Here is a 64,912-nt window from a genome sequence, read left to right as displayed (position 1 = left end):
TGTATTAAACTAGATTAATGTAATTTATTTTACCAGGTTCTATAAGAGTAAAACATGCCGCGATTACCTGAGTGTCCATATCTTAAATAACAGATTGCTCACCTGACAATCCCCTTCATTTTCACTTTGTTTACTGCATGCCAAAAAAGTTTATAGTTTATTATATATGTAGCTGTTAAATTTCTGTCAAGAAAATAAGGTTTGCAGAATTGTTTCATAAAATGTTGAGAAAAAAGTACATTAAACGATGAGGAGCTGAGCATGCGTTTTGGACTCGCCTTCTGCGGTGAAGACCAGGGAAAAGCTGACAGGTGAGCCAGGGGCTTCTTTCTTCTACATTCTAAAGCAAGCCATTCTCCAAATCTTATTTTTAATGCAAGTAAATAATTTTTTGAGTAACAAACAAAAAAAATTAAAAAAACAATGCCGCTTTCAGTACCAGATGTAGACGCTTCACACACAACTCAGACCTTCAAAGCTAAATATGACATTCTTCAAATCACGTGCAGGGATTTCCTCAGTTCGGTCACAGGCAGAGGTGGTAAAATGTAAGAAAAGTGGTAGTTAACGTTACCTTTTTGGCTACTGCTACGTATGGCACGTTTTTTATCCAACCTGTGCCAAACACTCGCTGAGGATTGCGGAACATTTTCAATATCTGTTTTAATTACCGTATTGGCTCGAATATAGGCCGCACTTTTTTCCCCCACTTTAAGTCTTTAAAGTGGGGGTATGGCCTATATTCGGGGTCTAGCGCCCGACGCCCGGGACATGCAGCGCCGAGCAGGCAGCGGGGTTAGGATACAGATCCCCCGCAGCGGTGCAGGGGACCTGCATCCTACTCCCCAATCTGTGCCGGCACGGGAGTTTGTCTAAGCGCATTGTCCGCACGATGCGTTTTACCAATCCCTCCGGGACTTACCAGAGCAGACTCCCGGGTGGGTGTCTTGCGGGGCCGGCGGGGGACATCTACGCAATACGCGTATACAACTTCCGGTGCCGGCACCGGAAGTTGTATTGCGTAGATGTCCCCCGCCGGCCCCGCAAGACACCCGGGAGTCTGCTCCGGTAAGTCGGGGGGGGGGGCAGAGGAGGACAGTGGTAGCATATCTCGGGGAGGGGGGGCAGAGGAGGACAGTGGTAGCATTTCTCGGGGAGGGAGGACAGTGGTAGCATATCTCGGGGAGGGAGGACAGTGGCAGCATATCTCGGGGAGGGAGGACAGTGGCAGCATATCTCGGGGGGGGAGGACAGTGGCAGCATATCTCGGGGGGGAGGACAGTGGCAGCATATCTCGGGGGGGGAGGACAGTGGCAGCATATCTCAGGGGGGGGGAGGACAGTGGTAGCATATCTCGGGGAGGGAGGACAGTGGCAGCATATCTCGGGGGGAGGACAGTGGCAGCATATCTCAGGGGGAGGGAGGACAGTGGCAGCATATCTCGGGGGGGGACAGAGTGGCAGCATGTTTTTTTGGTGCTTTTTTTAAAAAAGCACCAAACTTCTAGGGTGCGGCCTATATACGGGGGCGGCCTATATCCGAGCCAATACGGTATATGTATATCTTGTATTTTCTAGGATGTTGGTTTTCTTAATATCCTGTCAGCAGAGCAATGTTTGAGTGCCTGTTTGCACTCATTTTACCAGCCTGTATTTCATGTTCCAGCATAATCTGTTTATATATGAAATATTATGTATTTGTACAAAAGATTTGTGCAATGCATCACGGTCACGTTATAACTCGGAAATTAAAGATTTCTCACAAGCTTTGGAAAGCACTCTCGGTTGGTGGTGTATATAACTAGTGATGGTGACTGTTACAATAATTTCCAGCGCTGGCAAGTATTTTTAATTTAAAATATTTAAAGTCTGTGTTACTGCGCTCACAGAGCAATCTGAGGAGGATCTTGTTGAGATACGGATTACATTGGGAAACAGTCACTGAACTCAGTGTGGAAAAAGTTCCTCCTTTTGAGAAAGGCCGACCCGGCACTCCAATACTGCACTGGAAAGGAGTCTGGATTTTCCCTGGAGTTTACTGATGCTTTTTAAGTGTATATATACATTTATATTTGTGTGTGTATATATGTATAGAATTTTGCCAGTGTGGAATAAAGTAATTTGGCAATAAAATATCTGCTTACTTTACATCTAATATTTATTTAAATAGAACTATGCATGAAAATGAAAGTTCTGTGGGAGTGATTGACATGCGTGTTAACTGATTATAAACTGAATCATCCAGGGGGATCTCTAGGTTTCATACCTATTTACAGAGAGTACCAGATTTTTTTTTTTTCCTATGCTTGAAAAATTGTAAATCTGGCACTGTTGAGCAGTACGTCAGCTCTAGTGACAATTGCAAGTACAACCCTTTAGGCAAACAAATACAGTAAGAGCCTTTTAATTATATATATATGCATGCATATTACCTGACCGACAAGTTGTCACAAACTGTCTGTAAAGAAAATTATACATATATATATATATATATTTTTTTTTTTTCTTTACAGACAGTTTGTGACAACTTGTCGGTCAGGTAATATGCATGCTGTTTATTAGTTCTTTGCCTGTTCAGCACTCTCTGCCTTATTAGATCATCTCTACTGTTGGTGAACAGGGTGGTGATTTTCATGAATACTATGGCTTGGTTATGCACATTACAAGACAGCTTGTAGCACAATATGTTTTTGGACCTTTTTATTGTGGCACAGAAACACTTTTCCTAATCTGCCCCGAGGAACGTGGTTGTGGGCTGGGGGAGAGGACTCATCTCAACACTCATCACCCTAAGCGTTGGCACCCATTTGTTGAGGCGAGTCTTTCCGGGTCCAGATCAAGAGCACAAGGCCTGGCTATACAGTAATCCCACATAGGCTATTCTGCCCCTATGTGCTTTACGCCTTAATTTTAACTTATTTAATTAAAGAGTTGAAACATAAACTAGATTCTAAAGAAAAAAAAAAAACATGATTCCAACATGAAATTGGAATTAAAGAATTAAAGGCTGCCAATGACCATTTAATACAAGCCATCTGCTTTTAACCATGTGAAAACGCATGATGATAATCCTAGCTGAGTTTAGTCTGTAAGCCATTTAAGCGATAAAAGTATTTCTATAGTCACAAGCAAGAGCAGTGTAAATACTCAAGACTGAACAATGTGCAGTACTTATAGGTTTGTTCCAAAAATACTATAAACAAATATGAGATAAGTTGGCAAACACAACTAGGATTATCATCATGCGCGTTCATATGGTTAAAAGCAGATGGCTTGTATAAAATGGTCATCGGCAGCCTTTAATTCTCTCTCCGCAGTCAACCGAAGTGGTGTTGCCAAGTTTCAGAGTATAAGAATTGTGAAGGACAGTCACATTTTTGTATTAAGATTGGTAGGAAAGAAGTGGCTAGTAAAAATATGCACTAGTGATAGATTATTGTAAAGGAAAATGTAAACACGCAACATGGATTGCGCAATAGTAAAAATTGGAAAATCAACAGGGAAAAAGAAAAATTGGGCTAAAAAACATTCAGCGTTTCAGATCAGTGTCTGGATCAATTTATTTTCCACAGCAACATGATACTGCTCTTCTCTATCATCCTAGGTCAGGGGCGTCCAACCTGCAGCCCTCCAGCTGCTGCAGGACTACATCTCCCATCCTCCTCAGCCAGCCCCTTAGCTGAATGGGAGATGTAGTCCTGCAGCAGCTGGAGGGCCGCAGGTTGGACGCCCCTGTCCTAGGTGGTTTCTCTAAAACATTTCCTCCTTTCTAGCCTATGACTGGCCCTTTTGAACAGGATACTTTGCTATATACACTATATGCAGACAGGAAAGACTCTCCATTGGGCTTTATTCACCAAATGGTGTTGGCAGGAGAGTTGTGCTTTTAATTCTGCCAAACTTTCGAACGAGTGCACATCCAGAGGAAGCGGAAATCAGTGCTGCGAGAAAAAGTAAAATTAAAAAAACTATTCCTGTCCTTGGACAGCAGCAATCGAAAACCTCAGCTTTCAAGGTCAAATTGTTTTGATTTTATTATTTTTCTGCCGTATTGATTTCCGCCTCCTCTGGATGCGCACGCGCTCGTTTGAGAGTTTGGCTGTGGAATAAGGACATGGGGCAAGTCCGAAGGTGTTGTGGCACCCGGAGGAGCACTGTATTGGTGCTTTAGCCCCCCCCCCAATAGGGCAATCTTCCTGGATACCCCTGGAACTGCTGCACTAGGCGACAATATCATTTTTGCAGGTGGAAAAGAACCAAAAAGGGCACCATAACCATGCTGGCAGGTGGATGTCTCACAAGCTTTTCTGCCCTTGTTATGTATTCTGTACATTCATGGCACTTTTCTTTTTATCGTGATAACGTCTTTCATACAACCACTACTGAAACACTTCCTTCACCAACACCAGTGACATTTGAAAACAGATGTACCGTAAATCTAGCGATTTTATGTGTTACGGATTATTTAAATAAGAAAAAATTATATTTTTTTTTTTTTTTTTTTTTAAAGCAGCTGGCGGTGCGCTTCCAAACAAAACTAAAAATAACATTGCAACATATTCATTGTCCTCACAGTGCAGACTAAATCTAGAACACCGCTAAGCATTAAATATTCAATTAGCCTTAAAAGGCTTTTGTATCGATCACCAATATAGCAGTACTTTAAAAAGGTATCGAGTGGCTCCTAAGTAGATCCAAGTGCCTTATTACCCTAAGATTGAGTGTAAATATATGGTAATGTGCATTGATTTTCTATATAGTGTCAAATATCTTGTCTTTTTATCCCACTTTACAGGACTCTGGCCAGATATTGGGTGCACTTCTGGGGACCTTACTGTAACAGGGCACAGTCCTGTTAATGTGTGGTTATTGTTACTATACATATTTTCATTCTGTTAATATATTGTTTGAAGCGTATTTGAAATGCATTCTTGGAGCTTGATTGTAAACCTAGGGGTCAGACGCTTAGATGTAATGTAAGGTAGTTTTATTTTACCAAGAGGGTGGTAGATGAGAACAGCCTTCAAGCAGAGGTGGCAAAGGTTAATATAGTGGGGGAATTTACACATGTGTAGGGTAAGCATTAGGCTATTCTGAATATAACACAAGACAAAGGACCAAATTAGGTTAAGGTTTTTACAGCAAACAGGTAAGATTTGACGAATGCGTCATTACCTGGTTCCAGTTATAGTTACCTGCGTAAAATTCAACATTTTGCTTTTAGTCCGCTTTACTCATTGACGATATGAGATTGTGTTTAATCTGGTTCATTTACACCACATTTGAACAGTTTTCAAGGCTTTGCTATTACCCAGTTTTAATCTTGACCAGACATGACATTTCAAAGCCTTTCCTAGGACTTATTAAAGGGAAAGCCCCATTGAATATATATATATATTTATATTTATATATTTATTTCCCTTTACATAAAATAGTGAAAAGAATTTAAAACAGTTAGAAAATGGCACAATAATTTAAGAAATATTTAATCCCATACTGATAATAAAGACCAAAGAGAAACTGTTGCTGAAACACCCAAGAAGTTGGGTAACAATTATGAGGCACCACAGTGCTAATATTATTAATAATAATAATAATATTATTAATAATAATAATAAAGGTGCTCTATGGAGAACAGAGTGAGTGTTTAAACAATCTTATAAGTAAAAAAAAAAGGTGGTTATGAGTAATACTAATCCAAAGCAGATAACTATTTTTGATGTATCTTTTACTATTACAACCCTTCGTTGTGTTAAAATACTTGGAGCATGCAGGCAATTAGTTTCATTTGAACAATTTTCTTTATTAAAACAGTAGTTATATACTTTATTAAATAGTAGTTTAAAGTTATTTTAAGTGTTTTCATACACCGCAAGAAATGGACATCACCCGTTTTTTTTCCTCCTTATGAAAACATAGCAATAGAGACGACGGCAGCCTAGCAAGCGTTGCATAAAATCGGAGCAGGTATTTAGCATGCAGAAAACAAAACGAGATGAGATGGCAGCAACAACCCCTGGCAAATGTTTACCTTTATTAAAGAAGGCCTGACACCTTAAACCGCTTTATATAAATCATAAAAAACTGTTTTTAATTTCAAATACCAATTTATGTTATAAGCTCCAGCAAACACTTGTCCATGTCATATCTTGCTAGCTAAATATGACACAGAACTCAGGAGACTTGGATACACACAGCAGGCCGGTTGAAATGTGTCGTGTTTGAGAACCTGCAGATTGTTTTTGGTCAGCGGCCAACTTTAAAAAGGTCCTAATCGCTATATTACTTACAGGACCACGTAACATATTTTTGGTATAATGCCATACTATTTAGTGGGTAGAAAAACTATTAACAGTCTGATCACAAGTACTGAGGAAACAAGAAATAATTAGTGTTGGCTATAAAGGGTGGTTTATTTTAAGAATGATTTTTGCCGTTTTGTTTTGCATTGCTGGAGGCATCTGCTCTGACGGAGGTAACCATTAGCCCTTCTCATGCTCCAAACCCTTTTAGACCTGGCACCTAATGTATCAGTAATTTCAGTAGCGCAATAAGGGGCTGGCGATATGATATGCCCATCTCTCTTTGATACAAAGTTGTCCCTTTAATTAAAGTTACCCACAGCATTTGCGCCTGGGGTAGCCTGGCATATAAATGTAACTTTGTCCCCAAACAGACCCACTTTCACAAACTAAGAGGACAACACATATTATCATGCCCCCTGTAGAATAACTGCAGGTATCTCAAGCAATGCAATCTCATTCAGCATAAACATAAATATACCGAGCTTGAAGGAGATGATTTCAGGGTATTATTGCAAAGCATACAAACAGTTAACATTTGTAAACAATCAAAAGAAATGTTTCATTAACAGGTTAAAAATATATATATATACTTTATTGATGTATATTGTCTATGTTTGTGCTATCACCTTAGAGGAACAGAATTAGTAAAAGTTGGAATGAATCTTCATTCACTGCAATGTTACATGTTGGGGGAAATAAGGCTGCTCTGATATGGCAAGATTAATAATAAATAATATACTAAATCCAATCATATTATATGGCCCTTTTCTGTTAGATCATCCTCCCAGAAGAATTGGAAAAGTCAACATCACATGGGGTAAAACAAAACAAAAAAAAGAATAGAAATTTACTAAACTAGAGAGAATATTAATCCACCAAACTAAGATTTTCACGGTTATATCTAATTGGCATCTTCAGTAATCGCTAGTTACTGTAAGGGAAAATCTGCAATCTCTGCACCATTTTTCTTGGTTCTATCTCTGTTAGGAGCTAAAACTCTGATGTTTTATTAGTAGTTACAGTTATATGTAACAGGTTCCAATTATTCAGAAATAGGGTTCTTCTGCCCAGCTATTCTGTTGCCGTCCGGCCCATTGAATGACAGTTGTTGGCACATGTGCCTGGTATTTTATTTGCAGGTACGTCAAGTGTTTTATGTAAGTAATTCCATATTCCCAATGAGTTAGAGCAGGTGGCTATGCTTCCTTCCCATTGGTCATAAGGTGGGCTACTTATTAGAATCTAAAGTCCACAGGCACAATTCTGTTTGAAAAGGCTTCTTCTTCTGCACATTAATGAATGAGAGCAAGGAGCATGGTATTCCTCTGGCCACCTGGGTTCATTGACTCGTGCTACTTTAAATTATACTTAAATAATGGTACAACAGAATTATAAAAAATAAACACATTGCAGCAAAGCAGAGCTCGTTGAATTAATCAAAAGACTGCCAGTTCAAAAACCATACTCCTGGAGGATTCTGGTTGAAAATCCAGAGGTGGTGCAATGCATACCAGGATGCATCTGCAAATGCATTTCAAATAATGTACAAAAGAGTATGTTGCTTCAATATAACGCTTAAAAAAATAAAAATGAAACTTAAAACAAAGCACAGGACATGTGATTTCATAAACGTGTGCCCTTGCAATTGCAAGTCTGAAAGCATTTAACAGCTTGACCATACTTGCAAATACCACATTGATGCGATAAGCCATAGTGAAATGACTAGAGCTAACAGAGCGCAAGGACACCCTGCGTTAGAGGCAATGAAGAGTTCTACCCCGCCTTTGCTCAAGGATGAAAGAATAAACGGCAGTTAACAAATGGCTCGTTTTTCCTTTAAGACACCAATTCCTACAGGACATGTTAATGCTGAATGAAACCAACTCTAAATGCAAAAGGATTCTACTGTACATCAGATAGGGGGAGGATGATCAAGAATTGGTACACATTCCATATATACCCTGGTGAACCCGGCCATGCTCACACAGTTAATTTCTACGTAGTACAAGTCTTAATTAGGTGCCAAATGATCAAAAATTTGTAATAGAAAATGTATACATACAGTACATGTATCAATCAGTAAATTAATCAGTGAATAGCTGACAGTTTTGCTGCACTACGCTGTGCAATGGCGCACAGTTTTCCATACGTCTCTGCTTCCCGCGTGCTGCACTTCAAGTCTTCAGCAGCCAGAAAGTGTAGTTTAGAGAACTGTATGAAGCAGTTTGGTTTGCTCCCACCCCCCACGATTCAAATATACTCCTAAAAAAAGGGGCAGAAAACAAAAAGTGTATTTTCTGACCATTCCAAAGTGACAGAAAAAAAGACGTTGAAACAATATTCAAATGTATATTTCACCTTAGGGTTCATGGATACGATCTTAACAGCCACATTCCTGAGCACTTTGGGCCTGTGCTCGACGTGGTGACCTCAACTGTCTCAAGGCAGCGTCTCCATACTGAATGCCGGAGCCCATCCTTTCTGGGTCTAGTTCACCTGAATGAAAAATAAAAGCATAGACCTAAATAAGATTCCTTGTACTAACACCCACGCAGGAAAGTTTAATCGCACGGTTAAGTGAAGGATACCACGCAATCGAATATATTAATAATTTATAGTACAGAAAAATGTATTCAGCCTCTCAATTAGTAGCGAAACGTTCCTTAATCACTTAAAAGTTATGCTTAAATGTGTTACGATTAATATTTCTGTTCCATTTACATATTGTCAGTCAGCATCTGCATTTTTGCTGTTTGTGTTGTAATTTTCCTCTCATTTACTGTACCCACGCAAATTATTTATGTATTATTTCTTTAGATACCATTATTTTGATCATATCATATGATTTACTAAAAAAATAAAATATGGCGAAAAATTGAAAAACAAACTTTTTAAACAATATTTTACTCATTTACAAAAGCTAATTAAGACAAAAAATCTGCTAAATAGATTCTAATATGTGTCCTGAATTTGAATTTCAGGAATTTGTCCTGGAATACCCAATGTATTGCATTCTACACTATTTTTTTTCTTATTTTCTACTTATGTATATTTCTAGCAGGGGGGTCAAAAGGTGTTTGGACACCCATTTTTTTAATGTTTATATATTATATATTATATATATATATATATTATCTATATCTATATATATATATATTCCTTGGAACTGGATGTCATGGTGAGTCTCATGCGGATATGCTGAATTATATCGCTTCAGCATGACAATTGTCGTTAACTGTATGATTTTCATACATGTGTCTTGCAGGTCATTTGTCACAAAGGGGTTAACATGCCATATGTTTAATGGTAAACAAAATAGTAACCCAAAACCACTAATAAAAAGTTATTTCATGGTTCAGATATCATGAATTTACAGTTGTGTTAAATATTCTCACCCTGTTTGATTTTGTGCATTTTTAGTATTCTTGGCATTGAAGATTATTAGATCTGACAACGATTACACCCAATGCCTCTGTGTGAAATAGTAATCAGTCACCTCCTTAGACTAAAAACCTAGTTACAGTGTTATTATGCTGCATTAGACGATTCATGGTCTTTTTAACATCAATGTTTGTTAAGATGGTGGAGCCATGAAGGTTTCTTTTAGCAGGTAAAAGAGATGCCTGCAAATTTCTACTCCTTTCTGACGTCAGGGCTGGTTTTGTATGTTGCTGTTTGAGAGATTTTGCCAGGATGATCACTATTGGGGATGTTCACTTCTGTCCTAAACCTTGGACTATTTGGTCAATATGGCTCTGACGGTGGTCTGCTAGAGCCCAAGAAATGGCATAATATGTTTTCATCGATGCTTCCCCTATATATTACATCCCACAAAATTATCAGAAAATTATTATTCATTGTGACAAATATGCAATGCAGAAAGTTCTAAGTTTCTCTCTATTACCTGATTCAATTTTATTTAAAATTTTTCTTGCACACTGTACAAATGCTTCCTCCACATTTTCTCCTGTTAGCGCGCTGGTTTCCAAAAACATTAGTTCTGAAGAAACATAAGAGAAGATGTAAAGAGAAATTAGCCCAGTCAGATCAGTGATTGACTGAAAATTGCTGCAACCTTCACAACTTTTAACATAATAAAACACTACTAATTAATACTATCTGTATCTTGAGCTTTTGTTTGCTTTGTGCAATTCTCTTTAATATATTTAGTTAAAAACACAAACGACTAAAGCAGAGATCTGGCTCTCTTATGGACAATATCTCCGAGGGCCTTCAGCCACAATGATGATGAGGGTGCATAAATACATACACATTAATACAAAAGGTAACCTAAACAAAACTACAAACACTGGCCTGGCTTCTCCAAAAAATGTGTCTTGATGCTTAAAGCATTAAATGATGTACCTGTAGGACACCGTAATTAATTAAGGAGATTCGTTATAACTCACCGTTTTCTTGTGCAAATCGAGAAGCTTCTAAAAATGTGACTTCTCGGTCAGCATCTAAATCTTTTTTGTTCCCACACAGAATAATTACAATATTTTGGCTAGCCAGCATTCGTGCATCTGTCAGCCAGTTGGTAAGAGCATTATAGGTTTCTCGGCTGGGGAAAAAAAATGTATAAATATAATAAAAAATAATGATTATAAACATATGCACAATTAAGTACCTATTTTTTTTATTTCAGACAACCATTTGACAGGTTTTAGACGATGCAAATACACAGTTAATCAGATAAAAAACAATATGTATTTTTTTTTATTAAACAAACTGGGTGTTAAAAATAAACAGCAGAATAAAAAAAACGGAGAAAAATGCACACAGCATGCATGTCAGCTTCCCCCGCAGTCTGTCGCTCTAGAGTTTAGTTTTTTTTCCATACACGTACCAACACTGGAGTTACTAATAGACCCCTCAGGACAAGGTATGTGATGTGTGATGGCAGGGTAATGGTGTTATATGTGTATGTGCGAGTGTGCATGTGTAGGTGTTTATATGTGCTAGTGTGTGAGTGTACATTGGCCTAGTGTGTATTTGTAACTCGAGTGTGCATTAGCGTGAGTGTAAGTGTAAGTGTGTTTATATTACTGGGTCCAGCCCACCAACTTGGTCCCACAAAAACCGTCCCTCTATACCAACAAAGTTTGACTGGCATAAGTGAACAGGCATACTTGGCAGAATAACCAGTGAAAAACAAGGACATTATGTCAAAAGAAAAAATATAGAAGATGCCATTATTAGTAATTAAAAACAAATTAGAAATGCATACAAGAATTTACCTGGTGATATCATAAACAAGCAAAGCTCCAGCAGCACCTCTATAATAACTTCTTGTAACAGACCTAGAAAAAAGAAACAATAGCAAGCAATTCAAGATTATTTGTCAAAATGTTTGTATTGAAACAGCAAAAAAAACCCCCAGAATTTAGGTATACGGTCAAGGTACAACAGTAACACGGCTCTTAATTTTAGTTTATAAACTAAAAATATGCATTCCATTGTTATCAGCTCAGGTTAATGAAATCCAGAAAGCCCAGCACCTACACGGATAACGTTAAAAAGTATTTTTACTGGGTTTTTTCATGGTTCTTTTGCTACCATGTATATGGGAATGATGACAACGACATACATTTACTTACCTGAATCTCTCTTGCCCAGCAGTATCCCATATTTGCAACTTGACATATTTTCCACCAACATTTATGATTTTGGATCCAAATTCTACCCCTATCGTGTGATTTGAGTCTTCTTTAACTGCAGAAATGAAAACGCAAGTAGTAAATATTAATACACAATGTGCCTTTAATGCCTACCCTATTGGAGGAAATAAGAACTAATGCTAAATGTTCTACAGAGGCAGTGGAGAAAGTTTTTAGAAGAATTAATGTAAAACAGAACAAAAGAAAATCTTAAAAAACAAATTTGTGGTCCACATGCCAATGGACAATAAATGATTAACAATCTGAGTCTTATGACCAGCTATATAATGGTATAGGCTAAAGACAGTGGCAACTGCCCAACAATATGGTCACTTATGGACTTAATATACAGTAAGTTCCATCAAGAAGGCCCTATTGAAATAAATGTTTCTTTTGTGGGTTTATAGTCTGACCTCTCCGTCATCCCACTCCCACCAATCCCCATGTTCAATTCATTCCCAAAGGAAAACCTTAGGCCCTTCATTTTCCATTGATAGGATAGCAAAAGTGCAAAAAGCCCTTTAGTCATTAGGGGTTTTAAGAGTTACTTGAAAACGTTTTGGCATTTAACAATACTATAAATATATAGTATAGTATAGGTTCTATATATACATATTTGAAAAGGAAATAGGCATGCTGCTCTGAAATGTAGCGTATGTAATAACGGCCGCTGAATGGCATTTTACTCAGACCAGTTGAACACTAAATACATTCTACTTACATTTCTTTTCAATAAACTGATGGAGAAGGCATGATTTGCCCGTTCCAGCATTTCCAATGACCAAGAACTTGAAAAGGAAATCTGAAATAAAGAACAACCAAAGTAAAAGGAAGGAAGGCATTCGCTAAAGGAAAAGTTTTACCTACAAAAGAACTTCTGGGCTCCGGCTACCCAGAGCCTTCCCTTGTGGGACGCAGCCAGGACTGCACACTGACGTGAGTGGGCGTCCCGCTGACCTCGGTGGGTGGTCTACTGATGTCAGCGGGAAACACCCCCATTTAAAGGAAGAATGGGCAGGGAGCGTGTCAAGACCCTGCTCCTGCGACCCGGAGGATTCGGGTCTTGACCTGGAGAGTTCCCAGGTACGCACATAACCCTTGCTGTACGGTAAAGTTACATTCATGCTAGTTTTTCATTGTCATATTGGTTTATTTTACATACAAATTAAAATTCCCCTCCCCCGCAGCAGGTTTCTATGATCAGCACACTAGTCTTTGAGTGTGCAACCTGTCCTCTCAAAGAATAGTTTATGCAATTGCATCTGTTGATTTATATAGCGCCATCATATTCTCAAGAGATGTACAAAGGGTACACAGGACATAGCAAGTAGTGTATTCAATAACAATCTGAACTTGCAGGAAGGCAAGGAAAGGGTTCTTATTCACACAAGCGTACAATCCAGAAGTGGCTAACAAATTTTGTTCAAGTACTAGGCTGCTGTGAATAAATTCAGGTGTTGGAGGCAATCGGTGGGGATGCCCTGTTTAGCGAAGTCCTGTCCCGAACTAGAAAGGATGCAAAAGGGTGCGGACCAATGGCCTGGTACCTGGTCCTATCTTGTATCTAGTATAGCCTGCACTGTATTAACCTCTACCAATTATGCTGGAAGGCTATTCCATGCACCCACTACACGCTCAATAAAGAAATTCTTCCTGATATTACTTTTAAACATTTCCCCCCTTTAATTTAAGAGACTCTTTAGTTCTCTTGTTGTGGTGGTTTTCCTTGTTTTAAATATTGTTCACCATATTTTATATAGTAAATGATATGATACAACCAAATCATAATGACACCTAAAGAAAACCTTTCTTGTCCTGAAATAATATATAGCTTGTGTGGGTTCAGTAGATGGGAAAGAAGAACATTACAGCTAAACACGAGCACCGCAGAAATGTTAAAACAGCCATTATCAAACTGTTGAACAGTAGTGTGTATACAAGCAGGTGAAACTTTGTGATATTGAAATTTTTCTATTAGATGATTCTCCAAAAACAAAGTGATTTATTCCTGTGGCTCAGAATCACCATAAAGTGGTGGCAATGAGGATCATGGAAAAAACAAAACCCCGTTTCTCTTTATGCGCTTAATATGTACACTTCCACCGGGACAACATCCTACATGATTTAATATTGGATTTTCAATGGAATGTAGCCAGCCACAACTTGCTTCAAAAGAACAATCGTCTTTACAGTCACTAGTGTGCTGTTTCCATTCCTCCCCTGGAGGCTTCCTATGCTTGACTCAGCCTTCCACATCACAAATCAATTTCGCTACTATTAGCTCTAAAAAAAACTTTTACCACCAGACCGTCTCATTCTTACTTCTAAGTATTACAGTAGTTTGAACATATACTGCATACTTCACATAGCACTGAAGTTATACTTTGATATGTGTCCATACTGCATTTCATTTTTAGAGCAGGTTAAACAAGCTACAGTTGCAGAGGTGACAAAGAGTTTTTCTTTTAAGTGACCTTTGCAACTTGTATTAGCAAAGCATGACATATGACGTCAATATAATTACATTTTCGCTACAATATTAATAGGTGTAAATGTTGTATCTCTACCAATTCTCCCGCCTTATCATGGTATTCAGAATGCTTGTGTGAAATTATTTTCAAAACAACTAAACTGGTATGTCCTCCCCTGCTGAAAGCATGACAGTGCTCCTCTGACCTTAATCCTGAATCATTGCATACAAAAGGCTAGGTTTCCATCAGAGATGCTCACAGCACACAATACCGAAGCAGGGTACATCCTCTACTGTATGTCCGAATCCACAATTCATCTTAAATACCAAATTCAAGCTCTATGGGAAAATTTTTGCCAAAAGAATTATCACAATTATGCCAGAACTGAAAGAGAATGACCACATGGGTTTACATCTGGGTGACAACCATTATAGACACCCCATACATTGACACTAGTGAAAAACTCTTTGTCTCCTGATGTCATTGGATGCCATTAAGGCATTTGATTTACATGATACATTTGTACTCCCCACCAATTATATAAAACCAATCCTAGCAAGGGCAGGACAGGCACCTTCTGGTAACACACACTTACACATATGCAGTCATGCTAACACATACACAATCCTGCAAACACACACAAACACTTACAAATAAGCATTCATGCCAACAAACACATTTCTTCTCTTACTCTTTCTGACACTGCCTTATCCTCTCTCACACTCCTTTCTTCCCCCTTTCCTCCCCTCACCCAGTTACCTTCCTGGAGCCTTCTTTTTAGCACCCCAGCTTTTACTGATGGGTCACGTAACTTTACTGTTATCAGACACTGATTCTTCAAGATGAAAAATAAGACAACTGGCCTAGAAGTTGCAGTCCTGTTCCTGCAGGTGCCCCCCTCCTACACGCTGAAACATTTCTTGCCACTGATCAGCTGCTTGAAGCATCCAATCAGAAGCATGAAAACGCGGCCATTGAAAAAACTCCATGTATCCCAAACAACTCAGAGCCCAGGGGAGAGGATGCTGCTGAATCAAAGGTTTTAAGAAGGATGGAGTGTGCATTTAAAGATTTTTTATTATATTTATTTTTCCCATTTGAAAAACATAAGTTACCATTTATGAAATCTGGTTGTAAACCAGTTAAACATTTTAGGTTTCTGCAGACCATAAACAACAAGACAAGTGTTCTGCTGAAGGGAGAATATTTATATAACGTAGGTAATTGCATTTTAAGGAATCTGTTTGTTTTTTGTTACTTAATGTTTCCCTGACAAACTCAGCTCACTGCACCGCTTTAGCGCTCCCCCGCGGGAAACCGTAGGGTGCCAGATTCACAATGGCAGAAGATAAGCAGCAACGAGATGGATCTCTACAAAGGTTGCAGGGGTTGGTGTATGTAGGTGTATACCAGTATATACTGTAGTGTCAGTCAGTGTGACCAGTGGGGGGGTAGCGTATGTTGGTGTGTTCGAGTATGTACTGTAGTGTCGGTCAGTGTATATATATATATATATATACTGCATTGTAGTGACAGATTCAGTGTGACGTGTGCATAGTTTTTATATGTGTATAGTGTTACCAGTGTGTGCATGTATACGAGTGGAGAGTTACCATGTATGGTGTTGTGTATGTTACAGTATGGCATTAGCATAAATGTCAGGATATAGGGTGTGTATTACTGTATGGTGTTAGCATGTGTGTACATGAGTGTAGAACGTTAGCGTTTATGTTACCGTAAGGTGTTCATGAGTACTGTTAAACCAACAGATCAAGCAGGATCAAATCTTTAATGGGCCAAGTTCATTATGACATTGCATGCAAAGCTAGTATATTCTTAGCCCAAAAGACATAAAGGAGAACTATAATATTTGGAGACTGCTGCATATTAGTCTTTGGAAGGTGTTCTTGCTCTGTTATCTTAGCTTAATCTAGTTTAATTGGATAAGCAGGGCTTTTTTAACACTGACATAAAAAGCTTGGTGTCGTGCTTAAGAAGACAAACTAACCCAAAACACAAAAGTTGCCTACTATGGCAAACTCTAGGTATGCAGATACAGAGAGTGTATTGAACTATAATAAAAATAAAGCACATTACTGCATACAGAACTCTAACGCATAATTTAATTTTTTACATGGTACTATCTCTTTAATAATTTCTGTGCACCATCTGGAGACACCAATTATGACATAGGGCAGTTGTTGTGACATCACTGACCGTTGATTGTGTAACGGCTGAGCTACTGGCTAGAAGCTCACACTAGCACTCAGCTTGGCAGAAGACAATGTCTCCTGTTCATCTGCGCTTGTTGTTTTTGGTTCTGCTGGCTTCAAATGTCTTGGCTATGCCACTTCACATGAGGCACAGCAAAGGGCATAACACCACCCCAAAAGAAGAGGGAGCACAAGGTAAAGTGACAGAAACCCGCTCTATAAAGGACACCCTTAAAAAAGTGGCAATATACTGTGCTATAGGTGCGGGACTGCTGCTTGTGCTCATATGCGGCTGCTTCTGCCTTCTACGTCGCTGTTTTTACAAACACAGAGACAAAATCCAGCAGATCACGGAAGGCTATGGCCAACCGAAAGAGGAGGATTACAATGGTGATGATGATACTGACAGTGATAATGATGGTGACAGCGATGATGATAAGTAATAGCAACAATGTTGAGATCCCAGTATTCAATAATTGAAATTGCTACTCTTCCACAAAAGAAAACCCAATTGCTCAGCTGCTTTTGCTGCAAGGAAAACAAGGCAGCGGTACACCTTGGCTCTGGATCACCTTCCTTCCAACCATCATCACAACAGAAGACCACCCTACAGTCAACTAAAATCTGGGCTCTTCTACGAGGCATCCTCAAGTGCATAGAAGCGACCATTACCCTGTTTATGCACTCATAGATAGATAACTGATGTTAGAATTAGGTGCAGAATATGCACATTTTCTTGTATTTCTTGTTGCATATAATACATTGTTTAAAATATTTGAGAGTCAGTGTTTCATTTTATTTACTGTTTGTGTGAACTATTACAGAAGAAATTTTCTTCAAAAGGAAAACCAATGTTATATATATGATTTAAAAAGATTTAGATTCAGCATCCAAATACATGGGGGTAGGTTTGAATTTGCCTGCCTGTCCAGTCCCCTTTTATTTCTAAGTCACCCCATGCTCATTGGGTGGCACAGGGTACCCTAAACAGTACCATGCGCCTGACAGGGACCTAGCCGCAAATTCATGGACCTGTATGGCGGCTAGGAACCATGGCAATGACTGTCGACAATTGGAATTGTGTCGTTCCAGACATCCGTGGTTCCACTGTGTCGCTCTTTTGGTATTAAGACTACGCTCATGGTAGGGAACACTCGGTGGTGGTTACGGAGAGGCAGTTCATTTGGGAACCCTGGTTTTATTACCGATCTTTAGGACCGGGGTTTACCTAGCCGTGTCTATGGAACTCTGGCTCGGTTACCGTGCAGACCATTCCCGGGCCGTTTCCGACTCTGTCGCTCTGGGTTCTGACATTGGATTGCATCGCTTTTTAGAACATAACATCCTTGGACCCCAAGCTCTCCACCGGTACCCTGGGATTGACACTGCTCCCTCGGGATCATCCCGAAATAGTGAACCTTTGTCAGGTGGGAATTGCTGGCCATAGATCTGTACGGATGCGCCAGACTGTCTGGTGGTTAACAGGACCTCTAACCATTTTTAAAAAAATATATATAAAAAATACATATAAAAAAATAAAAAACCTTACATCTCATTGCCCTAACACAACATCTCCTGCCCCCGTTTACAACCCCCAAACCCATTAAGCCATAAGCATAAGTGCTGGGAAAGTATGGAAAATCTACATAAATTAGGTATTTCTGAAATCAGGACAGTTGAATTGATAAACTTGGAGGGGATTTTCCATCACTTTATCTAATTTTGTGAGTCAGAGGGAAATGGTTTTTTTTCTAATTTTTGCTAGTTTTTACTAAATTTCTCATTCTAAATTTTCAGCTAATCATCTAATTATGGTATCAAAAGAAAGCTCTATCTCTCCTTGAAAAAAACAATATATAGTTTACATGGTTACACTATTCACAGAAAAACAGAATAATCACTGAACCGACATTGCTCCGGGACTTGAGGTACCCAAAACCCCAGGGATGTTATTTGTATCTGTGTATCTGTATCTATTCAGCCCAGATGCTTAGCGATGCCACTCAGGTAAAGGTCGCGGACTTACAACAGGACAAAGCGAGAGCGCACGCAGTGGATGAGCCGTCCCAGTAAGAAACAGTATTTGCAAATCTTTGAGAGTGCGGTCTACAAAGACTCGAGGAGGCCAGCTGGGCGACGGTTGGGGAAACCCTTGCAAGCATACAAGGCCATCTCCGACGAGGACAGTGCAGACTACGGAAGGGTGAAGATAAGCCATTACACCAGAGGTGCACAACCACTCACGGAGGCTGTATTATAGCTCATCTTGTTGGAGCAGTTTTAAGATCGGGTCTCTGCAGCAGTATGACACCCATAGGCAATCTCCTTGACAAACATCCATGCGGAGACTACGACCAATGCCCTACTATGGATCTTGGCCAGGGTAGGCTTTCCCTGGGAAATTATCTCAGATCAGGGGATGCAGTTTACAGCTGAGAAGGTACAGTAGTTTTGGAAGCTGTGTGGCATAAAACCTTTGCACAGCGCTCCTTGTCACGCCCAGGCGAACGGACTGCGTGAGGGGTTTAACAGGACCCTAAAGCAACTTCTTTGGACGTTCGCTACCACTCACAGGGACTGGGAGAAATATTTACCCCATCTCTTATTTGCATACTGGGAGTCAACTGGGTTCCCTTCTTTTGAATTGGTGTACAGGAGGCTGGTACGGAGGTCCCTAGACTTGCTAAGAGCCACTGGGAAGGGAAGGGGAGGTGGGGTCCGAAGGGACCCCAGTAGTAGAGTATGTCCTGGTCTTCAGGGACCGAAACTGACCAACATGGTGCGGGAGACCACGCAGAGACAACAGAAGCGGTGGCAGTTCTTGTCCTAGACCCCACCAAAACATACAAGCTGCAGGCCACTTGGCACTGACCTTATCAGGTAGCTGCCATCTGTGCCCCTGCAGAGGAAGACTCAGAGAGGAAAGGGCAGGCAGGTGTAGAGGCTATTCACCTTATGGACCAGCTAGAGGTGACTCTGAAACAACAAGTTAGACAGGCGCTATTACAGCACCAGGAAATGTTCTCCACCGCCTCTGGGGATACTGCTGTCACAGTGGGCCAGAGGCAGCCACCCATGTGGCAAGCTACCTACCGGGTCCCCAAGGCAGTTAGGGAGGGTGTGCGGAGTGAGATCAGGGAGATGCTCGAGGTGGGAGTCATCCAGCCATCCAACAGCCCCTGGGCTTCCACAGTAGTACTAGTCTCAAAGCGGGACAGAACAACCCTGCTTCTGCATGGACTACCGTAAACTGATGGATCGAACCACGACCGATGCCAACTTCATATCCCGAGTGGATGAGCTACTGGACAGTTTCACCCGTGGGGAAAAATTCCTCACCATCCTTGACCTGTGTGAAGGGTACTGGTAAATTCTGCTGGCCTCAGAAGCAATTCTGAAGTAAGCATTCATACCCCTTTTGGCCTGTTCGTTTAAAGTCATGCTATTCTGGATGAAGAATGCCCCGGCGACATTAAGGTGAATGATAGAGCGGCTCATCGATGGTCTCCAGGACTTTGCCTGTGCATACCTGGATGACAACGCAATCTACAGCAACACTTTTACAGTAGGCACTATGCATTCCGGTATGAAGCATTCTTCTGACTTTGGCCAAAACGCAGATTCGTCTATCAGACTTCCAGTGAAGCGTGATGTATCACGTCAGAGAACAGGTTTCCACTACTCCAGAGCCCTTTGGTGGCATGCTTTACCCCACTCTAGCCGATGTTTGGCATTGTGCATAGTGACCTTCGGCTTCTGTGCAGTTGCTCAGCCATGGAATACTCTTGCGAAGCTCTTAAAGCACAGTGTTTGTACTGATGTTGCTTCCAGAGGCAGTTTGGAAATCTGTGGTAAGTGATCCTACCGAGAACGAATGATTTTTATTTGCTATGTGCTAGGGCTGCAACAACTAATCGATAAAATCGATAATAATCGATAATGAAATTCGTTGCCAACGAATTTCATTATCGATTAGTTGAATCGATTATAAAATGAGGGTTTTTTCAGAGCAAACGCTCTGAAAAATACCCCTCATTATATAATCCGTTTGTACCAGTCCCTCCCTGTAATCACTGTGACAACTGGCCCCGCCCCCTCCTTCTCCCAGAAGGCCAAAACCACATGGCTGTGACACTCATCTAACTGTAAGTATAAAATTAATATTTGGGCTGCTGAAAGTTAGGGGAGGTGGGGGTTAATTTAGGGGCAGTTATGGTTAATGGGGTGTTTAGGGTTAATTTAGGGGCAGCTATGGTTAATGGGGTGTTTAGGGGCAGTTATGGTTAATAGGGTGTTTAGGGTTAATTTAGGGGCAGCTATGGTTAATGGGGTGTTTAGGGTTAATTTAGGAGCAGCTGCGGTTAATGGGGTGTTTGGGGTTAATTTGAGGCAGTTCTGGTTAATGGGGTGTTTAGGGTTAATTTAGGGGCAGTTTTGGTTAATGGGGTGTTTAGGGTTAATTTAGGGGTAGTTATGGTTAATGGGGTGTTTTGGGTTAATTTAATAATGAGGACTGAGGGTTAATTTGATTAATTTAATAAAGTTAACTTAAGGTGCAGTTAGATATTAAGGGGGGCAAACTAAGGGGAATCTAAATCCTGGGGGCAGTGACGATTAACCCAGTACTTATTTATTAAAGTATGGTGTCAGTGTGATGCGAACGGGTCTGTGACTCTATGAGGGGACTATAAGATATCTGGGGGGTATAAGGCATATACAGTATATAAGGCATATGTGGGGAGGGCAGTGTGGCATGTCTGGGGAGGACGGAGTGGTGTGTCAGGGTGTATAAGGCATATCTGGGGCCACAGTGGCATATCTGGGGGTAGAGTGGAGTGGCATATGTGGGGAGGGCAGCGTAGCATGTCTGGGGAGGATGGAGTGGTGTATCAGGGGGTATAAGGCGTATCAGGCACAGTGGCATATGTGGGGGTGGAGTGGCATATGTGGGAGGCAGCGTGGAGTGGCATATGTGGGAGGCAGCGTGGAGTGGCATATGTGGGGGTACAGTGGGGTGGCATATGTGGGAGGCAGCGTGGAGTGGCATATGTGGGAGGCAGCATGGAGTGGCATATGTGGGAGGCAGCGTGGAGTAGTATATGTGGGAGGCAGCGTGGAGTGGTATATGTGGGAGGCAGCGTGGAGTGGTATATGTGGGAGGCAGCGTGGAGTGGTTTATGTGGGAGGCAGCGTGGAGTGGTTTATGTGGGAGGCAGCGTGGAGTGGTATATGTGGGAGGCAGCGTGGAATGGTATATGTGGGAGGCAGCGTGGAATGGTATATGTGGGAGGCAGTGTGGAGTGGTATATGTAGGAGGCAGCGTGGAGTGGTATATGTAGGAGGCAGCGTGGAGTGGTATATGTGGGAGGCAGCGTGGAGTGGTTTATGTGGGAGGCAGCGTGGAGTGGTTTATGTGGGAGGCAGCGTGGAGTGGTATATGTGGGAGGCAGCGTGGAGTGGTATATGTGGGAGGCAGCGTGGAGTGGTATATGTGGGAGGCAGCGTGGAGTGGTTTATGTGGGAGGCAGCGTGGAGTGGTATATGTCGGAGGCAGCGTGGAGTGGCATATGTGGGAGGCAGCGTGGAGTGGCATATGTGGGAGGCAGCGTGGAGTGGTTTATGTGGGAGGCAGCGTGGAGTGGTTTATGTGGGAGGCAGCGTGGAGTGGTATATGTGGGAGGCAGCGTGGCATATGTGGGAGGCAGCATGGAGTGGCATATGTGGGAGGCAGCGTGGAGTGGCATATGTGGGAGGCAGCATGGAGTGGCATATGTGGGAGGCAGTGTGGAATGGTATATGTGGGAGGCAGCGTGGCATATGTGGGAGGCAGCGTGGAGTGGCATATGTGGGAGGCAGCGTGGAGCGGCATATGTGGGAGGCAGCGTGGAATGGTATATGTGGGAGGCAGCGTGGCATATGTGGGAGGCAGCATGGAGTGGCATATGTGGGGGCTGGTTGGGAAATAAAGACAATAAATGCATTTTATCATTTTTTTTTATTCTGCTGTTTGTATTTAACATCATTTGTTTAGTAAATTATTTTAAATAAATGAAAAATTTACATTCATTTTTTTTTATCCAATTAATCGATTAATCCACAAAATAATCGGCCAACTAATCGATTATGAAAATAATCGTTAGTTGCAGCCCTACTATGTGCTTCAGCAGTGAGTGTGCCTGGTCTACCACTTCATGGCTGAGCTGTTGTTACTCCTACACACTGCCACATCCAGTGGACTTGAGCAGATCTAGAGGGCACAATGTCACAAACTGACCTGTGGCAATACGTCTATACGCTCCATCAGCAAAACTTACATACACTCTGATCAGCAATTTGTTCCATGCAGTTTCTTTTTAATTTTATTACACTGCCCTTTACCCCTTCAGTCCCCTATGGGTATACCGGTAGGTCCATAAAATGCATCTCAAGAATGCCTTATCGATGTACCGGTACGTCCTTCTTGCACCGGCAAGGACACATTGTTTGACAGCCTGGGCTCCCCCTAATCGCCTATAACAGCTGCTGCTCGAGTGCCAGAAATCTGCTAAAGTTTTAAATGCCCAATCGCACGATCGAGCATTCCCGTTACGGGTCGCATCACTTCTGATGTCACCTGGAAGATCATCGAAGGACACAATATCCCCTGCAGGGTCTGCATTGCTCCGATGAGGCACTAATCACAAACACTGATCTCTATGCAAGTCTACGTAGGGGGATCGCAGGGAGGAGAGTGAGAAACCATGTTTCTCACATGCTGAAACACAAATACATTTTTTTTGTGATTGTTTTTAACAATAAAAAAAGTCTCTAAAATAATACAATAAATAATCATAATAAAAAAAACAGAGTGAGCTAAGCGTTGTAGGTGAGAAAAAAAAGCGCAGGAAAACATTTTTGCAGCTAACTTTGAGTGATTGGAGGTCAAATAGCTGCATGAAGAATGCCCAAATACCCCTGATACGATAGTCTGGGTTGTCTGCTTTGAAGAAATATATCACATGCAGCGAGGTATATTCAGTCAAAAAAATCTCCTGTATCCAAGGGGGCGCTGCAGAATTAATGGGCATAAGAAGGATGAAGTGTCCATTTAAAGATTTTCAATATATTCAGATTTCCCATTTGAAAAAAATAAGTTACCAATTAAGTAACCTGGTTTTAACCCAGTTTAACATTTCAGGTTTCTGCGGACCATGTTCTGCCCAAGGGAGAATAATATTTATAAAACATAGAACCTGTGTTTATTTTTGTTATTTAATGTTTCCCTAAAGAACTCAGCCCACTGGAAAGATAAATGTCCTATCTGTCTACCCTTCAGACATAAGGTCAGCGACATCAAACGAATCCAGCTAGTTCCATTACAGATAAAAAAAAAAGGCTTTTAAAACAATGTTTGGCAGTAAAATCAGCATTAATAATTTAGCATCCAACACAATAATTAGAAAAATCAATAAATTACAAATAAAAAAAAATTACTGCCACTCTCACCACACTTAGATTATTTCTGACATCCATAGCAAATTACTTGTATGTTTATATAATGTTAAAACTCTGTACTTACCTATATCCCAAAAAGCGGCACTCTTGTAAACACAACCTTATTATGAGAGCACATCGAATCACACTAACCTTCTAGCGGAAGGACACACAGTACCTGGTCTGTATGCTCTACCTGCATTAGTTTTTACTTTTCTAGAAAAGGCCTCTTCACATTGACAGCAAGGACAACGCTATCGAGTTACAAAAACCGTGCAATAAAGATACATATGAGACAAATAAAAATGACATTGCAACTACTACTCAGAATTCAGTAACACAATGTACAGATTGAAAGGGTGATAGGAGAGCACATATGTTTATTCTTCTTGTAATGAACTGAACAAGATTTTATATTCAACAGATAAGACATTGCCTGAATTTCACTCATGAACACTAAATCATGTAAGCCATGGCTTTTTTGTGTTCAAGGTATGGAAATAAACTATGTTTACTTCACCGTCCCTCCTCTTAAATCCAAGTAGGGGTTTCACAAGTGGTGCCTGCAATTTGTCTGAACATGGTCAGTGCGTATGTACGTGTGCCTGCAGGGGCGCGTGAAGAGGGTGCATAACTGCAGGATCACATAAGTTGCATTACTTGACCCCAATTAGCCTCGATTAGCACTGCAACCGATTTAGCGCACCCTGCAGGAAAGTGTAGGGTGCTGGATTCAAAATGGCAGAAGATAAGCAGCGACGTGGCAGGGGGGGGGGTAGTGTATGTAGGTGTGTATGAGTATGGACTGTAGTGTCAGTGTATATGTAATGACTTCTACTACAAAAAAATTGAACCAGGACCCCACCAGGGAATATACAGAAGATCTTATTAAACTAATCAGATCCTTCGCAAAACACATGCAACAAGAATTATCCTGAAATAGGGACCTTCTACATGCTGCCCAAAATCCACAAGCCAAGAAACCCAGTAAGACCCATTATTACAGGTATGGGAACTCTTACTGAACCAATTTCTGGCCTCATAGAAAACATTCTTAAGCCCCTAGTTAGCTTTATACAAGACACCACAGATTTTCTTAATAAACTGAGCCACTAACCTACCTGCCAATACTATACTTGCTACCATGGACAAATACGACAGTGAATCTATCACCAAGCTCATAGAATTTATACTTACGCACAACTATTTCAATAACACTAAACTACAAATGACCGGGACAGCCATGGGCACCAACATGTCACCGCAACATGCCAATATTTTCATAGCCGACCTGGAACAGAGATTCCTAGCCACTCACCCCCATAAACCACATAAATATTATCGTTATATCGACATAAAGAGAAGAAAAGCTTTCAGAATTCCATAAATCTTTCAATTCATTCCACACATCTGTAAAATTGAAAATTAATTTCTCAAAACAGTGTGAGCTTCCTGGGCTGTGCCATAACCGTCACCGCTGGCTCACTCCACTTTTCTGTGTACAGAAAACACACAGACAGGTACAATTCAAGCTGTCATCCCAATCACACTAAAGGTGTTATCTACAGCCAAGCCATCAAATACCACCGTATTTGCTCTAACACTCAGGACCGAGACAAACACCTTACTCCTGTACATCAGCAAACGTGGTGTACATGATACAATGTTCTGCATGTGACAAAAGGTGCTACATTGGAGAAACAGGGCTTAAGCTGCACCTCAGAATGAACCTACACAGAAGCTCCATCAAAAACCATGAGGAAAACAAATATTGCACCCCAGTTGGACATCATTTCACACAGAATAATCACTCCATCTAAAAACTTAAAAGGAATTTTAAAGGCTCTCAGGAAAGGAAAACATTTAAGATGAAAATAACATATTTCAACACCATATAAAGAGGGTCTTAATGCGGATTCTGGTTTCCTAACACACTACCAGAACTTCATATGGCCATTCATCTTAATGTTCAATATGTGTCTAATTGCTGTTATTGTCTCTGATGTGTTAATATGTTTATTGGTTTCCCTAGGTTTATTTGTTCTGTCCTTTGGTTATCTCTATACCTCTCTGCATTCTTCACCACCAGGCCAATTATTTATGACACCCCACTCAACCCCCCCACCCCACCCTTCTCTTATACCAGGGGCGTCCAACATGCGGCCCGCGGGCCAAATGCGGCCCGCGAGACCTCGAGGTGCGGCCCGCGTAAGATCGGCAGCCAGGGCAACCGATCTTACGGGAGCCGCACCTCAAGCCCTGCTACTTACTTGTGGGAGGGTCTTCTGGACTGCACACAGAGGAAGCGGAGTTCACGTGACATCCTACTTCCTCTGTGCTTTAGCAGAGAAGGCAGAGGGAGGCCGCGCCCCCTGCTGAAGTCTGTAAGCGGCATCGAGGAGCTGCAGAGCAGGTAAGGGGGTGGGGAGGGTGTTTGAATGAGTGTGTGTGATTGAGGGAATGAATCTGTGAATGAATGATTATATGAATAAATGAGTGTGTGTGTGATAGCATGGATGTGTAACTGCTGGAACCTAGGCATGATGGGACTGTGATTGCTGTTAGCAATCACACTCCTATCATGCCAAGTCAGCCAGTACATGCCAAAAACCTGGCCAGCTGCCCTCCTTCTGTATTGATGCTGCCAGAAGTATGGGGTCTGCACTTACAGCCACCCTGTACCAGCATGTACTGGCTGACTTGGCATGATAGGAGTGTGATTGCTAACAGCAATCACAGTCCCATAATGCCTAGGTTCCAGCATTTACTGGATGGATGTGTAAGTGCTGGAACCTAGGCATGATGGGACTGTGATTGCTGTTAGCAATCCCACTCCTATCATGCCAAGTCAGCCAGTACATGCTGAAACCTGGCTAGCTGCCCCCCTTGCGTATTGATGCTGCCAGCAGTATGGGGTCTGCACATCACTTACAGCCACCCTGTACCAGCGTGTATTGGCTGACTTGGCATGATAGGAGTGTGATTGCTAACAGCAATCACAGTCCCATCATGCCTAGGTTCCAGCATTTACTGGATGGATGTGTAAGTGCTGGAACCTAGGCATGATGGGACTGTGACTACTGTTAGCAATCACACTCCTATCATGCCAAGTCAGCCAGTACATGCTGAAACCTAGTTAGCTGCCCCCCTTGTGTAGTGATGCTGCCAGCAGTATGGGGTCTGCACATCACTTACAGCCACCCTGTACCAGCATGTACTGGCTGACTTGGCATGATAGGAGTGTGATTGCTAACAGCAATCACAGCGAGCACAGTCCCATCATGCCTAGGTACCAGCATTTACTGGTTGCCTGGGTTGCCAGCATTTACTGGTTGCCAAGTCATATTGCTAATTTTGTCCAGTTGTGTGTTACCTACTTTTATTAAAAATGTGAGTTTTTAGTATTATTTTTAAAGGTGGGGGCCATTTTCGGTTTTGGCTAAGTGAACCCTGAATGTTTTGGTCCAGAATTTTCATTGTAGTTCATCCCTAGAATAAATCTAGGGAATCCTGAATTTGCAGTCGCAAAACTTTCTAGGCCCAGAAATCAGTGAGAGGAAGAGTAAAGGTTTTGTGTCATTTTACTTTATTTTAATCTGCATATTTTATTAAAGGCCATATTTTTTGTCACAGTGAAAAATGAGTGCGGCCCGCGCACGTATACAATTCTGATGAAGTGGCCCACTGCAGAAAAAACTTGGACACCCCTGTCTTATACCATCACTTGTTTTAAGTTGTAACCTCATATTGATCAGTACTGCTTCAGATAACTCTGAAGAGAGGATAACTCTTGAAAGCTTGCCTTTTAAATATTATGTTAGTCCAATAACAAAATGTATCACCGCATACCCTGCAATACTCTAAACCCATTTACATATAAATATATATATAGTGCTGGAATCAGTCTATGAGTGTGTGTTTATGCTGTTATGTCTGAGTCAGTTTGTGTGTAAATGTATAGTGCCAGAGTCAGTATGTCTACTGCATTGTAGTGACAGATTCAGTGTATATGTGTGCATAAGGTTTAGAGAACGAAGATTGCAGTATTGATATGTGAATATTTTAGCAAATGTCAAAGTTCCATAAAATCGAACTAATTTGAAATAAATCAGTTTGTCTCAGGGCACAGATCAACACTATCAGATACATGACACAGCCTGTAGTCTTTCGTATCCAGCATGTGTACAATGCAGGGTTGGACAAATCTAAATTCAGAGACAAACCTGAACCAGCTTGGTACTTCCTAGGAGGTAGAATATTTTTTACGAAGCTATAAAGTAAGGGGCTATGGCTATCTGGTTCACTGGATTTGTCAAGCCCTGCAACAAAGCACTTATTTAAAACCCTATTAGTCAGTGTTTTGGCTGTGTAATATGGTTAAAACGATGGTTTATGATGATTATAGTCATGTGGCAAAGAGTGGTTAGCATACAGTAAGTGTGCTTCAGTGGGGCAGAGGGCACATCATTGGATCAGTCTTATACTCACAGCACACTTACTGTTTAACCCTTTTTACTCCCATACATGCCGGTAGTCTCATCCGTGACACCAGGAGCTGGGCAATTTATAACAACTGAAGGGGGGGATGGATGGAGCAAAATTCAAAAAAGTTGACAGTTGCCCTAGAGGGGCCAAATCAAATATCAGATCTAAATCATATAGAGCCCAAAACAGTGGTGCACAAGCAGAGATTTAATTGAACTGTAATAAAAAATAAAGCAACATTTTCTGTTAAAGCACATTACTGTATATAGAACTCTAATGTTTATTTTTTGCATGGTACTATCTCTTTAATAATTCCTGTGCACCCTCTGGAGACACCAATTACAACATAGTGCAGTCGTTGTGACATCACTGACTGTTGATGGAATGACGGCTGTGCTACTAGCTAGAAGCTCACACTAGCACTCAGCTTGGCAGAAGACAATGTCTCCTGTTCATCTGCGCTTGTTGTTTTTGGTTCTGCTGGCTTCAAATGTCTTGGCTATGCCACTTCACATGAGGCACAGCAAAGGGCATAACACCACCCCGAAAGAAGAGGGAGCACAAGGTAAAGTGACAGAAACCCGCTCTATAAAGGACACCCTTAAAAAAGTGGCAATATACTGTGCTATAGGTGCGGGGCTGCTGCTTGTGCTCATATGCGGCTGCTTCTGCCTTCTACGTCGCTGTTTTTACAAACACAGAGACAAAATTCAGCAGATCATGGAAGGCTATGGCCAACCGAAAGAGGAGGATGACAATGGTGATGATGATGGTAACAGCGATGATGATGATGGCGACAGCGATGATGAGAAGTAATAGCAACAATGTTGAGATCCCAGTCTTCAATAATTCAAATTGCTACTCTTCCACCAAAAAAACTCCATTCCTCATCAATTGCTTTTGCCACAAGGAAAACAAGGATCACCTTCATTCCAACCATCATCACAACAGAAGACCACCCACAGTCAACTAAAATCTGGGCTCTTCTACGAGGCATCCTCAAGTGCATAGAAGCGACCATTACCCTGTTTATGCACTCATAGATAGATAACTGATGTTAGAATTAGGTGCAGAATATGCACGTTTTTGTGTATCTCTTGTTGCAGATAATACATTGTTCAAAATATTTGACGAGTCAGTGTTTCATTTTATTTACTGTTTGTGTGAATAACTATTACAAAATATATACTATGCTGCAGATTATCTTAAAATGAAAACCAATGTTTTTTATATGATTTAGTAAGATGTTGATGCAGCATCCACCAAGAATTTGTGAGTAATGTCAGTAACAGGAAGGAAAGGAAACTATCATTTTATACATGAAAAGAGTATATGCACTGCGTGCATAATTATTAGGTAAGAAACCTTCAACCTGAAAATTTAAGAGAGTAAAAGTGAGGTTTTGGCTTTCTTAGGAGAGTATCTATGTGTGCACAAAACTTTTATGCAACTAAACGAAAAACAATGTTTATTTTCATCTATTAACCCCTTAAGGACCGGGCTCATTTTTCGTTTTCTACCCTGTGGGACCGAGGCTGTTTTGACACTTTTGTGGTGCTTGTGTTCAGGTGTAATTTTCTCCTCACCCATTTAGTGTACCCACATAAGTTATATATTGTTTTTTTCAGGACAAGATGGGCTTTCTTCAGATACCATTATTTTGATCGTATCATCTTATTTACTATAAAAAAAATAAAAAAAACATGGTGAAAAATTGAAAAAAAAGACATTTTATGACTTTTATTTGAAAAATCTTTTACTCTCCTAAAAAAGCAAGTAAAAAAACTAGCTAAATAGATTCTACTACTTGTCCTGAGTTTAGAGATACCCAATGTTTTTATGTTTTTTTGCTGTTTTTTGTACGTTATAGGGCAATAAGTACAAGCAGCGTTTTATGATTTCCAAATCTTTTTTTAACAAATCTGGTCATTCTGCCTCCATCTCCTCTTTGGAACATCTTTGAAGCCGGTTAACTCAATTTAACCCATTCAAACCATATATTTTTGAAAACTAGACACCCCAGGGTATTCCAAATGCTGTTATTTTAACCCTTTCCATGCACCAATTATACAACTACACTTTGTCAAACTTTGTAATAATAATTTTTTTTATTTTTTTTTTCCACACAAATTGTACTTTAGTTATAGATATACAGGTTCTGGTATATGTCACTATCAAACAACACCCCAATATGTGTTCAGGAACATCTCCTGAGTACAGCGATACCCCACATGCATGGGTTTGTCAGATTGTTTGGCTGGTAAAAGGCTACTTTTGGGGCATGCGTAATTCAGGTGGTCATTTGGTCATTCTGCCTCCATCTCCTCTTTGGAATATCTTTGAAGCCGGTTAACTCAATTTAACCCATTCAAACCATATACTTTTGAAAACTAGACACCCCAGGGTATTCCGAATGCTGTTATTTTAACCCTTTCCATGCACCAATTATAGAACTACACTTTGTCAAACTTTGTAATAGTAATTTTTTTCACACAAATTGTACTTTAGTTATAGATATACAGGTTCTGGTATATGTCACTGTCAAACAAGCCCCCAATATGTGTTCAGGAACATCTCCTGAGTGCAGTGATACCCGACATGCATGGGTTTGTCGGGTTGTTTCAGATTTAAAATGCCACATTTGGAAAGTGCGCTTTTTTTCTCCATTTTGGTCAGTCTGTACCAATGCCCTATCTGTGAGCTAGGCCACTCCAATTTACCCCATCAGCCATTTTTTTATATATTCGACACCCCTTGGGTATTTGAAGTGCTTTTATTTTAACTCTTTGAGATTTTTGAGAAATTTTAGCACTTGCTCAAAATAATAAACTTTATTTTTTTATTTTTTTAATACTTTTTTTATATTTTTTTTACACATTTTGCTGGTACTGGATGGTTCATCTAGTGACATCACTGCATAATTATTTTTAAATGTTAGCACATTTTTTTTTTTTTTTCCATTTTTTTATTTTTATTTTTTTTTGAATATTTTACTAATCACATAGTGATTAGAAAGCTGGGCTCCATTGACTTGCATGGTTGAATGCAGTACCTGTATTCAACCAGCAAGTGGAGCCAGTTCTCTAGAGGGTCTGGAGACCCTCTAGCGAACTTTTTCGTCTCTATTGTTTTATTTCCCGGGCCGCCGCCATCTTACTTGATGGCGAAGATCACCGGCAGCGGCGGCTGTGACCGCTCTCCGGAGCGGTCACAGCCCACCTAAAGGTAAGTGTTTGGTGTCGCTGGATGCCTCCTGATCGAGGCATTCCAGCGACACCATTTAAGTTTAGGAGGCGATCGTTGATCGCCTCCTAAACGCTTTTAAAACGGGCATCCGCCGCCATACAATGTATGGCGGCTGTTGACGCCCCGGGGAGGGGCCAGACATGGCCCCCGATGCCGATCTCGGCCTTGCTGAATGCCTCGACATCGAGGCATTGCAGCAAGGCCGTTTAAGCGAAGAAAGTGATCATTGATCACTTTCTAAGCTTATTTAACTTTTTGACGGTTCAGGACCGTCAAAGGTCATTTAGTGACCTTCTTGTCATGACGGTCCTGAACCGGCAAAGGTCGCGAAGGGGTTAAAGTGAGAATACTAAACAAAAAACGCAAACTTTACAAACATTTGTGACATTTCCAAAAACAAATGAGTGACCAATATAGCCAACTTTCTTTTCAGTAACAGTTATAAGCCTTCCATTCATGGAGTCTGTCAGTTTCTTGATCGGTTGACGATCAACTTTTTGTGCAGCAGCAACCACAGCCTCCCAGACAATGTTCAGAGAGGTGTACTGTTTTCATTCAGAGTTAATCTGCCGCTTAAAGATGGTCCACAAGTTCTCAATAAGGTTTAGGTCAGGTGAGGAAGGGGGGCCATGTCATAAATCTTTAAGGCCTTTACGCAGTGGAGTACTTCGATGCATGCGATGGAGCATAAAAATCATGGTCTTCTTAAAAGAGGCAGACTTTTTCCTGTACCACTGCTTGAAGAAAGTGTCTTCCAAAAACTGGCAGTAGGTTTGGGAGTTGAGTCCATACACAACCCGAAAAGTTCAAAGTAGCTCGTCTTTGATAATACAGCCCATACCAGTACCCCTCCCTCCACCTTACTGGCATCTGGAGTCGAAGTGGAGCTCTATGCCCATTACTGATCTAGCCACAGGCCCATCCATCTGGACTGTCAAAGGTCACTCATCTCATCAGTCCAAAAACCCTTTCAAAAATCTGTATTCATGTATTTCTTGACCCAGTCTTGATGCTTCAACTTATGTCTTGTTCAGTGGTGGTGGGGTTTCAGCCTTCCGTGCCGTGGCCATGTCTGTGAGCACTGAACACCTTGTACTTCTGGGCACTCCAGGTGGGCTGCGGTTCTGGAATATGACAGCACTGGGGCATAATGGGTTTCTGGTAGCTTCATGTTTGATTCTTCTCAAATCTGTGGCAGTTAACAGTTTTACAATTTTTCACTTTTCAGAGTCGGCTAAATCTCTTTTTCTGCCCATTTTGCCTGGCAAAATGAAGCTGCCTAATAATTATGCACACTTTGACATAGAATGTTCGTCTCCTTAGGCCATACCCTGCCTCATTACACAAATACACATCACCTGATTTGCTTGAATCCAATAAGCATTCAAGTTTACACAGCTTGGAGCTGGAAAATATGCATAGCAATCATGATATGGTCAAAATACTCACTTGCCTAATTGTGCACACGGTGTACATACACATATATACATAAAACTGAGCTTTTTCTTCCCAGTGAAAATGCCTGACATGCAGGTAACGGATAAATATGTATTCATGCAAGTTATATTCTCTTACGTGAACTGGTCAAATCAATGAAGGCTATTGAAAGTGTCTTTACATATTAAAATAATACCATATTGTCTCGCTTATAGGCCGCACTCTAATTTTTCTTAGTAAAAAAACCCACTTAGTGGAATATATATGCTGCCACTCTGCCCTCCCCCAAGACTTACCAAAGCAGACTCCCGGGTGTCTTGCGGGGACATCTACGCAATATGCGTAGGCAACTTCCAGTGCCGGCACCGGAAGTTGTCTACGCATATTGCGTAGATGTCGACAAGACAGATTGTTAAAGCACTTCGAGCAGACGTTGTTTACGCGCATCGCCGCAGCCGGTGAACGTCTGCGTGATGCGCTTAGACAATCTCCTGTGCCGGCACTCCCCCCGTGGGAAGTGCTGGCAGGGGAGGCTGTCTCAGAGTAGGATGCAGGTCCCCTGCAGCACTGTGGGGGATCTGTATCCTAACCCTGCTGCCTGCCCGGCGCCCGGAACTGCATGTCCCAGGCGTCGGGCAATACAAATTGCGTATTCCTCCGCTAGACCCCGAATATAGGCCGCACCCCCACTTTAAGTCTTAAGTTTTTTTTGGCCTATATTCGGGCAAATACAGTACATTCAGCTCTAGCAGGGCGAACTTGTTAGTGTTGGTCCTTCATAATGAATTGCACATGTGCACATGCAAGCTCACACACACAGACGTACACACATGCAAGCTCACACACAAACACACACACACTCATACGTACGTACAAACGCATGCTCTCTCACTCACACACACATACGTACATATACATGCATGCTCACACGTACACACACACACACACACATATATACATATATATATATATATACATATATATATATATATATATATATATATATATCTCGCATCCCCGCTTACCTCCCACCACTCCTGCACCTTTCCCTCTGGCTGCTCACCGTGGGGTGACATGACCCAAACTATGTTTTACATTCAAAATAGTTTAGACAGGGCCCTTTCGAAAATATTTTGAACCGGCACGAGGAGACAGGAAGAAGGGGTCGCACTGGACCCCCTAGAGGCACAGGCTCGGTCACAACTGCGACCCCTGCAGTTACGCCAGTGCTATGTTGCAGCTTTCTCCGAGCCAGCACTGAAGCCGATTGGGGGTAAGTCAACTGAACAAATCTGCAGGACTACTTGCTTCATGGTAGTGAAAGGTACATGCATACGGGGATATTCTGCAGAACCCTTCCATTCTTTTTCAAAAGGGAACACATGAAAATTTAAAGGATAAACATAAAACTGCAGAGGAGTGCCCCTTTAACATAACTACTGTTCTTCGCAAACAATGGGTTTAAGGATGACTCTAAGTCATCTTTCACGGGTAACGCTGGTGTTTACTAGTAGGTACGCATGCTATTGCTCCATCAGCTTGCAAAATGCACATTCAATAGCAGGTGACAGTTGGCACACAACAGAATTCCAACTGGACTTAAGTACTGTTGACATATTACAGCCCACCTGGTTACCGCTGAATACTCCTTAAAGAACTGATATTTTTAGCATCCACAACATAAAAAAAGCACACCATATGTGACATACCATAACACAGATCCAGCACACCTCCCACCACAAACATGCTGCATCTGATCTCTGCGATCATTCTCACTAAGCCAGAGCAGACCTCCTGAGCTGACGTCATCTTAAACATGGTACCCCCCAAGGACCACCATACATTTCTCCTCAGGTTCTGTTACCGTTTATATAACATAGACAGGCTGCCAATCTCTGCAGAGAGTTGTTAAATAGTGTGATTTCACCTGGGGATGTGCCACGGATCGTGGAATTATAGCCACCTATTCTGCGGCCATCTGCTTTGAACACCTGTGAGACCTATCTGCAAATTATCGGACATACCGTGTCCGAATTCACCAGCCTGTCACTGGTGTGCACTGACTGACTGACTGACTGACTGACTGACTGACTGACTGACTGACATACTGAATCAAACCACATCTACAAGCCTACTCCTTCTCCTCGATAGCCTCTTTCAACAGCAACCACAGATCACAACAAGATAACAGATTCCACCGACAAGCCAGGCCCCGCCTCCGTACCGTAAGTCTCTGACATGGCTGTCTGCGACATGTCCGGGATTCCGCTTGCTTTCTCTCTGTCGTTGGGTTCCTTCCTTTTTACGTCAACCACAGGAAAGCTCGGAGCGGCTCCGCTCGTGCCAGCGCAGAGGAGCAGATAAGGAGGTCGGAAACCTGCGCCTTGCTGTCTATGCTCTTCCTTGCATTGTCTTGCCTCCTCCCTTCTCGTGAGCACTCAGGCGCATGCGCTGTCGGCGGACACCGGGCACCCGAGTTCTCGTCCGCAGTCTCAGAATGATAGAAAGTGCGTCATGGATACACACCAAAACAAGGCGCACGTGCTACCGCACACCGTCACGTGACGGCGGTGCAGAAATGCCTGGCTGTAGCTAGTTGGCCGGTTGGTGTACGCGTGCGTTTTACTGCTAAAGATTTGTCCCTGCGCAGCCGCCGTCTAACTACGGTCTGTAGCGCTTTGTACATAGCGGCGAAAATGCATCCAAATGCATAATAGTTTAGTTTGAAGACAGAAACGTTGTATGTGTGTCTCTCTGTCTATCATGTATCTCGGTTTGTCAATTCGAGTTTTTTCACGCTCCTTGAATATATGTAATATATGAAGCACTGCATATTTACATTGTAGTCACTATACAATTAAAATATAATTAAAATTACAGGCACCCCTGTACTCTACCCTGTAATCTGGTTTTGGTGGTTATTGATATTCTAAAAATAAATGTTCATTTATTAAGTCTCTTAATTTATGGCAGGGCTGTCCTTAACATGCCCCAGGCCGTCATTCCTGGGCGCTGCAGTGCGGAATAAGTGAATTAATGTTTGTGAATGAGTAAATTAATTAATATGTGTGTGTGATTGCATGGATGTGGGGCGGGAGGCTGTTTGAGGCTAGGATGCCACATGCAGGCTGTTTGAGGCAAAGGAGGCAAGTCGTATGCTTCCAATCTGGGTGTTGGGCAGATCCTGTGAATACAACCAGGGTGCCAGGCCAGACATGATACTAAAGTGGGGGCATGAATTCACAAGGGGGTTTGTCAATTCGAGTTGTGTCACGCTCCTTGTATATATGTATTATATGAAGCCAGGGCCGGCCCAAGACTTAATGCCGCCTGGGGCGAAGTTTAAAATGATGCCCCCCCCCTCTCCCTCTAACCGAGTCTGCACTTCTAGCAGCGGACATTACTGTCCGTCTCTGGAGGGGTGCCGTGCACACAACCAGTAGCGGACCGCCCCCCGTTCGGTACGCTACTGGTTGTGCGCACAATTTTTGTTTGTGTGCGCTCCCTCTGTGCACAAGCGCACAGCTTAGAGGGAACACTGGCCTTCACCGGTCATATTGCACACCAAGCAGTTGCCAAGTGAGCTGTTGGCCTATAGCACCCCATACTCCCCATAGTGTGTGGCAGCCATCAGCCGCTTTTTCTTAATTAGGCAGCCACCAGCCTTAAAATGCCGGGCTGCTTAGTTATCCTCGGCCATACCCTGTTGGTTCCCATCAACAACATTTTATCTTACAACGATGTTACATTGACTCTTCTGCTGAAAGATGTTCGGGATAAAGGAATATTGTCGGTGCCTCCATATGTGTGGCAAATATTTTTCATTATTTTATATGCTTTATAAATTGGTAAATATTCATTAGATTGTAAGTTCACAAGAAAAGAGAGGCAATTCTCCTTCTACGCCAATGTGCCTTAATGTCTGTTAAAATTATTGACAATTTCAAAGTTTTTAAATGTTAAATACAGAATCTGCTAATGCTATATAAATAAATGTAATTGTTGTTGATATAGATAATTGCATGAAAATGTATTGCAGTCCACTGGGGGGGGGCTTAAAACCCACAAATAATATGCTTTCTGAGGTCAGTGAAGGGATACGGCAACTAGAAACATGAATAAGCCCTGAATACCTTTATCAGTTACATAATAGCCTACCATTGACTTGTTTTACACATATACACACACATACATATATATTATAATAAAAAATATAGTATTGTTTGTATTTTCTAAGATGCACATATCCATATAAACCACTTTGATAAAGCAATATTATTTCACATAAAATCTAAAACAGACAGGTAAAATACACTCAAATACATTCTATATATGAGTGCTAAAAGAAAATCTAAATCATTCCATTCATAAATAAAATAGATTGAATATAATACCTTATTTTAAATGGTACAGATGGAGGTGACATAGTGCTGAAGTCGGTGTAACTTATGCTTTGTGAATACAGCAACCGTTATGGTCTGATGTTTTGCGTTAGTCAACTGTGTGAAGCTAACAAGGTCTGGTTACATTGAGAAGAAAAGTGAAAGTTAAAATGGTATTCTCGGTAGTAGATTTATGGAAGTTGCAGTGGTTTGCACCTGTACCAGCAGTGAAAGGTTATCTTACTAATTACCGTATTGGCTCGGATATAGGCCGCACCCGAATATAGGCCGCACCCTAAAAGTTAGGTGCTTTTTTAAAGAAAAAAAATTCTTAGTAAAAAAAAAACACTTACATATGCTGCCATTCTGCCCCCGCGAGATATGCTGCTACTCTGCCCTTCCCAGACATGCTGCCACTCTGCCCTCCCCAGATATGCTGCCACTCTGCCCCCCCGAGATATGCTGCCACTCTACCCCCCCTGAGATATGCTGCCACTCTGCCCCCAAGAGGTCCCCCCCCCTAGACTTACCGGTGCAGACTCCCCGGGGTCTTGCAGGGCCGGCGGGGGACAGCTACGCAGTACGCGTACTCAACTTCCGGTGCTGGCACTTCCACCCTGGGAAGTGCCGGCAAGGAAGGTTGTTAGCGTACATCGCCCAGACGTTCACCGGCTGCGGCGATGCAAGCGTTCACAACCTCCGCTGCCGGCACGTCTGAACGATGTGCTTTAACAATCTCCCTTGCCGGGACTCCCCCGTGGGAATTCCCGACAAGGGAGATTGTTAAAGCACATCGTGCAGATGTGCCGGCAGCGGGAGCTGTTTATGCACATCGCCGCTGCCGGTAAACGGCTGCGCAATGCGCTTAGACAATCTCCTGTGCCGGCACTCCCTCCATGGAAAGTGCTGGCAGGGGAGGCTGTCTGAGCGGATCGGAGAGTAGGATACAGGTCCCCTGCACCGCTGCGGGGGATCTGTATTCTAACCCCGTTGCCTGCCCGGCGCCCGGAACTGCATGTCCCGGGCGTCAGGCACTAGACCCCGAATATAGGCCGCACCCCCACTTTAAAGACTTAAAGTGGGGGGGGAAGTGCGGCCTATATTCGAGCCAATACGGTAGTTATGTAGAGTCTCCAACATATGTTTGCCATTATTTGTTTGCTGAATATGGAAATAAGCTAGTTACAAGGGGTCATGTCTGTCAGACCTGTGCCCGCAGTGAAGGTACTTTTTTAAGAACTCCATTACTTGAACTACACATCTTGGAAACATACCTCTTCAGTTTAAGGCATAGATAATCCCATAAAATCAAGCCTCTTGCACCTTCCCAGTTGGGCTCTCAGGATTCCCATGGAGTTGATCCATGTCTATATTTTTGCCTGTTGGGGTGCCACTGACAGTGAGTCTGCTTTGCCTCTTCATTACCCAGATGTGGTCTTGTCACTGCAAGCCTTGACCTAAAGTGCCATTTTGCAGACCTCTTCTGCCTCAGTCATCTGAATGACTTATACCAGTTTCCCAGGAATTTTTGCTATTTCTTTGCATAAATATATATATATATATATATATATATATATATATATATATATATATGTTCAAAAGGGTCATAGAGCATTTTTTAGGGGCAAGTTGACAGATAATAGTGTGACAGAATGACCTGTCATTCAGGGCCTCAGAGATGGCTCCAGCCTGGCTGCCAAACAGGCAAGAACTCTATTGTGTAAACTAATTCCATAACAGGATTGCTACCAGGGGGAGATTCAGTAGCTAAAGGGGATTAAAGTTCTGTGGCTATATAAGTCAATGTTTTACATCAATAAACTGTTCATTCCTGCTGTACTCAATTCAGGGTAGTTGTGTCTACTTATTGGGTACACATAGCAGAGTTCCAAGGTGCGCATGCTGGCTGGTGCTGGAAGTGATTCCGGGGACAACAGGAGGATACTGGGTGATCTCTGGGAGTTACTACAGCTCTCTTGGTGAACCCGTTACAAATAGTTTTCTATTATAGGCAGATTTAAGTGTGTTTTTTCTCCACAACCAAGTTTATTTATCTACATGTGAGTATGGCGAGGTGGTCCTAGGCACAGACATATTTGCATACAGAAATACTACAGCTTCTTGTTGTCCAAGTTTACATTGCCAATTCTATCACTATCTCAGGAGCTTAAAGTGCCTCCAAGAGCTGCTGCGCAGGAAATAGTTATTATGTTTATCTTTTATTTATGCAGAGCCAACAATTTACACAGTACTTCTTACAGTACATGTATTCAAGGGTATGATGAAACTAGAATTTACAGAATAAGACAAATTGATCCATTAGGTAAAGCGGGCCTCACAAGTAGTTGACAGAAACACTCTAAATTGGGAAGACGTACCTCCTCCACAAATCACCAAATATGAACATAAACTATGTGAGACAACATGAACCAGAGGAACGTGTGTCTTTCCTTAAAGATGATTTTCTCTCAACTGTTGGACAGAGTTTTAGACAGAATTTTAGCTGATTATTGTAAGACTTTATGGTCAAATGTTGTAGATCACATCTTGAGAATGAATTATGAGGGAAGTGGCAACTAATCTCTTTCCCCTCAGAATACTCAAATGCAACTGATATTTGATTAGGTGAAATCAATTTTTTATCTCCTACTATGATGTTCTTATTAATCATATGATGTTCTTATTAATTCTAATTTACGCTTATTTTTAACTTTATTTGTAAGATACTTACCTGGCTTGTTATTTGAATAGTACCAGTTTTGGTGTAAATATAATAGGGATTTATTAATATTTTCAAATGATTTTGATTTAAATTTCTCTTTAATTTGATTAATCTGTGTACCCAGTTGTTCATCTAGTTTATCTTTGAAGTTTTGCTAATTCTATATGTAATTCTTGTGTGGATTTTTGTTTATTACCATTCTTCCCTTTTTTTGCACTCATTTTAATAAGAGGGCCCCCGAGTTACACATGTAAAAGGTACTCCAAAGTGCAATATAACCTCCCCATTGTCAGTTAATGCAATGATCTCTTTTGCTTCTTTTTATTAAGATATCTTTAGTTTTATCTGAGTTTAAGAGATCTTCATTGAGTCTCCACTTTGACCTAATCTTGTAGTGTATATTATTTAATATTTCTAGAAAGATTGGAGCATGATCAGACCATGTAAGCGGTCTGTAAGTTGCAGAATCTTGTAATACCTTTTTTATTGGACTAACTTTCGGGAGTCCTCCCTTTATCAAGTAAAGAGCATTTCTGACCAAGCAAGTGAAAAACACAGAACATGTTCTGATACAGGGTTAAAACAGGGGTTACAAAGGTAGAGAATTTACAGACAAAAAACCTAAGAGGGTCGTAAATAGACAATAGTGGCATATACTGCACAGATAAGGCTGGGGGGGGCAGCATTGGTAAGCATGTAAAAGAAAAAGGAACAGGTTGTAGGAAGTTTTGATAATGTTCAAAGAAGCTAAACTCCACATTAAGTCCTCTGTTTGGCTTCAAATGTCTTTCTTTCTTGGGTGTTTTTGAAATTACCTCTCAGTGTTTTGATTTTAAGGTCATTTATGGGGTGACCGGTTTGGTTAAAGTGGTGCCCAAGTCATCCTATGCTAGCATTGGCTGCAGAACCTTGATAATTTTTCGTACTTCTCCTAGGGCAGGATTGGGAATAAAATCTAGACAGCGGGTGCACAATTAGGTAGCCTCCTGGCCTGATATATACCTTAAGGCATATGAGCTTTTACCTTGTAGTTATATATTATATATGTGGATGAATATCTGACTAATTGGTTCCCTTTCATGAGTCTATATATCTTCCATACTGCAGGGCAGCATTTTATCAGGGCTGGTCAGCATGGACAACATGGCCAATGTGGTTACCCTAATGCCCCCACATCCTTGTGTATTGCCCCCAGCTAGCTCTACAGTGTAAATGTATCCCACCAACCAGCTCCCCTTTTAGTATTAATTCATGTGATGCCCCCAACCAGCACCCCCTTGTGAATTAATGCCACCCTTGCATATTCCCCCTTATTGGAAGCATACGACTAGCCATCTTTGTCCCTAAAGAATCTGCCTGGTGCATCCTAGCCTCAAACAGCCTCCCAGTACCATGCTTCCCCCCTTACACATCCATGCTATCACACACATAATCATTCATTTACTCATTCACAAACATTCATTCATTTATTCATATGCTCATTCACAGATACTCATTCATTCCCTCAATCACACATACTTGTTCACCCTCCCCCCATCCACTTACCTGAACTGCAGATCTCTTGGTGCTGCTCTAAGACTTTCACATGGGCCACTGCTTTTCTCTGTGTTCCTCCCAGGGAAAGCAGGATTGGAGCAGGGCCATGTGACGTGACGTGAATTGACATGGGTTATTGTCAAACTGTGACAATGTTTCTTCAATGTAATGAAAAAAAAACCCCCTTTTTCTCCCCAATATCCCCTACCCCACTTTCTCCTCATCTCTTTTTTTGCAAACATGTACAATAATATATAACTTGAAACACTGGTGAAAATAATGTACGTTTAATACATTAAATATAGGAAACAACAGCTAATCTTTACAACAAAAACATTTTTTTAAATATTGAAAAACTGCACCCTAGGCAGGCGTTTCATTTGGCCACACTTGACGCTCCCTAGCATGCAATCACTCCCTCCACTCCCACACCAAAAAGAACATTTGCCACACTAACCATAGATTAGGGGAAGACTGTGAGAGTGAGTGCAGTCTTCCCTCCTTCTGTCCCTACTGTGACATTGAGAGGTCCTCTACCCCCCCCCCGTAATCATCCCCAGAGTCTCTTTGTCCCCTCATTCACTAATTGAGTCCTTTCCATGAGCCTATACATCCCACATACTGCAGGGCAGCACTTAACCTATCCTGGTCATCAATATGAAAAACGTGCATGTGTCCTGGAAAACATGGTTGCCCTAACATGCCGCAGCTAACATTCATATACAGAGATGGGAATATGACGGTGATATATAAATTAATATTCAACTTTACATAAACATCTAAAATCCCTCCTCTCCTGGGTCTCCTGTTTTGTTTCCTCTTTCTCCAGGTAGTGAAGCGATACCATGCTTGCTCTTTTCCCAATAATGCAATGTCTGGTACTGTTAAAAGATTAGATCTATTAGTATGTGATACTTGCAATTGATATGTCCACCTAGAATAAATGCCATATTGTGAGTGGGAAACAGAGAGGAACTAGTGGTGCAGTGAGATATATACCTAAGTCTTTGGGTTGACTAATTTGATGGTTCTGTAAGTACAATTAATTCCCTAATTGATTCATCTATCTGTTTAAATATATAAATATATTGAGCACACCAGGAACTGTGTGATTTCAAATCTCGAATGTATAGAGAGGATTCTGATAAATCCGTAAATATATGCATTTGGATGCAAAAATAAATAATAATATATAACTACAAGGTAAAAACTAGACTTGGGCACCGACCAACTCTTCGTGTTTGTCTTCGTGGGGAAAAAAATCTTCATATTCCATGATTATACACCCGTTCCTATGTTCAGTAACACAATGTACAGATTGAAAGGGTGATAGGAAAGCACATATGTTTATTCTTCTTGTAATGAACTGAACAAGATTTTATATTCAACAGATAAGACATTGCTGTATTTACAATGGCAGAAGATAAGCAGCGACGTGGCAGATCTCTAGTAGTGTATGTTGGTGTATACAACTGGAATCAGTCTATGAGCGTGTGTTTATGCTGTTATGTCTGAGTCAGTTTGTGTGTAAATGTATAGTGCCAGAGTCAGTATGTCTACTCCATTGTAGTGACAGATTCAGTGTGTATGTGTGCATAGTTTTAGAGTGTGTGGTTTTTATATGTGTATAGTGTTAGCCAGTGTCTGTATACGAGTGTAGAGTTACCATGTATGGTGTGTATGTTACAGAATGGTATTAACATAAATGTGTATGTCAGCATATAGGGTGTGTATTACTGTATGGTGATAGCATGTGTGTACATGAGTGAAGAATGTTAGCGTGTATATCACTGTAAGGTGTTTGTCAGCATAAGATGTTAGCATGTGTGTGTCTGTTACGGTATAGTGTTATTGTGTGTAAGTGTAAAAATAATGGTTACATAAAAGCTTGAGTCTTAATGGTGTAAAATAACCTTTGCCATGATGGGGTTAATTGCACTACCATACAAAGTGGTGCAGCACTGAAGTAATAAATATATTTTAACTGCAGACCAGCCATAATTTAAAAATAAAAACATGATTTTGGGGGGGGGGGGTTGGCTTCTAAATTTTTTTTAGAAATGAAATTTTGTTGACCCCTGCAATAACATTTGGCTCTCCATGGATCAGCCCCTGTAAAAAAAAACATGTAAATACTATGCACCTGAAACTGAAGAAAATCCTCTGTGATCTGCAAAATAAACCTCTAATTTTGAGACGCATACATTCACTTATAGCTGCAAACTGAATCCACAATTGTGTTAGATCGAGAACAAAGCTATAAACTAAGGGGCTATGGCTATCTGGTTCATTGGATTTGTGAAGCCCTGCACTTATTTGAAACCACATTTGTGTTTATTCTTGCTATGTAATATAGTTAAAAATATGGTTTATGGTAATTATAGTTTAGGGTGGGCAGTCATGCGGCAAAGAGTGGTTAGAATAAATGTGCTTTAGTGGGGCAGAATGCACGTCCATGCATCAATGAACCCCAACCCATACGGTGAACCCCAACCCATTTAGAATCCCTAGGGTACATGATTTCTCCCCATAGAAGGTATTGGAATTTTATACTCAGAACACACAAAACTTCTGCTGACTTGGAAATCACAAACCACAAGATGGCCAAACATCACACACACTAACTTATAAAACTTACACAGCCCAGACAGATCGCTAAAGTAAGTAAAATTGGAACATTGGCTAGAGAAGATAAGTAGGTAAACGTGCATTTGCATATAGCAAAAGATGAGGCGAGGTGTTTAACCCTTTTACTCCCATACATGCCGGTAGCCCCGTCCGTGACACCAGGAGCTGGGTAATTCAACTGAATTCAACTGGGTAAACAACTGAAGGGGGAATGGATGGAGCAAAATTCAAAAAAGTAGACAGTTAGTAGCCAAGTGAAAGATCAGATCTAAATCAAATCAAGAACCCAAGGAACTATTTAGCGCACAAGCAGAGAGTTTATTGGATTATGATAAAAATAAAGCAACATTTTCTTTATTGTTAAAGCACATTGCTGTATATAGAACTCTAATGTTTATTTTTTGCATGGTACTCTCTCTTTAATAATTCCTGTGCACTCTCTGGAGACACCAATTACAACATAGTGCAGTCGTTGTGACATCACTGACCGTTGATTGTATAACGGCTGAGATACTGGCTAGAAGCTCACACTAGCACTCAGCTTGGCAGAAGACAATGTCTCCTGTTCATCTGCGCTTGTTGTTTTTGGTTCTGCTGGCTTCAAATGTCTTGGCTATGCCACTTCACATGAGGCACAGTAAAGGGCATAACACAACCCCAAAAGAAGAGGGAGCACAAGGTAAAGTGACAGAAACCCGCTCTATAAAGGACACCCTTAAAAAAGTGGCAATATACTGTGGTATAGGTGCGGGACTGCTGCTTGTGCTCATATGCGGCTGCTTCTGCCTTCTACGTCGCTGTTTTTATAAACACAGAGACAAAATCCAGCAGATCGCGGAAGGCTATGGCCAACCGAAAGATGAGGATGACAATGGTGATGATGATGGTAACAGCGATGATGATGATGATGATAAGTAATAGCAACAATGTTGAGATCCCAGTCTTCAATAATTCAAATTTCTACTCTTCCACCAAAAATTCCATTCCTCATCAACTGCTTTTTGCCACAAGGAAAACAAGGCGGCTGTACACCTTGGCTCTGAAACATCTTCTTTCCGCCCATCATCACAATAGATAGATAACCGATGTTAGAATTAGGTGCAGAATATGCACAATTTCATGTATCTCTTGTTGCAGATAATACATTGCTCAAAATATTTGACGAGTCAGTGTTTCATTTTATATACTGTTTGTGTGAATAACTATTATAAAAGATGTATACTATGTTGCAGATTATCTTAAAAAGAAAACCAATGATTTGTATATGATTTAGTAAGATGTAGATGCAGCATCCACCAAGGAAACTATCATTTTATACACGTAAAGAATATATACGGTACTGGTGCATGTGATATGGACAGTATATACATATATACAAAACTGAGCTTTTTCTTCCCAGTGAAAATGCCTGACATGCAGGTAACGGATAAATATGTATTCATGCAAGTTATGTTCTCTTACGTGAACTGGTCAAATCAATGAAGGCTACTGAAAGTCTCTTTTCATATTGAAATAATACGTTCAGCTCAGACTGTCTAGCAGGAAAAACTTGCTAGTATTTGTCCTTCATAATGAACTGTAATTCGAGTGAAAACCACAACTCTCCCTTTAGTGAATATACCTGAAAGTAGATAATGCAGAGGAAGAGACATGAGAAACAATGTTTGCCTAGGGAGCTATAAGACAACAAAAGATCCACTCTCAGACACTCCTGGAGAAGTTCATGTAAAGTCTACTTAAAGAGGAAAAATCCCACCCACTCAAACATCACCCTAAGAGGATTCTTTCCACAATGCTAATGAAGTCAATTCCGCCATAGACTTTCATCAACCGTCTTGCTAGATAAGCCACTGTACTCAGAGCCGGCCTTAGGCGTTGTGGTGCCCTGTGCGGACTACTCATCTGGCGCCCCTCCTCACTACCCCCCCTCTCTGCCAGGGCCGGACTGGCCCACCGGGATACCGGGAAATTTCCCGGTGGGCCGGCAGGTCCGTGGGCTGGGACCAGGGGCAATTGGCCCCCAGGCTGCCCGAAATCTAATCTGAGCGGCTGCTGATGCGGCCGGCCGGCGCTACTATAATACTTTTTTCTTAATTTAATATGGCAAGCTGGTCCGGCTTGCCATATAAAATTTAAAAAATGTATTACAGTCTCGCCGGCCGGCCGCATCGGCACCCAGCAGCCGTGTGCGATGGCCGCCTAGTGATGGGAGCAGCGTGAGGGGAGAAAGCTCCGCCCCCTCGCACTCACCTTTCACCCCTCACGCTGCTCCCATGCGGCCGTCAGATTGCTGGGAATGTAATCTAAACGGCCGATGCGTGCTGATGCCGCCGGCCGCCTCTGCTTTAATACTTTTTTTTTTATTTTATATGGCGAGCCGATCCTGCTTACCATATAAATAAAAAAAAAAGTGTTAAAGTAGCTCCGGCCGGGGGCATCAGCACGCACCGACCGTTTAGATTACATTCCCAGCAGGTGGAAGCTCCGCCCCCTCGCTGCAGCACCGGATGTCAGGTCAATGACATCCTGTCAGGAGAGAGAAGAGAACAGCGTGCGGCTACCAGAGGACGGAAGTCAAGAGAAGTAGAAGGTGAGTAAAGTAATGTATTTTTTTGTACAAAATGTATAATATTTTTTTGAATGTGTTAAAAACAAAAAAAAATCAGCATGTGTGTATGTAAGTGTGTCCCCCTATATGCCACTCTGCCTCCAGAAATGCCTTTTACCCCCCTATATGCCACTCTGTCCCATGACATGCCTTTTAACCCCCTATATGCCAGAGTGGCATATATATATATGGGTATAAGGCATTTCTGGATGCAGAGTGACATATAGGGGATTAAAAGGCATATGATGGGACAGAGTGGCATATAGGGAAACATAAGGCTTTTTTGGAGGCAGAGTGCCCCATGATATGCCTTTTAACCCCCTTTATGCCACTCTGCCTCCAGAAATGCCTTATACCCATATATGCCACTCTGTCCCATGATATGCCTTCTAACCCCCTATATGCCACTCTGCCATATAGGGGGTTAAAAGGCATATCATCATGGGACAGAGTGGCATATAGGGGTATAAGGCATTTCTGGATGCAGAGTGACATAGGAGGTCAAAAGGCATATCTGGGGGTATAGTGGCAAAAAGGGGGTTAAAGGCATATCACGGGGCAGAGGGGCATATAGGAGGGTTGAGGCATATCAGGGAGGCAGAGTGGCATATGGGGGTTAAAAGGCATATCATGGGACAGAGTGGCATATAGGGGGGCATAAGGCTTTTCTGGAGGCAGAGTGCCCCATGATATGCCTTTTAACCCCCTTTATGCCACTCTGCTTCCAGAAATGCCTTATACCCCCCTATATGCCACTCTGTCCCATGATATGCCTTTTAACCCCCTATATGGCAGAGTGGCATATAGGAGGTTAGAAGGCATATCATGAGACAGAGTGGCATATAGGGGTATAAGGCATTTCTGGATGCAGAGTGACATAGAGGAGGTCAAAAGGCATATCTGGAGGTATAGTGGCAAAAGGGGGGTTAAAAGGCATATCACGGGGCAGAGGGGCATATAGGAGGATTGAGGCATATCAGGGAGGCAGAGTGGCATATAGGGGATTTAAAGACATATCATGGGGCAGAGTGGCATATAGGAGGGTATAAGGCTTTTCTGGAGGCAGAGTGCCCCATGATATGCCTTTTAACCCCCTTTATGCCACTCTGCCTCCAGGAATGCCTTATACCCCCCTATATGCCACTCTGTCCCATGATATGCCTTTTGACCCCTATATGGCAGAGTGGCATACAGGGGGTTAAAAGGCATATCATGGGACAGAGTGGCATATAGGGGGTATAAGGCATTTCTGGAGGCAGAGTGGCATATAGGGGGTTAGAAGGCATATCAGGGGGGCAGAGTGGCAAGCCTGGGGGCAGATGTGCATAACTCGGGGGTAGGTTGGCAAATAAAAGGAAAAAAAAACAAACATGTCTCAATCATAGCTTATATTAAATATGAAAAAAATAGTCTACATGAATTAATAAAGAAACAAAAGTTTCTTACCAGAATATCGTGAAGAATAATGTCATCACTGTTTTGTTCCACTGAACTTTTTCATCTAAAAATGTTCGCTGTAGCAAATGTTTTGATCCCATTCTGTGTAATGTATTTAATTTATTAGGGCCTTTTAACACTTTTGCTTTCTGGCATTTAATACAAATAATGAGATAAAAAGAATGGCGAATAGTGTGAGTCGGGTGTGTAAAAGGGGTGCGTGTGGTTAAAGAGCGCGACCGTGAGATAAACTATATGGGGCTGGTCTCCAAATTTTTCCAGGGCTGCTTTTCAGTCCCAGTCCGGCCCTGCTCTCTGCCCCCCCCCCTCACTACCCCCCTCTCTGCCCCTTCAAACTACCCGCCCTCTCTGCCCCTTTAAACTACCCCTCCCCTCTACCCCTTCAAACTACCCCCCCTCTGCCCCTTCAAACTACCCCCCCCTCTGCCCCTTCAAACTACCCCCCCTCTGCCCCTTCAAACTACCCCCCCCCCACTTACCTTGTTGCCGGAGTCCTGCGGTAAGAGCGGGAGGCAACCGTCTTCTCGCTCTGCCAGCATTTCATGTTGAGCGCCGGTATGGTCCGGCGCTCAACATGAGATGCTGGCACCGCGACGGAGTTACGGAGAGTAAGGGGCGCCGAGCGGTTGCCGAGAACTTCACGAGCAACCGCTCGGCGCCCCTGACCGGGACTTAGATTAAAGCATCGTTTTTTTTTTTTTAAACTTTATTTAACATCAATGATGTTAAATAAAGTTTAAAAAAAAAACAAAAAAAAAAAACGATGCTTTAATCTAAGTCCCGGTCAGGCGCCCCTGCAACCATGGCGCCCTGTGCGGTCGCACAGGTCGCACACCCCTAAGGCCGGCCCTGACTGTACTATTGTTTACCACAGGCATTATTAGAAGATGTCAGAGTGAAAGGGGGTAAGATATCTGAGATAAGACATCCTTTTCTTTTTTTTAGCGTCCTGTTACAGACACAGATTATATCTGGATACATCATCATCATATTGGTAAAACATTTGCAACATTACACTTTATATTAAATTAATCTGTCTGCATTCACACATTCATCATGTACATTCTTGATCACTTAAAGCGATCCTTTTAAATGCCATTGTTATTACTGGAATATTATTAATATTACTATAATATCCAAGGGCGAAAGTATCTTAATCCGGAATTCTTGGGGACTTTAACCCATAACATATTAGTTAACCAGGGGTTCCATATTTTCTCAAATAGTTTAATATTATTTGATAAAATAAATGTTTCTCCATTTTGTGTTGGGATCCGGTGGTTCTTGATGTTTCCACGTTTTAGCTATACATATATATAACCTGGTGCCACAAGGCTGGAAACATACAATTGACTACCAAACCCATATTCATCCATCAGACTTCCAGATGGTGAAGCTTGAGTCATCACGCCAGTGGTGGCATGCTTTAGCTCACTCTAGCAGACGCTTGGCATTGAGCTTAATGACCTTCCACTTCTGTGCTGCTGTTCTTCAATGGAAACGTCTTTTGCAAAGCTGCTGAAGCACAGTGTAGGATATATACAAATAGCTGTTATGCAGCTGTCTGAAAACAATACAATGCTCAATAACTAGAATGCTTTTAAAAGTAAAATAGCACACTGTTTTTATTTATGTATTTTTAAATCTGATACTAGTAATTAAAAGATTGGTGGGAGTTCACTTTACTGTATGATGCCTGCAAATGCCTAGACTGGCCAAATATCACACCCCGGGCAGTTGCCCAGTGAGCTGTTGGCCTACAACAACCCATACTCAACTGTCACTCTAGCACCAAATTTGGTACTGTAGTGTGTGTCAGCCATCAGCTGCTTTTTCCTGATTTGGCAGCCACCAGCCTTAAAATGTCAGGGCCGGCTAGTTATCCTTGGCCATACCCTTTTGGTTCACAATAAGCACATTTTCTTGCAAGAGAGTTGCATCTACTCTTCTGCTGAAAGATGTTCGGTATAAAGGAATATTGTTTAGTGTCTCTACATATGTGGCAAATATATGTCATTATTTTATATGCTATATAAATTGTTAAATATCCATTTTGATTGTACGTTCCCAAGAAAAGAGGGGGCCATTCGCCTTCTGACCCACTATATGCCTTAATGTCTGATAATGTTATTGACGATTTTTAATTGTCTTTGTTTAATATATTTGCTGTACCATAAGTGCGATATTGAATCTGCTGATGCTATATAAAGAAATGTAATTGTTGTTGGTGTAGATAATTGCGTGGAAATGTATTGCAGTCCACTAGGGGGCACCGTAAAATCACAAATCTGCTTTCTGAGGTCAGTGAAGGGACAGGACAACTAGAAACATGAATAAGCCCTGAATACATTTATCATTTACATAATACGTATCAGTGACTTGTTTCACACACTTACACACACATATACGGTATATATATAATAATGCTGGTTTATATGGATATGTACATTTTACAGAATACAGATTTGATAAAACAATATTCTTTCACATGATCATAACTCAAACCGATAGGAAAAAAAACACTCAAAAAGCATTCTATTTCTGAGTGCTAAAAGAAAATCTAAATCATTACAATCATAATCAAATTAGATTGAATATAATACCTTACTTTAAATGTTATAGACGGAGGTGACATAGTGCTGAAGTCGGTGTAACTTATGCTTTGTGAATACAGCAAGCAACCCTTATGGTCTGATGTTTTGCATTAGACAAGTAAGTCAAACAAACAAGGCCTGGTTACATCAAGGAGAAAAGTGAAAGTTAAAATGGTATTCTCGGTAGTATGTTCATCAGATTTATGGAAGTGGCAGTGGTTTGCAGCTCATAATGCTCTGCAAAGCTTATGCAATTATTTTTCTTTTCTTTTATATACCAGCAGTGAAAGGTTATCTTACTAATTAGTTATGGAGAGTCTCCAACATATGTTTGCCATTATACATCTCTGAATTTACAAAAGTAAAAAAAAACAGCTAGTAACAAGGGGTCATGCCTGTCAGACCTGTGCCTGCAGTGAAACTAGCTTTTTAAGAACTGCATTAGTTGAGTTAAAAAAAAGGCTTAGAATTCTGGTTGTCAGCCATCTTGTAAACACACCTCTCCAGTTTCAGGCACAGATAATCCCATAAAATCTACATGTACTTTCCCAGTTGGGCTCTCGGGATGGAGTTGATCCATGTCTAGATTCTTGCCTGCTGGGGTGTCACTGACAGTGAGTGTGCCTTGCCGCTTCATTACCCAAATGTGGCCTTGTCACTGCGAGCCAGCCCTTGACCTCAAGTGCCATGTTGCAGACCTCTTCTGCCTCAGTCATCTGACTGATTTATACCAGTTTCCCAGGGCAAAACCAATTCCACTGATGATTTTGTGGAGATCTGGGGCCTTCAGCTTCAATAGATTGTGCTGGGGCTCCAATTTTTTTAGGTGCAAGTTGACAGAAAATAGTTTTCTATTATAGGGAGATTTAAGTGTGTTTTTTTCAAGGTGGGTTCTTCACAACTCCCTTCTTTTTAAGATTCAAAATGTTTGTTTATTTATTTACGTATGAGAATGGCTGCATGGTCCCTAGGATGGACATATTTCCATACAGAAATAGAAGAGCTTGCTCCTCCAAGTTTATGTTGACAATTCTATGGAAATATCTCAAGTGCCTTCAAGTGCTGCTGTCTGGAGTAAAGCACAGGGAATAGTTATTAATATTGTATTTTAATTATGCAGCCAACAATTTACAAAGCACTTCTTACAATACATATATTACAGGGAATGATGAAACTGGAATTTACAGAATAAGACAAACTTTACATTAGGTAAAGAGGGCCCTGCTCAACTAGCTGACAGAAACATTCTCATTTTGAACAAATCACCGAATATGAACATAGACTACATGAGACTACATGAAGCAGAGGAACCTGTGTCTAGACAGAATTTTAGACATTGGAAATTGAAGAGTCCTTTGGGTAGGGCCTTATATGGGTCCTGGTCTGGTCCATGGGACCCAGGCAGCACTTTGACAGGGTGTTGATTTGATGGCTGAAGACATGTTCTTTCTGGATAGATTTGTGGTGAAGGGGAAGCATTTCTGCACCTCTCTTTCTCCTCAAATCTATGTTGCCTCCTGCTTCTTTTTTTCTGGTTTTCCCTTGTCTTCTTTCTTCTCTCTTAATTGTTTCTGTCTTCTTCCACTTCTCCATGAACCTGGCCTCCCAGTGCACTTCCACAAAAGGGTGGTGCCACAGGGACAGCCCTTCCCTTGTTCCCCTCCCCAGATGACCACCAGTATTTTCTCTCCTGTTCATCTATTTTTTTGATGGCACAGACAGGCTGTCTGGGAGCAAATATTGCACAGGGAGGCTGTTAACCTAGACAAAACAAAGTAATATCCTCATACAGAAAACTGAACCAACCATTGTGTTGGTTCACAGTGTTACTATTTCAAGACTTTGCAGCCCAAGTCAACGCTCATACAGTAGTAGGGAATTAAGTCATTACAGCATTTTCCTAGCATAGACATCATCTGGGTCCTGGCCTGTACTGCAACAACTCTCAATGGGGAGAATGTAATATTTTGTGTTGCTGCTCTTGAATTAGAGGACTGAGGTTACTATGTTATGTCAAATGCGATTGTTACTTTTTATATACTGTACATATGGTGTCTCACATTAAAAATAGAATTCTCTCATAATTGCCTGGATTTTATTTATTTTTTTTAAAAAAGAAAGTGAAAGAGAGAGAAAAGAGAATTTTTTTTTATATATATGTTTCAAAAATTAGAAGATTGAAAATTAACATGTAATGAGGTCCCCCTCACATGCTTCTGTTTCTGTTACTGTGCTATTAAATCCTTATAAAGCTGCTTAAATGAAAAGCAGGCATGCTTTATAGATTAGGGAACCTTTAACCTCTGGCAACACAGAATTTTATGCACCGGATTTAGCGCTGAGTCACATGAGAAGACTTTGTATTCTGATTTTCCATGTGCTTCTATCACAGAGAATACCTTCTTGATTGATACAGTATTCTTGAATTTCAGTCCCAATGCATGTGTTAAGGATCATGCAGTTATTGTGCAAAACATAGAAACTTTGGTGGCAGATGAGAACCATTCGGCCCATCTAGCCTGCCAATGTTTCCTGATGTAAGGAGTTTAAACCCCTATGAGTCTTTGGTCAGATCCTATCGTGAGGAAAGCTTTATGTCTACCCCATGCTTGTTTAAATTCTCTTGCTGTATTAGCTTCCACCACTGCTGCTGGAACACCTGGTAGAACTTCTTTACGTTACATCTAAGCCTCTGGCCTTTAAGTTTCAGACCATGACCTCGTGTTCTAACATTGCTCCTCCTTTCAAATAAACTTTAAGCATCTAAATGTTGCTATTGCATCCCATCTCTCTTCTTTCCTCCAAGCTATACATATTAAAATCCTTTAACCTTTCCTGATAATTTCTGTCCTGCAAACCACTTATCCATTTTTTAAGCTCTCCTCTGAACTCTCTCCAATATGTCAATATCCTTCTGGAGATGGGGTCTCCAGAACTGTGCACAATATTCTAGGTGAGGCCTGACCAGAGAATTATCAAGTGGCATAATAATTTCCCTCTTTCTGCTACTAGTGTCTTTCCCTATGCAACCCAGCATCCCGCTTGCTTTTTGAGATGCTCCATTGCATTGTCTGCTTACCTTTAAGTCATCAGAAACCTATTCCCTGGTTTCTGACAGTACAGTGCCACCAATGCTATATTCTGACTTTTTATGTACCAAGTGCATTATTTTACATTTATTAATATTAAACTGCAGCTGCCACACTCTCCACCATTCTTCTAATTTACTTAAGTAATTTGTCTTTTCAGTTGCTCCACCCAGAAGACCTTTGTTTCAGAACTTTGTATCATCTGCAAAAAGACATATTATACCATTAATACTTTCTGTAATATTATTAATAAAACAAAGTTTAACAGTACAGTGCAATTAGTAAAAGGTACAGGCCCCAATACTGATCCCTGAGGTACCTCACTAGTGACAAGTCCTTCATCTTAACACCATTAACTACAACCTTCTACCTCCTCTCACTCAACCATTAGTTTATCTATTCATCTATTCTGGCATCCATTCCCTTGAGGATTGACCACATGTTCTCAATGGGATTAAGTTTCCTGGCTATGGCCCCAAAATTTTGATGTTTTGTTCCCCGAGCTACTTAGTTATCACTTTTGCCTTATGACAAGGTGCTTCATCATGCTGGAAAAGGCATTGTACGTCACCAAACTGTTCTTGGATGGTTGGGAGAAGTGGCTCTTGAAGGATGTGTTTGTACCATTCATTATTCATGGCTGCGGTCTTAAGCAAAATTGTGAGTGAGCCCACTCCCTTGGTTGAGAAGCAACCCCTGTCCTTTAGCAATCCAATCCCTGTACTTTTTACAGAATATCAGCCTGTCCCTGATGTTTTTCCTGGAGAGAAGTGGCTTCTTTGCTGCCAGCCCATCCTCCGAAAGTCTTCCCCTCACTGTGCGTGCAGATACACTCACACCTGCCTGCTGCCATTCCTGAGCAAGCTCTGCTCTGGTGACACCCCGATCCTACAGCTGAATTAACTTTAGGAGTCCTGGGGCTTGCTGGACTTTGTTGGGCACCCTCACGCATTCTTTACAACAATTGAACCTCTCTCCTTGAAGTTATTGATGATCCGATAAATGGTTGATTTAGGTGCAATCTTACTAGCAGCAATATCCTTGCCTGTAAAGCCCTTTTGTGCAAAGCGATGATGACAGCATATGTTTTTTTTGCAGGTAACCATGGTTAACAGAGGAAAAACAATGATTTCAAGCAGTATCCTCCTTTTAAAGCTTCTAGTTTGTTATTCTAACTCAATCAGCATAACAGAGCAATCTTCACCCTTGTCCATGTCAACACTCTTACCTGCGTTAACGAGAGAATCACTGACATGATGACAGCTGGTCCTTTTGGGGCAGGGGTGAAATGCAGTGGAAATGTTTTATTGGGATTAAGTTTATTTTCATGGCAAAGAGGGACTTGGCAATTGATTGCAATTCATCCGATCACTCTTCATAACATTTTGGAGTATATGAAAATTGCTATCATTTAAACTGGGGCAACAGTCTTTGTGGAAATTAATATTTGTGTTATTCTCAAAATTTTTGCCCATGACTATACACTTTAGAACCCTTGTAAATTGTTGCTCATTGAATTGTTGGAAAAAGCTGCACGGTCTGTACATACAGCCAAAAGTTTAGCTCAGCTCATGAAAATATGTTGAATGGTAAGCCAGAAATGAACGACCTCAACTACTCCACCTTGCTCTTTGGGTATTTCATGCAAGCACTTTTGTTACACTATGGGATATTTGTGGTACTTTTTTGGTTCTTAACCAGAGGCGTTGCTAGGGAGACTACCTGGGCATAAGCTCTGAGTCAGAATACTTTAGCCATGTGTCACAGTTACACACATACACAAAAGACAGGCCCCTCCCCTGAAAGGACTTCCTGTATACTTCACAGCGAGGAGCTGCTCTTCAAGACTCCTCAAGTCCTCAAGGATGCGGTAAGTTCTGTCATGCAAGCTATTTGGGGCACATGGATAGCACAGGTAGGCTGTTTGGGGCAAAGTTGGCAAAGGCAGGTTGTTTGGAGGTCAAGAATAGCACAGGCAAACTTTGGAGGTAAATATAGCTCAATTAGGCTGTTTGGGGGAAAGATTGCACAATCCAGCTGTTTGGGGCAAAATGGCTCAATAATACTGTTTGGGGGCAAAGTTGGCACATCCAGACTGTTTGGGGGCAAGGATGGCACAGGCAGCCTGAGGAAAAGGTAACACAGCCAGACTGTTTAAGGACAAAGGTGGCACAGATAGACTGTTTGAGGTAAAGATGGCACAATCAAGCTGTTTGGGGCAAAGATAATATAGGCAGGCTGTTTGGGGGCACAAATGGCACATTCAGGCTGTTTGGGGCAAAGATGGCATAGGCAGGCTGTTTGGGGCAAAAATGTCTTATGTGGGCTGCTTGGGGGCAACAATGCCACATGTACGCTGTTTCGAGACAATGATGGCACAGGCAAGCTTAATATGGACCTCCACTGCTCGTAGCCAGTACTTCCGCCGGGGGTTCTATGGTGGAGCACCGGAAGTTCATGTGATGCCGGCGCTCCGTCATAGAAGCCCCCAGAGGAAGTGCCGGCAGCAGCGGAGGCTGCCAGAGAGGAGGATCCGGGTCCCTTGCAGCGCTACAGGGGATCTGGATCTTAGTCTTGTAATCAGACCTCTATTTGAGATCTGATTAGAAGATGGCCTCAAATATAACACAAGGGATATTTTTAAGGGAAATTGCTCTGAAAAAACATTGTCTTATAATCGGGAAAATACGGTATTTATTGTTTTATATATTATTATAATTTATTGTTTATATAGTGCCATCAAATTCCGTAGCGCTGTACAAAGGGTAGACAGGACATAACAAGTAGTATATCTCCAAATGTTTGTTTTTTCCACCAAAGGTAGTGACCAAAGTTTATACCATCATAAAAATACATGTAATAGCTTGGCTTGGGAGCAGATGGCTTGGGAGCAGATGATAAATAAAACATTTTAGTTTATAAGATTTCTGATTACAGCAAAGCTTTTGTTAGAAGGCTGTGGGGAAGAGTTACCTTCCCATCTTAGGACTTCAGTTACAGAGCAGAGCCATTTGGGGCTGTGGGGCAGTTATCAGGGGCAAGTTTGAAAAATTAGTGATTGTGGGGGAATATGAAGAGAAGCATTAATGTGGGGAACAGAAGGGAGTTTTCACTTTTGTCTTTCCCGCCCTTATAAAAAAACACCCTGTTGATGCTCATGTCATCAGTTCTATCTTGGAAATAACTAGAATAGTGTGGACCTCTGCCCAGAGGAGGATCAAGTAGCTATAATTCCCTTCTCAAACAAAATAACCACAGTTAACTTATTATGAGGGGCCAAAATATTTGGATGGTAACCATAGACCTTCCTTGCAATGTGTTATTTTTCTTTTTGAAAAACAAGAAAAACTAATCTAAAGACAAATGAAAATTCTATAATTTATTTACAGATGTATGGCTCAGATTTATCATATTCCTTACCAGTTTCTTTAACAGTATTTCTATACAGGAAATAATAAACAGTAAGGAACCCTGGATTGCAATGATTTATTACACCCGAGTCTCAAGATTGAAGTACCAGATGTTATATTATTCATTGTCAAACTGGAACAATACTTATTCAATGCAATGAAAAAAATAACAGTTAATAGAAAGCAATACTCACATGGAATCTTTCTTTCATCGACACAAGTACAGTAATTCACACTGAAATTGTTTCTGTCTAGAATTATTTTTTTGTTAAACATCCTAAAAGTAAACACAGAAAAGGTAGATTTAAAAGCATACAAAGTATCCTGTCTCTACAAAAACAGCTGTCGCGGTGGCCACTTGGGGTTTAGACGTTCCTGCCAGAGTACCCATGGAGCAAATTATTCAGTATCAAGCCAATACCTTCCCCGAGGGGATATAGGTTCACAAAAAGAAGATGAAAAATACACTCATCAGCAAAGTTTAAAAGTCCAAACATGTAAAGAAAGGATGAGTCACTAAAGGCTTTCTTGAATATACCGGTCAACTACTTATTATACAAATATGATTGCCTAGCTCATTTCCTATTTTTTCTACAAATAGTTTAGAAAAATTGAACATATATTAAAGCTGCCGTGAACAGAAAATCCAGTAAACACAGAGGAAATGCAGTGTGGTGACCGCATCAGCCATGTTTTCCAGGACACATTTTTTTACATATACTGACTAGCCCAGACAAAGCGCTGCCCTGCAGTATGATGAATGTATAACTAATTAGTTCCCTTCTATGAGTCTATACATTCCACATACTGCAGGGCAGCACTTTGTGGTCACCCTACTATGCAGCAGCCAACAGTATTAGTAATGTAGTGCAACAAGCAATTTATTTGTCAGATTATTATTTTTACTGACAGTGAATTAATTTGAGGAAAGCTTTTCTCATGCCAAGTATATTTACACTGCCTGTTTATGTAACTGGCAGACAAGGACCATAGGATGCCCATAAAAGCTGAAACTCATCTATGTAAATCATGACTTACACAGTGATCATTTAACAAAAGGAACAGAAGAAATATATTCTAAAATGCTAAAAGAAAATGAAATCATGCTTTAAATACATACACAGTACATGTCCTTACATGCAAGCGTTTATTTGCCCAAAGCTTGTCCCATAGTTTCAGAAACCAATCATGTTGTTTCAGATTAATGCGTAGAATGCATACCACAATGCAGGTGAAAAATACATTTAATAGATAGCATAGATTCTACTTGCTAATATGTGCTGTTGTGTTAAGAAAATACAGAAGAATATAATACATCTGCATTATTATCAAGAACTTCTCTAAATAATTCCTGTTGATGCTTCCCTTAGATGTCAGGAGTTTATGGCATTGTTTTGAGTTGTGAGCTATGTACATCACATTACTAAACAGAGTAGCCATGGGGAATTTCTTTATTACAGAATGGCATGGTGGGATTTTATACCTATATATATATATATAATTTTTTTTGTGATGCTAAATTAATAGACCATTTGGTCTTGACCTCCAGGATGTGTTCCCCGTGCTCTCCTTACCTTAATATAGTTAGATTGCTTGATTACTTGTTATAATGATAGAGAATAAGTGTTGTCTGATTTAATTAATCATACAACAAAATGTAAGTGACAAAAGTAAAGGGCAATCTACCCATGATATGTACATAAAACAGTCCCTTTAAGATTTGTATGAGCCAAGGAACAGGGTCCACAAACCCAAAGCAATTTGAATGACAGGACCATTTTGGACGATTGAGATAGTGGCATAATTAACTGTTCTAAATTCTCATTGCTATACTTAACCATAATACAAACTATGTGTTTATGGAACATGCTTGCAAAAACAAATCTTCATGATGGCCATGCTAACCCAGTGCATTCGCCTCTATGAATAAGTCCCGTGCAATCCAGCTTTTTGTAAAGCATTAAAATACGATATCATAACCTAGTGTCCAGCAGCAGGCAACATGTGAAGGAAGCTCTAAGAGAGGTTTGTGCTAGTAACTATGCTTAGGTACATTTGGACTGGGGGTTCCTGGGCGGCTGGGCCCCCTTCATTTTTAAAGATGAGCCTACCACTACAACTGATGTCTAATTCTACATAAGCTTCAGACTTTTTCTCTAGAACCAAATGACATTTATTGTAATTACATTGTTTTCAGTACTGAGTGAGTAGAGCTAGACTTGAGGTCATAATTCTCTTTTAGATAAACTGTTTTTCTTAAAACTGTGTATTTCCTGGTGTTTGCTCCTCTGGATGGCAACAGAAGAAGGCATCTCCCATTCAGTCAGATTACAAATTTATAAGGAGAATTGATTGAGAAAATGTACTGGTCAACACATGGTGGAGAAAGTGGAATCAACTAAATCAAATCGCATCATACTGTAAGTTAATATAGGTGTTTCATAAATATCTTTGCTCCGTTTGCACAAGCTTCTTGTCAGAAACAATGTAACAGATGATGTGCAACAGAAGACTCAGCAGTGACAAGTGAAGCTACATTCTTTCTGCCGCTCAACAGAATAAACTTCCCAGAGCAAATGTGTTGCCTCTGTTTGATTTACCCTGCAGGCCTGGAAACAGTAAAGATGAGCAATCATCTCACTAATATGATTGGGATATGTATTATTCCTGATAGAGTAATTATGAGATGAAACATTTTATTGATATAAAGAAAGAGACAATTAGGGTGTATAACTAATTGGATGAAAGTGCATGTGCCCAAGATCGTGATGCAAAAAACTTAAGGGTTAATGGGAAGATTCTAGATAAGAATAAATCTTACTCACCCAAAAAGTAAAAAAATATATAACTTATTGTGGGACGTAGCCCTATAAAATATATTAAAAAAACTTTAATCATATGTTCAGAATATATAAATAGAATAAGTATACTAATTTAAAAAAGTAATTATAAAAAAGTTCTCAATCCATAAAATATATGTAAAAAAGCAATGTAAAGAGAACCGCTTAAGTTCCTCAACGTGTTTCGCCTATCCTTACCTTAGGGGCCGACAGCAGCTGCCCTTGGGCCCTTCCATAGCCACTATGGTCTGGTGGAGGTCTGTGCACCTGTCAGACCTCAGAAATAATGTAAATAAGCTAAGACATTTCTTGTACTCTTAATTACCCTTGGTCTAACAATCAGACAGAAGCTCTCTCCAATGAAATCCACTAATCCAAGTCCAGGCATACATGGACTCCACTGCCATCCAAATAGTTTCAGGCCAAGGCTGTCAGTGAATTCATACAGAAACAACATAAGAAAGTAAAAGATCTGCATATTATTGGAAAAAGAGTAAAACGTTGAGAAAATGAAGTCACATACACATGGACCTGGCTAAATGTAGGCCTAGCCAGAAAATACACAGTATAAACGTACCAATTTTAAGCCTCTAACTAAAAGCAAATAAACAACCGTACTCAAACAAAATGCACTTAACCAGCAAGCAACCGTATCAAGTAAACACAACACAATATGTGCCATAAATGCAGCCAAACCACTTAGCTACCAATCAGATCAAAGGAAAAAAATGAAATGGCGATGTTGCCACAACAAATTCTGATTACAGCCAATCGGGTGATGGGAAACTTGCAACAGCCTTTCCATAAAACATATATAAACTCCTGCAAAACTATTAAACAATTGCCTGAGTATACAACACAAGGCTAAGGAGTATATGGAGTATATTTAAAGAGTTAAAGAGAGACCGAGAAAGTTGACAGAGTAGGTATTTGACATAGGGTGTAGAATTAGAGTGTTGCACACTTTGCCCATATCACAAACACTACATTCATAAACATTAACAACATTAACAAACACCACATTCATCTTTCAATATATGAAATATTTTAAACTTAAATTTGAACATGCATATAAAGTGGTTGCTCAGCTGCAAGCTAGTGATATTATAAGGAAAACCTAGACCTACAAACCCTTACAATTGCACCCTCTTGCCTCTTATCTTTGCTCCTTTCTTCCATACTCTTGGGTTTTCTACTTTGCTTTAAAATCCTGGGTTACCCAAGCAATGTTATCAGGGTCACTAAACCTACAATTTTTAATACATTGAACTTGTTGTATAAACAAGTTATTTTTATAAGTATTTCCCCCATTTAATCAAATACTGACATACCTGCAGTGATTAATACAAATAGTAATAGAAAGGCGACTACATTACACAAGTTGTTACAGTTCCTTTTTTCTTATTAATCAAAGGATTCTGATTTCAAATATGAGAGAGGGACAGCAGAACAGATACATATGCTGGTCATGCTGTAAGCCAAAATTGAGTTTCACAAGCAAAGATCAAAAAGAATGGCTCCTAGGTGTCCCACCCCGATGCTGACATATATGTAGAGATACTAAATACCACTCCTTAAATTGCTGCAGGGGGTCAGCTTTAGATTTTTATGTAGAACAGCTGTAAGGCAGAATTCACATATTCACCCACGCTGTTGTAATGAATCGCTTATGCATTTAGCACTAAGCCTCTTTCCTTACTTGCTACTAACAACCTCTGCCCTGACAATAATATAGTTTTTTTTCCAAATCCCATTTTTACTAGCAAAATCATTTCCAAATTGTCTATTGGAACAGAGTTTTTTGATTGTACTGAACAAAAAATCGCGTGAAAGAGTTAAAAACATCTGTAAGACTTGCAAAAGTTCAGCTGTGTGTTCAAGGTTAAAGTCAAGGTGTAAGTTTCTGTTACTGATGTATCTGATGCATTTTGGAGTTCAAAAAACTTCATGATGTGTTTTCAATTTGTCGATTGATGATATTAACAGGGAAATATTCCTTTTGTTCTCTGTTATATAGCTTTTTTTTTCCACACATGATATCATTATGTAGGTGAGTCTTAAAGTATATCTGCCAAGAAAAAAAATAGTTCTAAACATTTTACAAGTTTTGGTTTTATCTGGAGTTTTATTTTTATATCTGTTCAAGGCTGATAATGTGAATTCACACCCATAATGGAATGTCCGTGAACTTAGAATGATCTGAATGCTAATTCTTGCATAATTCAATCACAAGCAGAATTAGAAATCTAAACGTTTTATAAACCTGATATAGTTACAAGAAACATTTTGTTGAATTCACATAATTTCTATAAAAAATAACTTTTGTCATCTAAAATTTAACAATTCATAATTTTTAATCAGATTTCTCCTTTGATCAAGAAGCTCTAAAATATACATGTTTATTCTATCATTTATAGCCTTGTTCTGCTTTTCTAAAAAATATCCAGACCCTTTCTGTAGGCATCAATTGTATTTTATAGCACATCTTTAATCTACATTAGCTCATCTGTTGGATTTGAGCAAACAGGCCAGCCTTCACCCCCCAACCTGCATCAATGAGCATTAGCCACCCATTACCCTGTTGTCGGTTCACTACTTTTCCTTCCTTGGACCACGTTTGATAGGTACTGACTACTGCAGATCGGGAACACCCTACAAGAGCTGCAGTTTTGGAGATGCTCTGACTCAGTTGTCTAGCCATCACATTTTTTCTTCTCCTTACATATCAACTTATAATATATCCCACCTAATATATCCCACCCACTGAGAGGTGCCATGATAACAAGATTATCAGTGTTATTCACTTCACACTAATCGGTGTAGATTTCTCTTCATAAGTAAGATCTTCCAATCCCTTTTTTAACAGCTTGTCAATGCCATCTTGGTCCCCAAACAGCTTGTCAGTGTCCCCAAACAGCTTGTCAGTGCCATCTTTTCCTCTGTTTGTCAGCGATCCCGAACAGCTTGTCTGTGCCATATTTGTCCCTAAACAGGGACAAATGTCAGTTCCCCCAAACAGCTTGTCAGCATCATATTTGTCCCAAACAACTGGTCAGTGCCCCTAAACAAGCCCCCCCCCACACTTACAGATACACAATCATGCTAATGTAAACGTGAGTCACACACACATATTACTGCTAACACACTCACAATAACACACTTATACAATAACACACACTTACATACATACACAGTATGACATACACAGTCATGCTCACACTCCCTCTAATGAGGCAGGCCACGCTTTCTACGCAGGGTCATGTGGCCCTGGCTCCTCTACGTGCTGCCAGCTGCAGGTATTAACCGCTCCTAGCAGCTTTAAAGGTGTGAGCGGTGGGCCCAGTTGCAATTGCCACCTGCGACCATGATTGTTACGCCCTTTTGGCAAATTGATTTAGGATGTAGTAGTAGTAATGGTGTTCAGAGCTTTGCCATGCCACACAGCGCAATTAATGTTTTGTCTAATAAGAACAGCATGGTTCACAATATAAAATGTTTAACAATTGATTTCATATATAGAGATATGTATATGAATATATTTTATAGAAATATGTAAGATCATGTTTGTAATTTCATGTTTATTAATGTATAAAAGTGCAGATAATATGCTACCGAGGATGTCCACAATTAAACCTAGAGACATACAGGACTTAATTGAATGACTCACCTAAAATGTAGACTTTTGGAGTAAATGAAGATTGCATGATAAACTTATACTCAGAAGCAATACACCCCCATCCTCTGGCACTTAAATCTTTTTGAATATGATGATGTCAGGCGGGGAAAAGGAAAATGACTGCATAGTGCCAGACAGATAGCAGTTTTGGTAGACATTTTTACATTATTTAACTCCCCGCCCTTAAGCCTTCTAGTGCGTACTTTAGCTTTTATCTGGGTTGATGATAATAGACAGCAATATGGACAAAGCTAACATTTTTACCTCCAAATTACCAACATGTGTTGTGTAAATTGTGTAATGGAAAGCACATAAAATTCAAACGTAACTTGTAACCTTAAGTATCATTGTAAAATAGTTTAAGATCCTGGTCAGTGTATCATGACAGGATGTGACAGGTGGTTTGCATTAGGATCTGTCCTGACTGCTGGGAACTACTGGCTTGGTTTTTTTTTTTAAAACAATACATTCTGGATTGCTGATTGCTTAGCTTGTGGTAAACGTCTAGGTTTTTGGTTTTAAATAAAGTAATAATCTTTGCTTGGATAATACAACACCCAAGTTTTGTTATGAATCTTTATGTGAATATTAAACACATATTTGTTTAATTTCTATACCAGATCTTAAATGCCACTGCAATTAAATATATGAGCTTACTACTTACCTACTACTACTTTACC

The 64,912-nt window shown here is 40.8% G+C and overlaps 1 protein-coding gene across 1 annotated transcript; it reads right to left on the bottom strand.

Moving 5' to 3' along the window:
- Nucleotides 1–8,667: 8,667 nt before the first annotated feature.
- Nucleotides 8,668–35,813, bottom strand: RAB4A (RAB4A, member RAS oncogene family). Its single transcript, XM_053458500.1, has 7 exons — nucleotides 35,514–35,813; nucleotides 12,686–12,766; nucleotides 11,905–12,019; nucleotides 11,545–11,607; nucleotides 10,714–10,868; nucleotides 10,209–10,304; nucleotides 8,668–8,800 (listed from the first exon to the last, which is right to left on the bottom strand). Exons 1-7 carry the CDS (start codon nucleotides 35,542–35,544, stop codon nucleotides 8,685–8,687), a joined length of 657 nt encoding a protein of 218 aa, XP_053314475.1. The 5' UTR covers nucleotides 35,545–35,813; the 3' UTR covers nucleotides 8,668–8,684.
- Between the last annotated feature and the right edge of the window lie 29,099 nt (nucleotides 35,814–64,912).

This window comes from Spea bombifrons, chromosome 3, assembly GCF_027358695.1.
Source record: "Spea bombifrons isolate aSpeBom1 chromosome 3, aSpeBom1.2.pri, whole genome shotgun sequence".
NCBI classification, from domain to species: Eukaryota; Metazoa; Chordata; class Amphibia; order Anura; family Pelobatidae; genus Spea; species Spea bombifrons.
Note: the sequence above shows the minus strand (reverse complement) of the source record. Positions and strands in the feature narration are given on the sequence as shown.

Bases quoted from the DNA above. Each gene is read 5' to 3' on its own strand.
- RAB4A (XM_053458500.1), bottom strand. From the start codon at position 35,544: ATGTCGCAGACAGCCATGTCAGAGACTTACG. The intron at 10,869-11,544 runs GTAAATTCTTGT...TTTTTTCCCCAG, and splicing joins CTTGTTTATGATATCACCAG to CCGAGAAACCTATAATGCTC. The intron at 8,801-10,208 runs GTAATAGAGAGA...TTTTTCATTCAG, and splicing joins TTTAAATAAAATTGAATCAG to GTGAACTAGACCCAGAAAGG.